The 72,089-nt window shown below is 39.3% G+C and overlaps 1 protein-coding gene and 1 long non-coding RNA gene across 3 annotated transcripts; one reads left to right on the plus strand and one right to left on the minus strand.

Moving 5' to 3' along the window:
- Positions 1–8,806: 8,806 nt before the first annotated feature.
- Positions 8,807–17,336, minus strand: LOC136222009 (uncharacterized). Its single transcript, XR_010685460.1, has 3 exons — positions 17,168–17,336; positions 9,502–9,547; positions 8,807–9,312 (listed from the first exon to the last, which is right to left on the minus strand). It is a non-coding gene; the product is annotated as an uncharacterized lncRNA (long non-coding RNA).
- A 27,882-nt stretch (positions 17,337–45,218) lies between these two features.
- Positions 45,219–53,587, plus strand: LOC136223851 (uncharacterized). Of its 2 annotated transcripts, none has more exons than XM_066012019.1 (7): positions 45,219–45,761; positions 46,548–46,710; positions 47,063–47,263; positions 47,339–47,584; positions 52,411–52,558; positions 52,779–53,010; positions 53,102–53,587. In XM_066012019.1, the coding sequence occupies exons 1-7, from the start codon at positions 45,416–45,418 to the stop codon at positions 53,434–53,436; spliced, it is 1,671 nt and encodes a 556-aa protein (XP_065868091.1). In that variant the 5' UTR covers positions 45,219–45,415; the 3' UTR covers positions 53,437–53,587. The 2 variants fall into 2 exon arrangements, with proteins under 2 accessions (XP_065868091.1, XP_065868092.1); XM_066012020.1 differs by having other exon boundaries at positions 46,548–46,641.
- The last annotated feature ends 18,502 nt before the right edge of the window (positions 53,588–72,089 follow it).

Genomic DNA, 72,089 nt, shown 5'->3' on the forward strand with positions numbered 1-72,089 from the left:
AAAGCTTGAAACCCTTTCCTCAAAGATAGGAAAGTTTTAGGGTATGGCTAGCCACCTACACTAAAGAAACTAAAGATTCTAAAACTACTTGCAAAGATATCTGCAAAGTAAAAATTCTGGAAAGATAAAAGGAAGGTATGTTAAAATATTGTACCGATATTATACTTATATTACAAAAACATAAAGGCATTATAAATGCCTAAATAAAGAAAACAACTAAGATGCTGGAGGAGAGCCGCCATTCTTGTCCCCTTGGGATGGATCAACATGTTAGGCCACTTCAACCTCCTTTGGTGCATCTTCCTTAGGCATGTCCCATCTTTGGATGTGTCTTCGGCTTCAGAAGTATGGTCCTTATCATCCAGATTGATGACCTCATCATTTTTCTTACTAGCCGGAGCTGGAGGCGCCAAAGCTTCCTGATAGATGGCAACCCTAGCATTCTTCAGAGAAGGATAGTGGAAGGCTTCAGTAACAGAGGGAACCTCCAACTCCAGATCTTCAATTCCCGAATCAGGATAATCTCTCTTGAGAGCCGCCATGATCCTCTCGCCATCAAAGTACGCCCGTATGTTGGTCCCGTATAACGTGACAAGGTTAGTTCCAAGGGGGGGATATGAACTATTTAAAATTTTGTCCGTTAAGGCTGACTTCTTTTCTTTGAGAAAAGGTTTACACAGTGGCGCTAAGTAGTTTTAAGACACAAGCTTAGTCAATTGGTGACTAAGTCTACTTCTTTCCTTGAGTCAGGAGATAGCACTTAAGTCTATTCCTGAACTCAGCTTCTTAGTGCACTGATGCGCCTTCCGTAAAGAAGACTCACTAAGGGATAAGTGTATCCCGTCGTTATCAAGTAATAAATCTGGAAAGTCCAGGTATCGAATCCACAGGACTTATTTACCACAAGTATCGAATTACTTGGTCTCAGGTGTTATCTAGGCTTTGTGGGTTTTGAATTTGTTTGCTTAAGTTAATCTACTCCTAGGTTGAATTACGCTACTCCTAGCTAAGTTATACTAGTTCTAACGAAGTTATTCTATGCCGAATTAAGTTAAGCTACTCCTAATTAAGTTATACTACTCCTAGGTTATCTTTCACTAATGCAATTACCCGAAGGAACATGGTATGAACGATAATAATGAAGTCAGGTTATTAGGTCTATTGATTAAAAACCTAATCTAAGTCACTTGTATTCAAGGCGATTAACCCTACTTACCCTCCTGAAGTTCCTAGTGCGTGATTCCCTTGTAAGGCCGGAACTAGGTCTAAGGCTTAGCAATTTGGGCTTAATCAACTAAGAGGTCGTCAATCTCCTAGGCTCTGACTAGGTCAGATTCAGCTCACAATATGTGCCTACTAGATTTTGGGCCTTTTGAATGAGTTAAACCAATTGAATAAAGTGTAAGACAAAGATTAAACAAATAAGCATAGAACAAAATAAGAGCTAAAATATTATTAAAGATGAAGAATAATGTCACAGGATACAATTAGCCTAGGATTCATAGATTGTATCAAAGAGTACAAACAAAGTAAGGTAAAAGGAGATACGAAAATCCCTTTCAAGGAACCTGTCTACTCTGCAATCGGCTTCCTAGGTCTTAAGGATGGACCTTGAATATTCCTCGAAGAACAGCTTTGAAGGAGCTTCAATGGAGGTCGATGAAGATGGAGGAGATGGAGAGGAAATTCAAGGGGAAAGCTAAAGTAATTTACAAATAATAAAAGATACTAATTTACATTGAAAAAATCCTATTTATAGGCGTGGCTCGGGCCCTTTTGATGACCTATTTCGTGTCCTTATGTAGGTAGGAAGTCGTGGGGCCGATCGTGAAGTCGTGGGGGCGGAATTGGTCTTTTTGACCAATTCCCGCAGGTCTGCTCGCCGAGCAGGCCTCTGAGGGCCTGCTCGGCGAGCTGGCCTAAAATAGGCCAGTTCGTCGAGCAGTCTTGCCCGATACGCCCCCGCGCGGTCGCCGAATGCCAAAAAATGTGTTTTTCGCCCGAACTTATCCCTGCGCATGCATAAAAACTCCAGATAACATTAGTCCAAAGGCTAAATTGACCCGCTAATCGCTTATTTAGAGCAAACGCTTCATTCGGTGCGACTTTTGACGGATCAATTAGATTCAAAAGATAACGGAATTATAATACGCATGCCATTTTGGCCGTAATTGCCTAAATTGATCATAAAACGAGCCTAAACAACGAAAAGTAAATAAAATGTTTCCAATTTCTAACTAACTCACACAAAAGCATTTAAATGCGAGAATTTCTCGCTTATTAACTAAAAAACGCTAAAACCCGTCCTAAAACCGTACCCAAAGATAGGGGTTTTTGACCCCTATCATGCACTCAACTCAGCGTGAGTTCGTTACTTAGTCAGTTTTATAGCAAGCAATATATAAAGGAGTTTAAAGGTTAGAAATATGTTACTCAGCAGACATATCCTGGTTCGGCCTCTCCGCCTACGTCTAGTCCCCGGAACTCGTTCCGAGCTTTTTGAATCCTCTACTGAGCTCTTTAAAGGTAGAGCACGAAACCTTTTACAATAGAAGCTGAGTATACAAGAGTACCTTCCTCTATACCTCTACTCACTCCTATACCTACCGCTGAGTACTATAACCGAGTACTCAGCTTCTCCTTTCTATTCTTCTAGAAATGATAAGTGTTTGTCCTAAACAATAATTGCTAAGACACTTTAGATGAATGAAATCACTCTAGACTTTTACACAAAGATTAGAATTGGTGTAAGGTTTGCTTTGCTTTTCTCACAGAACTTCAATCGACAAAGATTCTGGCATTTATGACACATTCGGCGCATGTATTTTCTAATTATTGCGCTTACGTCATCCTAGGTGGCTATTTAATTCGCGTGTTTCGCATTAAATTTTGCAACGGATCTTTACTCAGTGTTAAGGATTCCAAACGTTTAAAGTTCTGAGTAGTCAGTGTTACGCAAAGGAATTATTCGTGTGCTTAGTAGCTCAGCTTAAGATAACCACTCAGCGTGTATATCTACTCAGCATGTTATAGTTATTGATTTAGCACAAATCATTTAGCATGGTAATTCACTCAGCATGCATATATCACATATTATACTTGGAATTTATTGAAGAGGATTAAACATACCAATGGCTTCTCTAAGTATGTTGAATTGCTCACGAGCCAATGGCTTTGTGAAGATATCAGCAAGCTGCTCATCCGTTGGGACATAGGTCAGCTTGATCTCTCCCTTGAGTACATGATCTCTGATAAAGTGATGTCTTATGCTGACACGCTTCATCCTGCTGTGCTAGATTGGGTTCTTTGATAGGTCAATGGCACTCTTGTTGTCACATTTGACTTCAATTGTTTTAGTCTGAACGCCATAATCTTCTAGTTGTTGCTTAATCCACAGGACTTGAGCAACACAGCTTCCAGCAGTAATGTACTCAGCTTCAGTGGTTGATAGGGCTACTGACGCCTGCTTCTTACTGAACCAGGACACAAGACAGCTTCCAAGGAAGTGGCATCCTCCTGAGGTGCTTTTTCGTTCAAGCTTGTCTCGTCCGTAGTCAGCGTCAGTGTATCCAATGAGTGTGAAATCATGAGTATTGGGATACCATAAACATGCATTCACTGAGCCTTGCAAATATCTAGGGATTCTTTTTACAGCTATGTAATGAGATTCCTTAGGGTTAGATTGATATCTAGCACAATAACATACTGAGAACTGAATGTCCGGCCTACTAGCAGTTAAGTAGAGTAGAGAACCAATCATACCTCGGTACAATTTGCTGTCTATTGACTTACCATTTTCGTCAGCGCAGAGGACAGTGTCAGTGCCCATATGGGTAGATATTGACTTGCAATTCACAAGTTCATACTTCTTCAATATCTCCTTAGCATACTTAGTTTGACTGATAAAGATGCCATTTTTCCCTTGTTTGATTTGAAGTCCAATGAAGAAGTTGAGTTCTCCCATCATTGACATTTCAAACTCAGTCTGCATCTGCTTACTAAATTCCTTGCATATGGACTCATTAGTGGCACCAAAAATAATGTCATCAACATATATCTGAGCCAGTAGGGTATCTTTACCCTTTCTCTTAATGAATAAGGTTGTATCAGCTTTACCTCTGACATAATCTCTAGTCAGCAAGAAACTGGTCAGCCTCTCATACCAAGCACGTGGTGCTTGCTTGAGACCATACAGAGCCTTTTTGAGCTTATAGACGTGGTTTGGGAACTTGGGATCCTCAAACCCTGGAGGCTGATTAACATAGACTTCCTCATTTATAACTCCATTAAGGAATGCACTCTTAACATCAATTTGAAACAATTTAAAGTTCATATAACTTGCATATGCACATAAAATTCTTATAGCCTCTAGCCTTGCCACTGGGGCGAAGGTCTCACCGTAGTCAATACCTTCTTGCTGACTGTAGCCCTGAGCTACAAGTCTTGCTTTGTTTCTGACCACGTTCCCTTATTCATCCAGCTTGTTGCGGAAGACCCATCTCGTTCCTATGGTCTTTTTGCTTCTTGGATTTGGCACTAAGTCCCATACTTCATTTCTTTTGAACTGATTAAGTTCTTCTTGCATTGCACTCATCCAGAACTCATCGTGCTCAACTTCAGCGAAGTTCTTTGGTTCCTGAACTGAGACGAATGCTACGTTGCTGAGGTATCTCCTGAGTTGATTTCTTGTCATCAGGGTGTTTTCAGCAGCATCAAGAATGGCACTCTCTGAATGTCCTCTTGGTATTCTGATCTCTTTTGGTAGAGTGATGTCTTGAGATGGTTGTGTTTCAACAATCTCTGCAAGTATAGATTGGTCAGTGAAAACAATTTGAGTTTCGCTTTTACCTTTGGTCAGCCCTTGAGGTAGTGACTCAGCGGCTGTTTCTTGGTCAGCAGGTGCTGAGTATGGATCATCCTCAGTCAGCTGCTTGTCTTTTCCTGCAGGGTTAGTTTCATCAAACTCAACGTGTACTGACTCTTCTAAGACCTAAGTTCGTTTATTGAAAACTCTGTATGCTTTGCTGTTTGTTGAGTAGCCTAAAAAGATAGCTTCATCAGCTTTTGAATCAAACTTAGCAAGGCTATCTTTAGTATTTAGAATAAAACATTTACAGCCGAAGGCACAAAAGTATCCAATGTTGGGCTTTCGTCCTTTCCAAAGTTCGTAGGGAGTCTTCTTTAATATGGGTCTGACTAGAGCCCTATTAAGTATGTAGCAAGCTGTGTTGACAGCTTCTCCCCAAAAGTAATTTGGAAGCCTATGCTCACTCAGCATTGTCCTGGCTATTTCAACCAAGGTTCTGTTTTTCCTTTCAACAACCCCATTCTGTTGAGGCGTTCTAGGAGCAGAAAAATTATGGTCAATGCCGCTGGCTTCACAGAATTCAACAAACTGTTGGTTTTTGAATTCTCCACCATTATCACTTCGGATGTGAGCTAACTTAAGGTCTTTATCATTTTCAAGTTTTCTTACTAAAGTTGAAAACGTCTCAAAGGTTTCATCCTTGCTACTCAGCAAGATGATCCAAGTGTACTGAGAAAAGTCATCTACAATGACCAAGGAAAATCTTCTACCACCCAAGCTCAGCGGCTGGACTTGACCGAAGAGATCCAAGTGTAGTAACTCTAATGGACGCTTGGTTGAGATAATGTTTTTACTATGAAAAGACGTTTTAGTTTGTTTTCCAGCCTGACAAGCGTAGCATAATTGATCCTTTTCGAACTTAAGTTCTGGCAGTCCCTCAACTAATTGCTTTCTTGCTAATTTGGCCAGGAGGTCCATGCTTACATGACCAAGTCTCATGTGCCATATCCAGGAATTTTCTTCCTTTGACACTAAGCATACATTTTTTGAAAATTTCTTTTCCAAATTCAGCATAAAACATTATCAATACGAAGGGCAGTTAAAATCAATTCATTTGTTTTTCCCTCGAGTATTTTACATCTAGTGTCATCAAATATAGCTTTTCTCCCATTATCACATAGCTGAGCTACGCTGAGTAAGTTATATTTAAGTCCGCTGACTAGGGAGACTGACTCAATAGTAGGATTACCACCAATGGTTCCTGACCCTACTATCTTACCCTTTTTGTTGTCTCCGAAACTTACGCTTCTACCTCGTTTACGCATAAGTGTGATGAACTGAGTTTCATCACCAGTCATATGCCTCGAGCATGCGCTGTCAATGTACCACATCTTTGACTTCTCAGCACATCTCAGGCTTACCTCAGTTGAGTGTGCCTCATCGTCAGATGCAATGGAGGGGTCAGCATGCTCAGAAACATAAGGCTCAGCAAGCTCATCTGCCATGAAGCAGATCTTTGCTGACTCAGTGGCATCAGCTCCTGATGATGATGACTCATCACTATCACTCCAGGTTGCCACCATTACCTTCTTGTTGTTCTTCTTTTCCTTCCTTAAGGTAGGACAACTTGATTTGATATGGCCAGTTTGATGACATTCAAAGCATGTGATGGGCTTTGAGCTGTCCTTCTTGTACTTGCTGTCGCTAGACTCAGCTTTGTACTTGTCAAACTTCTTGTAAGGCTTCTTGGAGTATTTATCATTCTTTCTGAACAGCCTTTTCATCTTTCTAGTGAACATGGCCATCTCTTCATCGCCCGTTGAGCTCCCATCAGTGGAGTCAGCTTTCATGATAAGAGACTTTTGCTTCTTGTCCTCAGACTTCTCCTTCACCTCAAAATTCTTCATTGAGATCTCATGGGTCAGCAGAGATCCAATGAGTTCATCATACTTGTAGGTGGTCAAGTCTTGAGCTTCCTCAACAGCAGTTTTCTTGGCTTGCCAGCTTTTGGGAAGGCTCCTCAGTATCTTCTTGACTTGCTCTTCCTCAGTAAAGATCTTGCCAAGTCTTTTGAGCTAGTTGATAATGTTTGTGAATCTTGAGTTCATTTCAGAGATTCCTTCATCATCATTCATTTCAAATAGCTCATACAACCTCATGTGCTGGTTCACCTTGGACTCCTTAACTTTGTTGGTTCCTTCATAGGTGACCTCCAGTTTCTTCCAGATCTCCTGCACTGACTCACAACCTGAAATCTTGTTGTACTCTGCAGCATCTAACACACAGTGAAGCATGTTTATAGCTGAAGTATGATTTTGTAGCTTCTTGAGATCATCCTCTGTCCACTTAGTCTCAGCTTTGACAACCGTTTGGTCGTCCATAGTTTCAACAAGAACAAATGGGCCTTGGACTATAGAAAGCCATGCACTCATATTTGTTGCCTGAATGAAATTTTTCATTCTGTTCTTCCAAAAGGTGTAGTTAGACCCGAAGAACCGAGGAGGCCGAGTAATGGACAGTCCCTCAGGAAGAATCTGAGTTGTCTGATTTCCTAGGAGGAAACGAGTGATGTTCTCAGCCATTGTGGGGATCAGCTCAAGATAGTTATATATTGCTCAGTGAGCTTTTAAGCTCTGATACCACTTGTTGGTCCCGTATAACGTGACAAGGTTTGTTCCAAGGGGGGATAGGAACTATTTAAAATTTTGTCCGTTAAGGCTGACTTCTTTTCTTTGAGAAAAGGTTTACACAGCGGCGCTAAGTAGTTTTAAGACACAAGCTTAGTCAACTGGTGACTAAGTCTACTTCTTTCCTTGAGTCAGGAGATAGCACTTAAGTCTATTCCTGAACTCAACTTCTTAGTGCACTCAACTCAGCGTGAGTTCGTTACTTAGTCAGTTTTATAGCAAGCAATATATAAAGGAGTTTAAAGGTTAGAAATATGTTACTCAGCAGACATATCCTGGTTCGGCCTCTCCGCCTACGTCTAGTCCCCGGAACTCGTTCCGAGCTTTTTGAATCCTCTACTTAGCTCTTTAAAGGTAGAGCACGAAACCTTTTACAATAGAAGCTGAGTATACAAGAGTACCTTCCTCTATACCTCTACTCACTCCTATACCTACCGCTGAGTACTATAACCGAGTACTCAGCTTCTCCTTTCTATTCTTCTAGAAATGATAAGTGTTTGTCCTAAACAATAATTGCTAAGACACTTTAGATGAATGAAATCACTATAGACTTTTACACAAAGATTGGAATTGGTGTAAGGTTTGCTTTGCTTTACTCATAGAACTTCAAGTATGAATTTGGTCAGCGTTTCGACTTGATTGAAGATCTGCATCGAATGAAGCATTTGAAAGGCCTATTTATAGTGACACTTCGAATACCGGTGATTTCGAATTTCGAAATAACCGTTGGAGGCTAACGGCTTCCTATCGCTATCATTCTGGATGTGCTCAGTGTCGTTGGCCAATGAAATTCTTGTATCTTCTGTCTACGACAGTGGTTAGCAGCTTTTCGTCAGATGAACAGAATGTTTCGTCATTTATAGTAAAGTCCTCCAGACAGCTTACTGTGTCTTCTGAGCTTTACCCAAAGTAGAAATACTTTGTCTACAAGTTGGTTCTGTTCTCCCGCTGACTTGTACTTCTTGTCGTTCAACTCAGCAGCTTCATCTTGAAGCAATTGATAGAAGGCTTATCGATCCTTCTTCACACTGAGCTAGTGCTTTGCTTAGAACGACTGCGTTTTGTCTTCCTGGGCCGTGAGGTCTTGATCTGTTGACTTGGGCTTGACTTCCACTTATGGGCGTTTAGGCTTAGTGTCTTAATGTCTTATAAATCACATTAACTCAACATTGAACAAACACATTAGTGTGAATAAATCAAAGCATCTAAATTTAATGTGTTAGAATATTTTTATCAATTACATAAATAATTTTGTCAAATCAAAATCATGTGGAAAGGTGTTTCAACACCGTAGACCACACGCCTCCTCAAGGTGGTCCTAGTCCTTCTAGCGTTGATCCTTCTCGGAGACCAACTCGCACGTCAGCCTTATAACTTCGGCCTTCTCCTCCTTGAGGTCAGCCTCTAGCTGGCGTATCTTTTTATTGAGACCCTCCACAAGAGCACTCGTAGCGAGAGCACTGGATTTCTCCTTTGACACCTCTGCTTCTAGATCTTTGATGCGAGCCTCATTTACGACATTCAGAGCCACATTCGCCTCAACAACATTAACATGGTCAATGATCTAGAAAAGAAAAAGACTTAGTTAATAAACATAGTAAAAAATTCCAAATTCCAAAGGACTGAGTAACTTCCCGCTAGCGCCCTACGCTTGATCATCTTTAAATGGATAGTAGGCTGGTACTTTGCTCTGTTGGGAAGAACCAATGGGATCCGCCCAATGGCTTCCTCGATGTCATTCATCACCACGTCAGAGGCCAAAATAAGCTCTTGGCCATAAGTAGCAACCCAATAGCCCCTGAGATCCGGCTTCACGGGCTAAAAGCAAAGTAAATAAAGATGATTAGTCCAACAATGAAAATATAAAGGAAAAATAGAAAATAATAGGAAGGAAATGTAGGAAAATAGGCAATCGTAGGGCAGCGGAAATACAAAAGTTTTTACCTATTTCCTTAAACCAAGATCCGTTAATCGTTATTTCATACAAAGAATGATAGAAGGAAATACCTTATATGATGAACTATCTACCGTTGCTAACGAAGTGCCCTCAACTCTAGTTCCGAGTTCACGAGCACAAAGAAAACACAAGATCAAAGTAAGTTAGAATCTCAACAAAGAAAACAATCAATAGAGATTGTCTCTAATAAATCAACACAAGATCAAAGAGAAAGAGGAAGAGATAAAATTAATCGAATGGAAGCAAGTGGTGCGATTTCGTCCTCTACGGTAGGGGGGTCAAAAATCTCACTCTGCACGGGATTAGGGTTGGCCGAAATTTACATTAGAGGGGGTATAAATAACCTCTTGTATCTAAACCCTAGTTAGATAGAATTAGGTTACTTATTAAGAGTTTTATTCTAAATAATACTCTATTATTATTATCTATAATTATATCTAAATATAAAGATAATATTAAGTTATTTGATAGGATATTAATTAGAAGCAATTTAATCACAATAAACCTTCTAACTTAATTATCCTATAATTAATTTAATCCACAGTTATAATCTAATTACAATTGTTAAAATTAAATTAATTCCCACATGTTTTTAACACATGAATTTCTCCCCCCTCACTTAATGGGCCTTAGTGGACTAAGTTGGGCTTCCATCTATTAATTACTATTCATTCCTCTTTTTGGTTCTAAGTCTTATGTGTGACCCATTAGGTTCTTATTACTACTAGCCGTATACAACCATTAAATTAATTTCCCAAAATTACATTTAATCTTTGTATAACGGAATGAGTGCGTGGGCTGTGAATAGCAGAACCGTAAAAAATTCCCCAGAGCTATAAGAAGACAGGTTGATTCCGTCGTTGACCTTTCCGTATTAGTTGCAGTATAATTCGATCCTTCATCATCTACATCCTTGAACTGAATCTTATGACTATGGATTATGTCAAGTCATATATAGCGAGATGTTAGTTTTACTTATACATGCCAAGTTAACTCTGAATATATAGGTTAAGTGAAATCTCTATTTCAATTCTTAAGCTATCACCCTGCAAGGATTTAGAGTCAAGTCTTCCACAAGCGATCCTTGGATATATCTCCCATTTATCAGGAGTGACAAATGCTCAATCCAATGTTAACTATTATGCAATTACTTCTTGTGATACCCAACGCCTACCCGCACACACCTCAGAGTCATCTCTCTTATGGATCGTGTTTGAACAGAGTCAAAGTACCACATTTCATAATCCAGAATCACTAATTAACATTCCTTTGAGTCTGAGGATTACTTATACCTATTAATACCAATGTGATGAACATGTGACATAGGATAAATCCACCCATCCTGTTATCTCAAGTCGGGTCCCCAATCCTAATAAACTCCTTCACTGGATTCATGTAACTGTCTAGATATCCACGTATCTGAAGCTTGTGAGATCAGCTCTCTGTCTCGATAGAAAACATTATTACATGCAAGTCTTTACAGTATTATGTCAATCCCTATTCAAAACATATTACTTGACTTGGGGTGGTTTTAAGTTTATTATAATGTTTTGTCTCACTTCATGCTTGTATGAACACTTTATAATCACTTTAAATAAACTCAGGGATTTCCTTTTATTAGACTTATTTAGTTCTTAAAAGTAATTGCCTTTATATAGTTTGAAAACCATATCCTATTAAAACAAATGATATAAAAGAACAATTCATTTACAATTGGTTTATATCCTAGAACAATTGACTATAGGACACTAAACCCCAACAGGAAAGACAAATCGACGTATATGTTGACTGTTCTAGAAGTGACACCTTTGGTGCCTTAGATCCTTTGTCAACTAGCCTGATCCGCCAAGAGGCTTGGAGACATTGGTTGCCTTCTCCCCAATGGAGATGCCATCAGTTGGACCTCTTGGCGGAAGGAAAGACCTTCGCCTCGGCAGCAGGGCGTTTCCCTTCCTGCTTATCTAGAGCGGCATCCGCCCTCTCCTGGGCGTCTAGAGCCTTTTGAAGCCTTCTATGCTCTACAATCACATCTTTCACATTAGTTCTCCCCCTGCCAAAGGGATAAAAAAAGGAAACTATTAGATGAAAAGTGGATAAAAATACCTTCAAATTCTTTATAAGTAATTGTAGATGATTTCATAATCCCAAGGGCTTGATCATACGCCCAGAAGTTATGCTTGACAGATCGTAGCAGTGTTAAGGGGTTCACTTCCACCGAATTAAGGATAAAGCCCCTACTCGCTCGCTCTTTATGATTGTAATTCCAAGTTGTTAGAAATCCTAAAGGCACGCCACCCGCCAGCTTCACGAAAAAGAATTTTTGTCCCTAATTATGGACATTCGACATCTTACAAGTGAAAGGCGAATAGCCTTTCAACTTGGAAAAGGATATATGGTCCTCTATGTTGGGGTTTATGTCCTATAGACAATTGTTTTAGTATGATTAAAACTATATATGAAAGGCATTAATCTTTTGTAAGTAAAAGTAATCCTAAGTTTATTTAAGTAGTTATAAAGTGTTCATACAAGCATGAAGTGAGACTATACTTTATAATAGAATAATAAACTTAAAATCAAGTTTGGGGTTATAAAGTGTTCATACAAGCATGAAGTGAGACTATACTTTATCGGAAGTTTGGGGTCTTCGAAACCAGGAGGCTAATTTACATAGACCTCTTCATTTATAATCCTATTGAGGAATGCACTTTTTACATCCATTTTTTGATATAACTTAAAATTCATATAACTAGCATAAGCACATAAAATTCAAATGGCCTTTAACCTTGCTGCTGGAGCAAACATTTCTCTGTAGTCAATACCTTCATGTTGACTGTATCCTTGTGCAACCAGTCTTGCTTTCTTTTTTATCACGTTTCCTTCTTCATCTAACTTGTTTCGGAAGACCGATCTGGTTCCGACGGTTTCTTGTTCTTTGGATGGGGCACTAAGTTCCACATGTCATTTCTCTTGAACTGGTCTAGTTCTTCTTACATAGCAATCATCTAGTACTCATCTCCTTTAGCTTCCGAAAAGTTCTTCGGTTCCAGGCATGAGACGAATGCAACATTATTCAGAAGCCTTAGTTGGCTTCTGGTTCTTACTCCATTTTGGATAGCATCTATTATATTTTCCTCAAAGTAACCTCTGGGATCTCTTACTTCTCTAGGGAGAGGATTGTCTTCAGCTGTGGGTGGTTCAATAATATCTGCAGGAATAATTTCATCAACAAAGATAATTTCGGATTCGAGTTTACCTTCCGAAGTTCCAATAGGAAGAGGTTCAAAGTCATGAGTGTTCTTAGTAGCTACTGAGGCTGGATCTTCTTCATCCTTGTTGTTGCTGAGTTTATCTGCAGGGTCAGTCTTATTGAACTCAATATGTACTGATTCCTCGAGCAGATGGATTCGTTTATTGAAAATCCTATAGGCTCTATTGTTAGTTGAGTAGCCGAGAAAGATGGTTTCATCAGCCTTAGAATCAAACTTTGCAATATTGTCCTTGGTATTTAAAATAAACCATTCGCAACCAAAAGCTCTGAAGTATCCTATCTGAGGCTTTCTCCCTTTCCATAGTTCATAGAGACTTTTCTTCAGTATAGGTCTAACAAGAGCCCTATTGAGAATGTAGCATGCTATGTTAACAGCTCCTCCCCAAAAATACTTCGGAAGCTTATTCTCACTCAGCATTGTCCTAGCCATTTCGACTAACGTTCTGTTCTTCCTTTCAACTACCCCATTGTTGAGGAGTTCTAGGAGCAGAGAAGTTATGGTCAATGCTTCTGGTTTCACAGAATTCATCAAAAGTTTAGTTCTTGAATTCTCCACCATTATCACTTCTGATATGAGCGATTTTTAAGTCCTTCTCATTCTCAATTCTTTTACAGAAGGTTGAGAATGTCTCGAATGTTTCATCCTTGCTACCGAGCAAGATGATCCATGTATATCGAGAATAATCATCCACTACCATAAGCGTGAATCTTCTTCCGTCCAAGCTCAGGGGCTGAACTAGCCCAAAAAGATCCAAGTGTAGTAGTTCGAGAGGACGTTTGGTTGATACAAGATTTTTACTTTTAAAATATTTTCTAGTTTGCTTTCCAGATTGACAAGCATTGCATATGTGATTCTTTTCAAATTTCAGTATTGGCAAACCTTCAACTAGTTGCTTTCTTGCTAATTTGGCTAGAAGGTCCATGCTTATATGACAAGAGGCATCAAAGGTAACCCTTCTATCTTTGTCACAGAGCTGAGCCATGCTCAGTAGGTTGAAATGCAGGCCTCTGACTAGGGAGACTTCTTCAATAGCAGGGTTGGTTCTAGTTGATCCAGAGCCTACTATTATTCCTTTCTTGTCATCTCCAAAACTTATACTACCTTCTATTTTTGTTCGAGTGTGATGAATTGAGTTTCATCACCAGTCATGTGCCTTGAGCATGCGCTATCTATATACCACATTTTTTTTACTGTTGAGCACATCTCAGGCCAACCTATATCATAATCAAGGCCTCTTAGGTAGCCAAGTCTTTTTGGGTTCTTTAGGGTTAGTTTTAACAGGTTTTATATTTTCATAATTACAATAGCCATTCTTGTGCCAACAAACCTTAATGTTGTGGCCAGGTTTTCCACATAAGTCACATTGGACTTCTGTTTGTGGGTTCCATCCTTTCCTACTGGAAGTATTATTTCCAGTGTACTGGTGATGGTGGCTATATTGCTTCTGAGTCGTGAGTCAGAAGGGATCTGATTAGCTCATCATACTTGTATTTTGTTAAGTCTTGAGCTTCCTCGATAGCTGTCTTCTTAGCTTGCCAACCTTTCGGAAGGCTTGTCAGAATCTTCTTTACTTCCTCCTCATCCGAGAAGAATTTTCCTAGTCACTTTAGCTCATTTACTATGTTAGTCAATTTGGCATTCATCTCGGAGATGCCTTCACTTTCTCTCATTTCAAATAGTTCATAGAGGCTCATATTCTGGTTTACTTTCGACTCCTTGACCTTGCTAGTTCCCTCATAGGTGACTTCCAGCTTGTTCCATATCAGTTGTGTTGATTCGCAACCTGAAATCTTATTGTACTTTGCAGCATCCAGAGCACAATAAAGCATATTGATAGCAGAGGCATTATTTTGAAGCTTTTTTAAGTCATCCTCTGACCATTTATCTTCAGTTTTGAGAGTTTTTAGTCCTTCAAATGTTTCATATGGTTCATAGGGGCCTTTTACAATTGCCAGCCATGTACTCATGTTTTGTGCTTGGATGAACTTTTTTATTCTATTTTTCCAAAATGTATAGTTCGATCTAAAGAACAAAGGAGGTCTGGTGATGGACAATCCTTTTGGGAGGATTTGAGTTGTCTCATTTCCTAGAAGGAAACGTGTGCTATTGGTTGCCATTTAGGGATCTTGCTCAAGATAGTTATATCTTAAATGAACAGAGCCTTGGGCTCTAATACCACTTGTTAGTCCCTTGTGAGATAATGTTTAGTTCCAAGGGGGTGAATGGAACTGTCGCACCCTGGCTTCCGGCTTTTACGCAGATCGGGGTGCGTGGCCGACTCGATCCGCTTTTCCGTGTTTAAGGTTTCGAGTCGCCACCAATCATCACTTGAAAATACGTGTATGCGGGCGTGATTGGTCGCCCTATCTGTTTAGATTGACTCTGTATGTTTTGGTTTGGATAAGGATGGTCTTTGGAGAGATTTAAGGTTCGTTTTTCCGGTTACGTGTAGGGAAAAGATGTGATCTCACCCTACCCCGCCCAACGTATCGGTACTATTGTGATATCATGTGTTTGCTAATTGTTTTGCTTTGAATTGTCGATATAAACTGGATACTCGCACGTGTTTTGGGGTTATAGGGTTTAGTATCGAATTCTAATGATGTTTTCACATCGATTAGAATCAGTTAGGTTATAAATTCGAATGACGTTTTCACATCGATCTGAATTAACTTAGTTATGAATTCGGATGACGTTTTCACATCAATCCGAATTAATTTAGTTTACAAATTTGAATAACGTTTTCACATCAATCCGAATTAATTTGGTATATGGATTCGAATAACGTTCTCACATTAATTCGAATAAGTTTGGTTTTAAAAGGCGTGTATATCACATATACACGATGCATTTATATATTTTATTTAATAAATTAAATAAGCATAAATTTATAACGTAAAATTAATGCCAAATTTTAACAAAATATACATATATATGCTACATTGATTAAAAGTAAGATAAGTAATAAATGAGTTTAAATTAGAAAAAATAAAATAAAAGGCCTAATCAAAAAAACAAATTGAAATAATTTGGGATCAAATTAAAAATTGGAGAGACCTAATTGATGGAAAGTAAAATAGATGGGTTAGATTTATAAATTAATAAAACAGGGGAGTCAATTTGAAAATAAGGAATATAAACTTTGGATTTTAGTTTGTTTGGGAGTTTGGAGGTTAATGGAGGTGAGAGTTAAATGAGGTAATGGAAAGGGAAGGGAAGTGATGGAATGGAAAGTTAAAAGTTAACCTTGTTTGAGAGTTTATAGGATGTAAATGAGGTTAAATGTTTAACCTTGTTGGGAGTTTAAATATGGAGGGGAAGGAATGTTAAATTTACATTGCAGAGACAAGAAATTTTTAAAAAGTTTACGTTACTCCCGTTAACCCCCAATTTGGAGGTTAGAGGAAGTAAAGATTTAACCCCATTAACCTCTATTTACTCTCAAAAAATAACTCCCAAACAAGATTAACTTAATACTTAACCTTCCATTACTCTTATCTACTCCCATTAACCTCCACCCAAATACTCCCATTAACCTCCACCCAAACAAGGCTTAGGTAGCCGCCTATCTCCTCCTTCTTCCTCTTCTTCACGTCGACACCTCTCTCCCTCACTTCTCCTATGGCGATCGACTCCCTTTCTCCGGCTCCCATGGAATCCGGCCTTCCCCTTCACCGATTTCACTCTCATTCACTCTTCTAACTTGGGTCTATGGCTTTTGTTCGATTTCGGGCCTTTAGGAGGCTCTGTCGGACTCGTTCCGGCGACGGCGGCGGCGATCTCCGCCTCCGATGAAGAAGTTTAGTGTCCTGAGGAGGTCCGGTCTGCTCCTAACTCAACATGCAAGGTAAATTCGTGGTCTATGGTGTTCTCTCTACTCCTTCTTCTCTGTTTTGGCTATTTCTCTTTGAGTTTACCACGAGTTCAGAGAACTCTTATGACCATGTTTGGTGTTTTTTTTGGGTTAAATGCTTGCTGAGTTGGTACTTTTGGTTCTTTGAACTCCTAGAGTTCAAGAGCTAGATGAATGTTTGGCTATTCCTGTTCGGATTGGTATTTTTGGTTCCTTAAGCTTCTACAGTTCGATCGCAGGGTGAATGTTTGCTATGTTTGTTCTGATTTAGGACGACTATGGTTTCGTTCACTGTGTTGGTTTGATGTTTGGTCGAGATCACTGTGTTTTTGGTTCTACTGTTTCTTATTGATCTAAGCTTGAGTCTTATATGGAAGATAACCTTCCGCACCGACCAGAGCCGTGATCGGCTCTGGAGGGTGCTTCGGTTCTCCGTTTAATGTGCTCGGGAGTGAATACGGGTCTCGGTTATTGCCTAGTTAATTCCTTATGATGAAATGAGAAAGGTAAAAGAGTAGCAATGATATGGCAATATATATATATATATATGGAGTATATATCTATATGTATGAATGAATTTTGCAAATAGATTACCCTTTCTTTGATTGATTATTTGGCTATTACAATGTTTGAGGAAGAACTTCTTCCTGCTCTCCCTCGAGCTCACACTCTCCTTTTTACAATGATGTCTCTATCACAGCGTTGCTGTGTTTTTTTTACTAAAAGTTGCTCTCAATTCCCTCTCTCCTCTTTTTTTTCTGTATTACAGTGATGAAGCTCTTTAAAGAATTCCCCCCTCCATTACAGTGATGAATCTCTCCTATTTATAGTAAGAATTTGGTGTGAATTATTGAGTTTCATCATTTTTTCCTATTTCCAACTGTGCCCTTGAGGGTTTATACGTAATTTTGCTGAAGCTTCTCGATACCCCTACGGTTGCTCTCTGTTGAATTATTGATTTTCTGGTAAAAATGCCGTTTGGTCCCTTGGATTGAATCTTTTTGCAGACCGACGCCGTTGGACTGAATTCGGACCTGAATTTGACGTGGACCCGGATTGAATTTGAATTATTTTTGACCCGAGCTTGACTCCGTTGCACTTGTACGAACAAAATCCCGAGCTTTGGAATTTATTAGACTTGAACTGATAGTTATCTGTGCTTTGGAATCGGACTTGAACTGATAATTACCCGTGCTTCGAATAATTCTCCGAACTTCCGATTTGTTGGGACTTGTACCGCAATGAGATAACTCAGCCACTTGAATATGATTCGGTCACTCTTTAGAATGTGCGTTCTGATCTTGCTTTTCGGGGACAGCGGGAATTTTTGGGTATCTCAGATATTGGCGAGCGGGTCTTTGGATTTGTCAAAATTACTGTAAAAAAACAAAAATAATAAGAGAAATATTTATATTAATGATGCAATATTCATTTATTACCAAAAATTCCATTTTTAAGTGTTCAATTCTTGCTAATTTATTGACTTTCAATTTTCGAATCCATTCGTCATAATTCGTTATTTAGAAATGGATTATATTCTAAATGTTTAATTATAATATAAATCGCAATCAAAGTCAATATTAACTTTAACTTTAATATACGATGTTATATCATAATTCGCAATTCAGACTATAAGCATTTCTAAATATGGAGAAATAAATAAGTATTGAAATGTTAATTCGATTGATTGACATCTGAACCTTAATTAATAAATTATAACTCGAATTCAATCAAATTCGATTTTATTCAAAATACGAGGAATATATCTCGAATAAAATTCATAATAGGTTAAAATTATACCTTAATTCTATCAAGTCGCATTTGAATATAATTCGATATTTTTACCGATTTATACCGAAATGTGACAAATTAGCCTTAACAGCACAATTTTTCCCCAATAAATTATTTTCGAGATAATACCATTTTTTTGGATAATTCATGAATTGTTCAAATTTTGAGTGAATTTATTATAAACTTAAAAATTGGCCCGGACAAAAATGGGTATCTACAGGAACTATTGGATAAATTTAACCCTTAATAATTTTTCTCACAATTAATTCAATAGCATGAAACAAAGGCAAGTTCAAAATCAAAGGCAATATTCGTTTACTAAGTTGTACAACTAAACAAAGCTTGATTCTGCTTATGATCTTTCTAAACAGACCACGGCTCAATCAGAGGAGCTTCTGTTAGGACTTAAGGTTATGTGATCTATTTTGCACAATAGTCGGAAGCGTTACTTAGATGATTTAATACAAAAGCAAGCAAATATCAAAAGAAGTAAAGTAAAGGGTTACAGAGAAGTTACTAAGTGATTTATACTAGTTCGACCTTTGCCTACATCCAGTCCCTAGAATACCTTCTTCTGGGTGTTAATCCACTAATGAACTCTTTCAAATGGTAGAGCACAAACCTTTATAATAGACTTAGAGGCACTACAAAGTACCATCCTTTGCACCCTATATTCAACAATCTATCTACCTCTCAACCTATTCACTTATAACCGAAGTGAACAGAAGAGCTTCTGATCTTTTGACAATTAATTGATTTTGTTCTAACTTAGAACATAAGGTAAAGTACTATCATCTATTACACGAATGAAAACAATGAATGTGTATAATCTTTTTGCTTTTTGCTTTTGGCACTTGAAGAATGATTCTCTTGATTTTAGCGTTTATGATCAAGTCCAAATTAAGCTTTTGTTGGGGCTTTTATAGTGAAGTCTGAAGGAGGATCATTTCGAAATTCAAAAAGACCATTGGAGGCAAGGCTCTCTTTTGTCACTTTCACCTTCTGATTTCAGTACAAAAGCTTTTCGTTGAAGTTGCTTTTCCTTTTGTCTTCTTAAGACATCATGCTTCTGATTTCTGCCGGAGGCAGACTGACGATTTGGACAATTATGGCAAAGAGTCCAAATTGTCTAGGGGGATAAGCAAATTGTTGCTTGTACTTCTTTCCACATTTAGTAACGTATTGTCAGTGAGAGAAGTCAACTTTGATTCTCTTGTCTTCCAATGGAATTAGTCTTCTGGGCTGGAGATAAGCTTCTGGATCCTTCCAACTTTTGGGCCGGATTGAAGCTTTAGGCTTATAACCAATCTTAAGGCCTTTCTTTAATTCATTTTCTTTCTCTTATTTACTCAAACACACTTAACAAACTATTAGTTAAATTAAATCAACATTTAATTTTTATACTTAACTATTTGTGAGATTTTAATTTCCTATTTAATATTTTTTTCATAATCTAAAGTCAGTATGGAAATCGTGTTTCAACAAAACTTACTATATCAAATAAATCGAATAACTTGATAATGAACAATTCATTTATTAATAAATTATGTCTTGAAACACTTTTCTATAAGACACTAAACCAACATGATCTCTGACGGGGTAAATTACATACGTGATGTACAACCTTTACCTATTTTCACACTTTGGTGTACAACAAAAAAAATTTCACACTAAAGTGTACAACCTTCAAGTGACCTCCCACTAAAGTGTATGGCCGGTTTTTGTGACCGGTCAACGCAAGTCAATGTTGCAATGTTAGCAATTTGACCACTTTAAAAAGTAAAAAATTGACACTTTATTATGAAATTACTAAAATATCTCCATCCACTTTCTTGGAGCTCATCACTCTCACTTTATTATGAAATTGTTGAAACACCTTTCTACATGATTTTGATTTGACAAAATTATTTAGCAGAAATTAAATCTCCATGATAAAATATTCTAACACATTAAGTTTAAAATGCTTTGATTTATTTGTACTAATGTGTTTGTTCAATGTTGAGTAATTTATAAGACATTAAGTTGTAAGGCCCAAAGGCCCACAAAAGAAAGTCAAGCCCAAGTCTACGGATGAAATCCACACGGCCCAAGCAGATCAAAACGCAGCTCAAGCTAAATAAAACGCAAGCCCAGCAACAAGAAGAATCGAGAAGCCTTCGATCAAAAGCTTCAAGACGAAGCTGCTGAGTTGTGCGACAAGGAAGGCAGGTCAGTGGCTGACCTGAACAAACTTGAAGACAAAGTATTTCTACTTTGGGTAAAGTTCAGAAGACGCAGAAAGCTGTCTGGAAGACTTTGCCAAAAATGTGGAAACATTATGACCGCCTGAAGAAAAGCTGCTGAGTACTGTCGAAGACAGAAGATGCAAGAATATCATTGGCCAACGACACTGAGCATGTACTGAGTGAAAGCGACAGGAAGCTGTTTCCCTCCAATGGTTATTTCGAAATTCGAAATTACCGGTGCATCAAGTGTCACTATAAAAAGGCCATTCAAACGCTTCATTCGATGCAGATCTTCAATCAAGTCGAAACGCTAACCAAATTGATATTCGAAATTCTGTGAGAAAAGCAAAGCAAATCTTACACCAATTCCAATCCTGTGTAAAAGTCTAGAGTGATCTTATTCATCTAAAGTGTCTTAGCAATTGTTGTTTAGGACAAACAAACACTTATCATTTCTAGAAGTATAGAAAGGAGAAGCTGAGTACTCGGTCATAGTACTCAGCGGTAGAAATAGGAGTGAGTAGAGGAATAGAGGAAGGTACTCTTGTATACTCAGCTTTCTATTGTAAAAGGTTTGTGCTCTACCTTTAAAGAGCTCAATAGAGGATTCTGAAAAGCTCGAAAGGAATTTCAGGGACTGGACGTAGGCGGAGAGGCCGAACCAGGATACGTCTGCTGAGTAATATCTTTCTAACCATTATCTCTTTAACATATTGCGTGCTATAATACTGCTTAGTTAAAACGCTAAAAAGAACATAAGCTGAGTTGAGTGAACTGAGAAGCTGAGTTCAGGAATAGACTTAAGTGTTATCTCCTGACTCAATGACAGATTCAGACTTAGTCACCTATTGACTAAGCTTGTATCTAAAACTTACTTAGTATCACCGTGCTAAAAGACTTTGAGAAAGTCTAAGTTCGAAATTAACAGTCAGCCTAACGTGAATTTTTTTAATAGTTCCTAACCCCCCCTTGGAACTAATATTGTCACGTTACATGGGACCAACAAGTGGTATCAGAGCTTAACAGCTCACTGAACAAGATATAATTATCTTGAGCTGATCCCCAAAATGGCTGAGAACAGCACTCGTTTCCTCCCAGGAAATCAGACAACTCAGATTCTTCCTGAGGGACTGTCCATTACCAGGCCTCCTTTGTTCTTTGGGTCTAACTACACCTTTTGGAAGAACAGAATGAAAAACTTCATTCAGGCAACAAATATGAGTGCATGGCTTTCTATAGTCCAAGGCCCATTTGTTCCTATTGAAACTGTTGACGACCAAATGGTTGTCAAAGCTGAGGCTAAGTGGTCAGAGGATGACCTCAAGAAGCTAAAAAATCATGCTTCGGCTATAAATATGCTTCACTGTGCGCTAGATGCTACAGAGTACAACAAAATCTCAGGTTGCGAGTCAGCACAGGAGATTTGGAAGAAGCTGGAGGTCATCTATGAAGGAACCAGCAAGGTCAAGGAATCCAAGGTGAACCAGCACATGAGACCGTACGAGCTGTTCGAGATGAATGATGGTGAAGGAATCTCTGAAATAAACTCAAGGTTCACCAACATTATCAACGAGCTCAAGAGACTCGGCAAGAACTTCACTGAGGATGAACAAGTGAAGAAGATACTGAGAAGTCTTCCCCAAAGCTGGCAAGCTAAAAAGACTGCCATTGAGGAAGCTCAGGACTTAACCACCTACAAGTACGATGAGCTTATTGGATCTCTGCTGACCCATGAGATCTCAATGAAGAATTTTGAGGTGAAGGAAAAAGCTGAGGACAAGAAGCAAAAGTCTCTTATTATGAAGGCTGACTCAACTGATGGTGACTCATCAGACGATGAAGAAATGGCCATGTTCACCAGAAAGATGAAAAAGCTGTTTCGCAAGAATGACAAATACAGCAAGAAGCCCTTCAAAAGAAATGACAAGTACAAAGCTGAGTCGAGCGACAACAAGTATAAGAAGGAAAGCTCAAAGCCAATTACATGCTTTGAATGTCATCAAATTGGCCATATCAAGTCAAATTGTCCTACTCTGAAGAAGGACAAGAAAAGTGGGAGAAAAGCAATGGTGGCCACGTGGAGCGATATCGATGAATCATCCTCACCAGGAGCTGAAGCCACTGAGTCAGCAAACATCTGCTTCATGGCAGATGAGTCTGTTGACCCAAGTCTCTCTGAGCAAGCTGACTCCTTATGTGCATCTAACAATGAGGAACAACCAACTGAGGTAACAACTCTACCTTTGCTCAGAAATGAAATGATTAACACCCTGAGTGATCTCTACACACTTGTCAAAAAGTGTAACAAGAAAGTACGAGCACTCAGTAGGCGATGTGATGAGATTGAGGAGGTCAAACTCAGTGACCTTCGTCATCTTCTCTAGGACAATGCCAGGCAAGATGAAAATCTGAAAATCTTGCATAGGTATGTCACTGAGGTCCAATCAGATTCTAAGAAACTGAGGAAGGACATCACATCTATTCAGAACCAGCTAAAGGTTCCGAATAAGAAAAGTTTCCATCATTACGCTGAGTACTCAAGTACTAGTCAGCGAAAATGGACTCCCCAGCGAAATGTCCAATGTGACTTTTGTGGGAAGAAAGGCCACACTACCAAGGTGTGTTGGCATGCTTAGCACAATGGTGCTGACCCGCCAATAAAGCGTCCCCAAAGGAAGGTCCATTGTGACTTCTGTGGTAATACTAGCCACACTACCAATGTGTGTCGTCATAAAATTAAAAATGATGTATCACCTGCTGTGCCTAACAAACGAGGACCCAAAAAGACTTGGGTACCTAAAGATAACTAGCTATATTGCAGGTAGGCCTGAGGTGTGCTGAGAAGTCAAAGTTGTGGTACATTGACAGCGCATGCTCAAGGCATATGACCGGTGATGAAACTCAGTTCACCACACTTGAGCTTAAAAGAGGAGGAAGCATAAGTTTTGGAGACAACAAAAAGGGTAAGATAGTAGGGTCAGGAACCGTTGGTGGTAATCCTACTATTGAGTCAGTCTCCCTAGTCAGAGGACTTGAATATAACCTACTGAGCATAGCTCAGCTGTGTGTCAGCGGTAGAAAGGTTATATTCGATGCCACTGGATGTAAAATACTCGAGGGGAAAACCAATGAGTTGATTTTAACTGCCCCTCGTGTTGACAATGTCTTTATGCTGAACTTAGAAAAGAAATTTTCAAAAAATATATGCTTAGTGTCAAAGGAAGAAAATTCCTGGCTATGGCACATGAGACTTTGTCATGTAAGCATGGACCTCCTGGCCAAATTAGCAAGAAAGCAATTAATTGAGGGACTAACCGAACTTAAGTTCGAAAATGATCAATTATGCAATGCTTGTCAAGAAGGAAAACAAACCAAAAAATCTGTTCAAAGTAAAAACATTGTCTCAACCAAGCGTCCACTAGAGTTGCTACACTTGGATCTCTTCGGACCAGTCTAGCCACTGAGCTTGGCTGGTAGGAGATTTTCCTTGGTCATTGTAGATGACTTTTCTCGGTACACTTAGATCATCCTGCTAAGTAGCAAGGATGAAACTTTTGAGATGTTTTCAACATTAGTTAGAAAACTTGAAAATAATAAAGACCTAAAATTAGCTCACATCCGAAGTGATAATGGTGGAGAATTCAAAAACCAACAGTTTGTTGAGTTCTATGAAGCCAGTGACATTGACCACAATTTCTCTGCTCCTAGAACTCCTCAACAGAATGGGGTAGTTGAAAGGAAGAACAGAACCTTGGTTGAAATAGCCAGGACAATGCTTAGTGAGAATAGGCTTCCAAAGTACTTTTAGGGAGAAGCTGTCAATACAGCTTGTTATATACTCAACAGGGTCTAGTCAGACCCATATTGAAGAAGACCCCCTACGAACTTTGGAAAGGACGAAAACCCAACATTGGATACTTTCGTGCCTTTGGTTGTAAATGTTTTATTTTAAATACTAAAGACAACCTTGCTAAGTTTGATTCAAAAACTGATGAAGCTATCTTTTTAGGCTACTCAACAAACAGCAAAATATATAGAGTTTTCAATAAACGAACTCAGGTCTTAGAAGAGTCAGTACACATTGAGTTCGATGAAACTAACCCTGCAGGGAAGGTCAATCAACCGACTGAGGATGATCCATACTCAGCACCTGCTGACCAAAGTGGAGCCGATGAGTTACCACTTCAAGGGCTGACCAAAGGTAAAAACGAAACTCAAATTATTTTCACTGACCAATCTATACCTATAGAGATTGTTGAAACACAACCAGCTCAAGACATTACACTACCGAAAGAAATCAGAATCCCAAGAGGACACTCTGAAAGCGCCATTCTCGATGCTGTTGAGAATACCCTGATGACAAGAAATCAATTCAGGAGATACCTCAGCAATGTAGCATTCGTCTCAGTTCTGGAACCAAAGAACTTTTCAGAAGCTGAGAACGACGAGTTCTGGATGAGTGCAATGCAAGAAGAGCTTGATCAGTTCAAAAGGAATGAAGTTTGGGACTTAGTGCCAAATCCAAGAAGCCAAAAGACCATAAGAACAAGATGGGTCTTCCGCAACAAGCTAGATGAACAAGGGAATGTGGTCAGAAACAAAGCAAGACTTGTAGCTCAGGGCTACAGTCAGCAGGAAGGTATTGACTATGGTGAGACCTTCGGCCCAGTGGCAAGGCTTGAAGCAATTAGAATACTATGTGCATATGCCAGTTTTATGAATTTTAAATTGTTTCAAATGGATGTCAAAAGTGCATTTCTTAATGGAGTTATAAATGAGGAGGTCTATGTTAATCAGCCTCCAGGGTTTGAGGATCCTAAGTTCCCAAACCATGTTTATAAACTAAAAAAGGCTATGTACGGTCTCAAGCAAGCACCACGTGCTTGATATGAGAGGCTGACCAGTTTCCTGCTGACTAGAAATTATGTCAGAGGTAAAGCTGATACAACCTTATTCATTAAGAGAAAGGGTAAAGATACCCTGCTGGCTCAAATATATGTTGATGACATCATTTTTGGTGCTACTAATGAGTCTATGTGCAAGGAATTTAGTAAGCAGATGCAGACTGAGTTTGAAATGTCAATGATGGGAGAACTCAACTTCTTCCTTGGACTTCAAATCAAACAAGGCAAGAATGGCATCTTCATCAGTCAAACTAAGTATGCTAAGGAGATATTGAAGAAACATGAACTTGAAAACTGTAAGCCAATATCTACCCCAATGGGCACTGACACTGTCCTCTATGCTGATGAAACTGGTAAGTCAGTAGACAGTAAATTATATCGAGGTATGATTGGCTCCCTACTTTACTTAACAGCTAGTAGACCATACATTCAGTTCTCAGTATGTTATTACGCTAGATATCAATCTAACCCTAAGGAATCTCATTACATAGCTATAAAAAGAATCCTTAGATATTTGCAAGGCTCAGTGAATGCAGGTTTATGGTATCCTAATACTTATGATTTCACACTCATTGGATACATTGACGCTGACTATGGACGAGACAAGCTTGAGCAAAAAAGCACTTCAGGGGGATGTCATTTCCTTGGAAGCTGTCTTGTGTCTTAGTTCAGTAAGAAACAGTCGTCAGTAGCCTTGCCAACTACTGAAGCTGAGTACATTACTGCTGGAAGCTGTGTTGCCCAAGTCCTCTGGATCAAGCAACAGCTAGATGATTATGGTGTTCAGACTAAAATGATTGAAGTCAAATGTGACACAAAAGTGCCATTAACCTATCAAAGAATCCAATCCAGCACAACAGGATGAAACATGTCAGCATAAGGCATCACTTCATCAGAGACCATGTACTCAAGGGTGACCTACATCCCAACGGATGAGCAGCTTGCTGATATCTTCACCAAGCCGCTGGCTCGTGAGCAATTCAACACACTTAGAGAAGCCATTGGTATGTTTAATCCTCTTCAATAAATTCCAAGTACTTTATATGCTGAGTGACTAAATGCATGCTGAGTTGTTTGTTATGCTGAGTTGATACTCATACTGGGTAAATTTCTGAGTAAATTAAATGTTGAGTGATTATTACATGCTGAGTAAATAACTTGAACAATAAATGTTTGCACGCGTAGTTAAGTAGCCACCTAGGATGACGTAAGCGTAATGATTAGAAAACCATACGCCGAATGTGTCATTAATGTCAGAGTTAAATGTCGTTGATTGATTCAAGAGCGAACCGCCATTCTGACCTATTAGATCAACACGCTCCGACTATAAATAGTGGATGATTTCCCACTAATCCTTCTTTACGCTTGAAACATTTCGCACTCGATCTCTCTCTCTCAATTCCCAAATCTTCTAAAGAACCCCTAAAAAACACCATGTCAAACGATTCCCATAACATCTCTGGTGAGCAATACGATGACAACCGCTTCGACATCAATCCTCCTTATCCAGCTGAGCAGGAGTATAACGAGACTTCCTCAGAGTCTTATGAACAGACCCATGGTCAGCTTGACCAACCTATGGACGAAGTCAGCATCCTCGGTGAGAATCCCCAAACTGACCAAACTACTCCTTCCAAGAAGACGAAAGAGAAGAAAAACAAGAAACCCAGGGAAAAGAAATTCTTTCCAGTCTTTAGCAGTGTCAAAAACATCAACGTCTTCCACTCCCATTGGTTTTCTAAGAGTTTCGTTGAAGAAGAAAAACCCTTCTGCGATTGGATTTCAAAGAATGGATGGACTACCCTCTTCTCTCTTCCTGGAACAACTTACCCACAACTGGTGAAGGAATTCTACGCAAACCTAAAAGTTGCCGACGATGACGATGAATATCTGATCACTAAGGTTAAGAATAAGGAGACCACCATCACCCCTTCTTATCTCGCCACACTACTAGATCTGAAAGAAGAAGGTGCAGAACTCAGATGCACAAATGATTATAAACGGGTTGAGTACAAAGCCAAGTTCTGTAAACCCAAAAACCACAAAGGTGAAATCTCCAGTACCAATTTGGGTTAGCCTCAAAGACAGGCAGATTACATCCTGACTAACTATCTCTTCCCCAAGGTCAACGCCACCTCCTCAGCCTCAAACTTTGAGCAGTGTTTCATCTGGCACATGCTGAACCACAAGCCGCTCAACATGCCTATCTTTCTCATTGGGGCTTTCCAACGCAGCACCGGGATCCTTCGGATGGGTTCTCTAATCACCAGAATTCTTCAGGATCACCAAGTCAGCTTAAAAGAGGAAATTGATGTAGAGGGCACTGAGATCACCTCAGCAATCATGTTCGGGTTAGCTCACAGCCTTCCTTTCAAACCCAAGAAAGGTAAGGAAACTATGGTTGAAGAAGCACCTGCTGAGTCACCTCAGAAAGGAAAGAAAACCATGGTTGAAGAAGCACCTACTGAGCTACCTAAGAAAGGAAAGAAAGTTATGGGTGAAGAAGCACCTGCTGAGCGATCCAAGAAGGAAAGAAAGAGGAAAGCTGACCCATCCTCAACACCACAAGCCAAAGATATCAACAAGGCTGTAAAGAAGATCAGGGTGGTGGTTGGTGAGAAGAAAGCTGCACTTGCTGAGTCAGTGCAAAAGAAACTAGAGTCAGCTGAGAAAAAGAAGAAGAAAGCTGACCCTGAGGAAGAAAGTGAGGAGACTCTCGAGCAACCCCTAAAGAGGAAGAAGACCTCTGGGATGACACCTTTGGAAGCTGCCCTCTTGACTTTGTCATCACCAAGGATTCTCACTTCATGCGAGCTTAGGAGATCGACCTAGAAAAGACACCTTGTGATCAAGAGGAAGAACAAGGTTGTACTGAAGAACAAGCTAAAGCAGACAAGATACAATCTGCTAAGCCTAGTAACACAGCTGCTACTGAGCAAGCTGATGAGAAAGGAGCTGAGTCTCTAGTGAAGGACAAGGTTGTTGAGAATCTTTATGCTGACTTCGGACTCAACTCTTCTACTGAGTCCCCAGAACCTATTTCTGCTATCCCTTCTCCTCCAACCAAAAATAACAAAGGAAGCACTGAAAAACGGTTCAAGCGGAAGGCACATAAGCCTAACTTCATAGACATCTTGGATGATGCTCCGCTAAGGGACCCCATCACTGACCTGACTGGGCTTGAATTAAACTTCTTCACCACCATCACCGAGCCCACTCCAAGTCAAGTGAAGGAAAAGCAAGCCTCTGTTTCTCAAACTCAGGAACAAGCCGACCCAAAAACTTCTAAGGGTCAAGTTTATGCCGACACCGCTGCTCAACCTTCAACTGAGCAAGTGCTTGAAGTTGCAGCTGCTCAACACACCGAGTTAGCTAAGGAAAATCCTCCTGCTAAAGACAGTTCTGAGTTGCCTCAACCTCAAGTTTCAACTCAACTCCAGACTGACCCTGAGCAGGTAACTACTACTGCTAAGCAAACACATCCATCTTCTACTGAGCAGTTAGTAAGCCAGACAGCTCCTGCTGCTGGTCTCAATAATGAAAGTGCAGCCACTGATCAAGCTGGCACTTCTACTTCTAGACAGCGCCAAAATTCTCCAACACCTGCTGCTAACCAGAAAACGGCCCCTGAACACAATACTGATGATCCCTACACTTATTTGGATGCTTCTGAGTCAGGGAGAAGAATCATCCACTCAGCTCATGCTCTACTCCAAGAGATACATCAGTCTCAAGCCGATGCTGCTGGGTCCGCTCCTGCCGAGTCTACTCAACTTTCATCCATCATGCAACTTTTGACCGAACTCAAAGGTCTTAAGGAGCTGATGAGTATTATGACCTCCTTGGTCTCTCAGCAGCCCAAGCAAGAATTCATGGTCAAGCTGGCGGAACTTCAGCTAATGATGGTCAATCACATGGACTCAATCGAAGGGAAACTCAATGCCCTATCTGCTGTGAACTCATCATCCGCAACTTCTGATGAAGTCACTCAACATTTCACCCAGCTGACCGCTGAGCTAACCGGAGCTCGTGAACTTATCTCCTCCACTTCTCAATGCTCCATCGAACAAATTGGTGAGGCTATATGCCTACTCAACCTGAGCAAAGAAGAAATGGACACTGACTAGGTAAAGACCAATGACATTCTACACTGCACCCGATCAACCCTTGCGCATGTTCGGTACATCAATGCTCAGCGTCATACGTACGATGCCTCGATGCTCAGAATGTACTATCAGTCATATGCTAGGATGACCGACTCCATTACTTGGATTGGGAAGTCACTTGAGTTTTTACTCAGTATGCTCATCGCTCACATTAAAATCCCCGCATCAAGTATGGCCGATGGCATGCAAGTCTTTACGGGTCTTAAAGAAAGTACGAGTCAAATGCAACAGTATTCAACCATACTGACTCGTGTTGTTCAAAAGGGGCAATTCTATGCTTCTGCCCCTCAGCCTAGTGATGCTGGCAAAACGGGGGAGAACGATAAGCAACCAGCAGAAGGCACTCAGTAGAAGAATAAAAGCTCAACTTCTGTTGTCCCAGCTCAGCAACAAGGAACTGCCAGACCGAGCTAAACCAAACCCAAACCCAAAACTAATCAAGTTCAATTCAATCTCAAGAAGTAGAATTAAAACTAGACTTAGTTTGAAACTTGCATTGTGTATCTGGCATGTGTTGTGTTGAACTGACTATCTATATACTTGCATCCTTTTTCAACTATTGTCTTTATATATGATGCTGTGTTTATGTGCTGACCTTTCTCAAAATAAATACTCATTGAACATAACAAACTAAAAACTTGGGAACATAGAATTTGAACAAGTACTTCGCCTCTGAGTAAAACTACTCAGCCTATCATTACTCTGTTAATTGGACTTAATCTTCCGCATAACTAAGTATCAATACTGGACAAAGACAAAATGTTCCAAGTACTGACCTTAATTTAAAGCTGGCCTTAGACTTACTTGATTAAACCTTAAAGTGTTTAAAGTAAAATTAAGTCAGTAGCTCAACCCTTATAGGGGAGAATCTTAAAGAGATAAAGAAAAGGTCAACTGTCATGGGGGAGCTCAACACTGAGTTCCTTATTGAATATTTTTGCCAACATCAAAATGGGAGAGTTTGCTGAAACACCTTTCTACATGATTTTGATTTGACAAAATTATTTAACAGAAATTAAATCTCCATGATAAAATATTTTAACACATTAAGTTTAAAATGCTTTGATTTATTTGTACTAATGTGTTTGTTCAATGTTGAGTAATTTATAAGACATTAAGTTGTAAGGCCCAAAGGCCCACAAAAGAAAGTCAAGCCCAAGTCTACGGATGAAAGCCACACAGCCCAAGCAGATCAAAACACAACTCAAGCTAAATAAAACGCAAGCCTAGCAACAAGAAGAATCGAGAAGCCTTCGATCAAAAGCTTCAAGACGAAGCTATTGAGTTGTGCGACAAGGAAGTCAGGTCAGCGGCTGACCTGAACAAACTTGAAGACAAAGTATTTCTACTTTGGGTAAAGTTCAGAAGACGCAGAAAGCTGTCTAGAAGACTTTGCCAAAAATGTGGAAACATTCTGACCGCCTGAAGAAAAGCTGCTGAGTAATGTCGAAGACAGAAGATGCAAGAATATCATTGGCCAACAACACTGAGCTCGTACTGAGTGAAAGCGTCAGGAAGCCGTTTCCCTCCAACGGTTATTTCGAAATTCGAAATTACCGGTGCATCAAGTGTCACTATAAAAAGGACATTCAAACGCTTCATTCGATGCAGATCTTCAATCAAGTCGAAACGCTGACCAAATTGATATTCGAAGTTCTGTGAGAAAAGCAAAGCAAATCTTACACCAATTCCAATCTTGTGTAAAAGTCTAGAGTGATCTTATTCATCTAAAGTGTCATAGCAATTGTTGTTTAGGACAAACAAACACTTATCATTTCTAGAAGTATAGAAAGGAGAAGCTGAGTACTCGGTCATAGTACTCAGCGGTAGAAATAGGAGTGAGTAAAGGAATAGAGGAAGGTACTCTTGTATACCCGGCTTTCTATTGTAAAAGGTTTGTGCTCTACCTTTAAATAACTCAGTAGAGGATTCTGAAAAGCTCAGAAGGAATTCCGGGGACTAGACGTAGGCGGAGAGGCCGAACCAGGATACGTCTGCTGAGTAATATCTTTCTAACCCTTATCTCCTTAACATATTGCGTGCTATAATACTGCCTAGTTAAAAAGCTAAAAAGAACATAAGCTGAGTTAAGTGAACTGAGAAGCTGAGTTCAGGAATAGACTTAAGTGATATCTCCTGACTCAAGGACAGATTCAGACTTAGTCACATGTTGACTAAGCTTATATCTAAAACTTACTCAGTATCACTGTGCTAAAAGACTTCGAGAAAGTCTAAGTTCGAAATTAACAGTCAGCCTAACGTGAATTTTTTTAATAGTTCCTAACCCCCCCCTTTGGAACTAATATTGTCACTTTACACGGGACTGATGCGTGCCGTCTAGCGTAGTGTTTTCTACGATGAAATGTATATTACGATGAGTGCGTTATGACTATGGATGTGATCTTTCTAAATGCTCTATCTTTACTAGACATCACTACTTAGGGGCAAGTGTACCCCGTCGTATCAAGTAATAATCCGATTAAGACCGGGTATCAAATCCACGGGATTTATAACTGCAAGTATTAAACGACTCGGTTTTATATGTTATTTAAGCGGTGAATACTTTGAGGTTGATATGGGGACCAACTACAAACTACTCCTAACTACGGGTGAGGCGAATTTATATAACAAAACTCTATGAAGTGATATGGATGCGATAAGTTATAACTATGACAAATAATGACTTCTAATGTTTATACGGTTGATGGTTTGCTCTTGCAAAGATGACTACGTGTAGTGTAACCGACCCGTGAAGTACTTAGACTACGTGGTTCTTAGTCAAGGCGTGTCTAATGCTTGGGACCAGAAATTAGGGCCCGTAAGTTCCGTGGCTTGTCAATTCCTGCGGTTTCCGGTTTGTCACTTCTGGTAAGGCAACACCTATATGAATCCCTAAAGATAGCCCGAATGGCGTCGGAAATCACATTCTCCTACACAATAATCAATTATGAATATCAAAACAAGTAACAAACATCAACACATATATAGAAAAGAAGATTATGAATTATAAAATATAAATATGGAGAATGTAAATATGAATTACAACCAAGCCTAGTACATAGGATGAGTTCAAGCTAATTAGCAAGTAAAAAGGGAAGAATCCACCATCGGAACTAGCTAACCGGACTCAAAAGCCGTCTCTTAAGACTTGGATGGTGGAGCTTTCGAGCTTGGTGCACGGAAGTGGAGCGGGACTTTGATGGAATGCCGGAATCAACGAACAAGCTCTCAAGATGGAAGAGTTTGGCTATATAAAGCCTAAAAACAAAATCTAAAACTACAAATGAGAAGAATTACAAGATGTAAGGTGTCTAATGTGTCTAAATGAGTGCTAGTCACTCTTATTTATACATCAAGCTGGGGGTAAGATTGTAATTCCACAAGGTGCAAGCATGGAGGAACATAATGTTGTGCAGGAATCCCATAATACGCCCCACGTATGGTGGTGTACGCCCTGCGTGTGTGCCCATTCTGTCAGAAATCTCCTGCATGTGGACCAATTCCAGATCTTGTTGTCTAAAACACGCCTCGCGTAGAATGGCATGCGCCTTGCGTGTTTGAGACTCTGACTTTTTATTGCTTGATTTGGTCCTTTTACGCTGCGCATAGCTTGGGGCATGCCCCGTGTAAATGAGTCTCTGAACTTTTGTGTTGAAGAATTCCCTCACACGCCCCACGTGTAAGGTAGTACGCCCCGCGTAGGGATAGTTGACTCAGGGAGACCATGCAGTCTGACTTTCAGGATTAGGCCAATCATTTCTGACATGTGTCATACGCCTCGCGTAGGTTGGCATACGCCTCGCGTATACTGACTAGATTCCACATGGTGTTTGTGGATAGGGCAATTATTTCTGACTCCATGTTTCACGCCCCACGTAAGGAATGAGGTGCCTCGCGTACTGAGTGGATTTTTCACTCATTGCTCGTACCTGAAATACAAATCTCGAGGGCCGAGTTAGCTTGACGTTTTTATTTCCTAAATTAATCAAAAACAAGGAAAATTGACTGAAAGCACAAAATTTATTATTTTATTAAAACACTCTATTTTTGTAATCAAACTTATTTATTTCTTCTAAAATTAACCCGTAAATCACGCTAAAAGATAGGGGTAAAATACCCCTATCAACCCTCCTCGGACTTTGAAGTTTTACTTGTCCTCAAGTAAAAGAAATCGAAAGACAAGGGATTGAGATTATTGAGAAACAAACCGTCGGTCGGTTTTACCAAGTGCGTGATTTCGAAGTTAATGTTTTATGCAAAGTTTTCGGTAAACACCTACGCAAACAATCGAGTGACCAAAACTTATTTGAAACCTCCATGATCAAAATTAATAGGCAATATGGGGGTCGATTATCTTTTGAGAACCCGATAGTACCTCACCAAGGGATTTCACTCTTACGCTCAACTTTTGGTGGGTCGGTGTTTTAACACTCTTCTTTGCACTTACCCGAGATCACTTTGAGTTTGCATTTTCATCCGGATTTTTCTTCCTAAGTTATGGTTTAGACAATATTAAAAATGAACCTGGAGGGGGTTGTAATGTGGGTGGCTTTTTTAGTGGTTAATTTTTGGAAACTCGAGTTCAAATACCATTTTGATGATTGCACCGCATTTTATTTTGGCCTTGGCAAGTTTGTAAAATATAACTCGAAATTGCTCGGATGGAGCTTGGGAATGCCTTTTGCTCTTTATTGTGTTTTTCTTTTTCTTTTTGTTTTGAGAGCGGCACAAAAACGATTTCGAAGACTTATAGTGCTTACTTATCAAAGCCTTGGCTTATTTTGGGTGCGAATTAATTTTGTTGGTATTTACACAAGAGGAAAAAGAGGGTTAATTGTTAAAAGGGTATTGACAAAAAAAGGTTGGTTAGTAGGCTCAAGGGGGTTTCCTAGAGTTCGATAAAAATGAGAAAAATAAATTAAGAAAAGAATTAGACTAAGTGGGCTCGTTTTATCATCTATTGCCATTTTAACCAAAATAGGTGTACTTAAACCGGTATTAGGTGCAAACTCTATGAGTCGAGTGAAGTCAAAGCTCTCGAAAAATCGTGAAAGGAATAGAGTTCTCGTACGAACTCCTTTAGGCTCAAAATTACCTCACAAAATTTCGGGTTCAAATTGTGTACTATCGAGTCTTCGCTAAACTTTCAAACATCCCGTTTTTATTGCCTTTTTAAATTTTATCATGGAGATGACATGTGGGTTAGGACTCGATGCTCTTGTTTAGTATAAACCTAGACTTTGCGTAACTTCTAGAACTTCAAAATTAAGACTAAAATTTCTTATTAAAACCGATCCTTTGTGTTTCGTCTTTTTATTTTAAGGACAAATAACGAAACTTTTATTTTATTTCTGAGGGAGGTAGTGTGTCGGAAAAATTTAAAGAATCAATAAATTAGTTCAATTATTTTGTTGTTTATTTGATTTTTTATTTATTTTTGTTTTTGTTAGTGCAAAACAAACTGAAAGTGCGGGGTTGCACGGCCCTCCGCGTTATTAAAATGACGTCTATTCCAAGGACGTCGCAAAAGAAGAGAAAAACAAAAACAAAAATAAACATAAAATTAAAAATGAGGCTCTTCTAAAGGTTTGGTCCTACGCGAGGCGTGCCCTAGGGGCGCCCCACGTAGGTTTTGCGTTTTGAGCTCTTTTTGGGCAGAGACTCAAATACGCGGGGCGCAGGAAGAGGCGCGCCCCACATGTTTGAGTTTCTGAGCATTTTATGCCAGGAAAAAAGGGTCACGTGGGGCGTACAAGGAGGTACGCCCTGCGTGAATTTTATTGTGGTGCAAAATTAAAACATAGTAAAGATAAAATGATTACGACATAACACGAAACACAAAAAAAGCAGAAATATATTAAAAATAGAAAGGAAAGTACAAGAAAAACACAAAAGTCAACAAAGCTACTACGGAAATATCAAAATTAAAAACGAAAAAGCAAATAAAATATAAAACATAAAAAGAAATGGAGACTATGGTTGAGGCAGAGGAGGATTGCCGTGGAGGTTGAAGTAGGAGGCGAAGGAGTTGGTGAGGGCATCAAAGCGAGCATCGAGATGGGCCCGATCCTCTCGTTGTTGCGCCTCAATGGTGTCAAAGCGGGAGTCAAAATGGGCCCGATCACGACGTTGGTTGCCCTCCAAAATGTCCAACCGGGCATAAAGAGCGTTGAAGTCGTGGAGGGGAGGAGGGCTAAAATTGAAACCCATGCTCGAGTCCGAGTCACCTTCCTCATTGGAGTGGGCCGCCCCCGAAGTCTCACCCGGGCCGGAGGTCGGACGCTTAAGAGACTTAAAGGCGTTCTTCTCCATGGGCCGAGGCAAAAGGCTCGGGAGGCGATCAAGGGCAGCTTCACCGAGAGCGGTGAGGGAAAAGATGGTGACGAGGTGGCCAAAACCGAGCTTGGCCCGCTTCCGGATGGGCGTGGAGTGGAGGTGAGCGGCCACATGGTAGGCGAGGTCATAAGTGAGCCCATTGGCACAATAGTAGAGGGCCAACAGTTCGTGCTTGTTGACCTTAGTGGACTCGGACTTCCCCGAGAAGTAAAATGAGATGAAGCGGTGGAGAAGTTGGAGGATAGGGTCGCGGATGAGAGATGGGCAGAGGTTGGAGATATCGTAATCCTCGGACCCGGTGATGGAGGTCCAATACTCATGAGCGGAAACACCATCGGGCCAACGGGAGATGCCCCCCTCCGCTTGGTAAGTGAAATGGTGTTGGAGCCATTGAGTGTCAATGGAGAAGGGGCGGTTGTGAAGGCGGAAGTTGAAGAGGGCGGCTCTGGGGACGTTGTTGGAGGTGAGGGTGGTGTAGAACTCCACCACTAGTGACGGGTACACCCGCCGATGCGTAGAATAGAGATCGTACCAATCGAGGGCACGGAGGCGAGCTTCGAAGGGAGCGCCGAGATCATAGTGATCAAGCATGCTATCCGAGATGTACGGGAGCTCCTTGACCGTGGCCGCGCAAAGATCTTCGTACCTTTGGGCCTCCTCCTCGGTTAGGAGATGAAAAGGGCACTGGTATTGGCGGGTGAGTGGTGGAGTTCCCTCCCGTTCGGGAGGTGGAGGTGATTGTTGGTTTTGTGCGGAACGGGAAGACCGGGCCCGAGTGGACCGTGGGGGACGCATGTCGGCGGTTTGCTTTCGCCTAACCATGGTGTGATGTGAGGGGTTGAGAGAGTGTGGAGGAAGGTTGTGAGAATGTTGAGGGAGTTGTGAGGAAAAAGGAGGAGAAAAGGAGGGGTTTATATAGGGGAAAAGTGGGGAATCCAAGTAAAACTCGGATTCCCAGAGGGGTACGCGGGGCGTGAAGGGGCCACGCCACGCGTATCCCTCCCCCTGACCTTTATTAACGCAAAAATGGCATGATACGCGGGGCGTGAAGGAAAGCACGCCTCGCGTATCATGCCTCCTTCCCCTTTTTTGATGGAAAAGGGGCGAGCACGCGGGGCGTACATGGGGATACGCCCCGCGTAAGAGGAGGAAGTTAAAGGATTTTTTTCGGTTTTTGATCAGTTTTCTGATTTTTAATTTTATGGTTTATGAGTTTTTAATGAGTTTTAATTGATTTTATGATTTTTATGTGTATTTATTAACTCTTTTTAATATTTGTATGTTTTTAAATTGTAATTAAGGGGGTAGTTAATGCAAAATTTATTGTGGAGGGAAGTTAAAGATTTGAATTTGAAAAGATGGAGGTTGATTGGATGGAAGAGGAGGTGGAGTGTGGAAGTGGGAAAGGTGTATAGGGAAGAGGAGTGATGGGAAGTTTGAGAGAAGGAGAGTTGCCATGGGGAGTTGTGATTCACAACTCCCCGAGGATACGCGAGGCGTGCCCTGGGGCACGTCCCACGTGTCCTTCCACGTGCCGTTTATTAAATTCTAAAGCGTACGCGGGGCGTGGTAGGAGGGACGCCCCGCGTAACATGTCTTTTATTTAGAGAAACAGGTCAGAAATGCAACTACGTGGGGCGTACTGGGTTGTACGTCCCGTGTGTTTAAGAATTTTTTGGATTATCAATGGATTTGATTTTCTTTTAATTTATGAAAAATAAAAATAAAAATAAAGATAAAAATAAAAATCCAGATAAAAATAAAAATAAAAACGAAAATAAAATGAAAATAAAAGTAAAAATAAAAATTTCAAGTTTAAAACTAAATCTGCATCAAAAGGGTAATTAAATAAAAACAAGTTTATGATACATATAAACAAGAGGTTCGAGAAATTCAAACCAATGCTACGTTTAGAGTCGAAGTAGCTCGACTTTCTCGTGCGGCGGCTCAATGTAAGTTGTCCGAGTAGGAACTTGACGGGTCCGAACCTCCACTATTCATGAGCGTTATCGCCTGTCCGGATTCCCGATTTTTGCCCCGTGGATTTTGTTCGGTGTTCGCCGGGAGGGTTCCTAGTGGCCTTTCTTGCTGCTGACGGTTCAGATGGGCTACTTGGCGGCTAAGATCCCTGCAAAACACCTCATTGTCGGAAAGACAGGTTAATATATCCTTCAACAAAGACATGACCGATTGGCCATGTACATTGTCGGGAGGTGGAGCGTTCCGATTACCGGGCATGGCTTGTGATTGCCCAAGCCCGTTTTCCCAAAATTCTTGCTTAAAGCCGGATGGAGGCCTCAACACGTTATTATTATTGCCATATGACAAGTTCGGGTGTTGGTACCGAGGCCGCCAACCGCTGTTATTATTATTGTGGTGGTGATAGGAGTTCGGATTAGGATTATACCTTGGATTGCCTCCTACATAACTTACACTCTCGATATCGCCGGCGAAAGGGCTACCGGCTTGGCAATTGAGTCCGTCGTGGTCTCCACCACAGTGATTGCACATCAGGACCTGTGCACTTTTGTTGAGGCTTAGCTGGGCAATTAACGAGTCAAGTTTCTTATTCATCTCCACTATGTAACTTTTCGGAGCCTCTTTCTCCACAGCCAACATTTGGTGTCGCGACGTTCCGGCAAGCCGATCCTCTTGCCACTGCACGCTTTTTCTTGCGAGCCGTGAATGAGCTCGTAGGCCTCACTTGCTGACTTCCGAAATAGATCCCCACCTGTAGTAGAATCAACAGTCGCACGATTAGTGGGGGTTAAACCGTGGTAAAAGGTGCTTACCAAGTCGTGCTTTGGGATGTCATGGTGGGGGCAATTTCGGAGCAACTTCCGGAACCTAGCCCAAGCGGCATGAAGGGCCTCACATTCCAGTTGCCTAAAAGACGTGATATCAGTCCGTAACTTGACCGTTTTGGATGGTGGGAAATAGTAGGAAAGGAACTCCTTCTCGAGCTCCTCCCATAACGTGATGGATCCCGCCTCCAACGAGTGTAGCCATTCTAACGCCTGTCCTGTTAAAGAAAAAGGAAACAACTTTAGTCTCACAGCCTCAACGGGAACACCATTTTACCGAGAGGTGTCAGCACACATAAGGAATTTGTCGAGATGTTCGTTGGGGTTCTCATGGAGTTCCCCTCCGAATTGACCGCATTGTTGTATTAGCTGGATCATGCCAGTCTTTATCTCGTACGTGTTGGCCGGTATCATGGGGGCGACAATTCCGTTACAGTTTTGGGGACGATGCGGAGCAAGGATCTCCATCATCGAACGTGTGTCGTTGCCCCCACGGATGTTGTTCACATGCGGCCTTTGGTTTCCTTCAAGCTGGTTGACCTCGGCGTTGGGGTTTGCCATTTTCTCTCTTCGAATCCTATAAAGAGTACGTTCAATCTCAAGATCAATAGGAACGAGAGAATCACTCCGAGATCGGGTATGCATAAAAAGAATGAAATAAAATATAATATCAACAAGAAAAGAATGATGTTAGTAAAAGTATATTTAAACAATTTATACAAAAAGAATGCTTAAACTAACAATAAAACGTTTTTGTCTAATATTGCAAGATGTTATAAATCCCCGACAACGGCGCCAAATTGATGCGTGCCGTCTAGCGTAGTGTTTTCTACGATGAAATGTATATTACGATGAGTGCGTTATGACTATGGATGTAATCTTTCTAAATGCTCTATCTTTACTAGACGTCACTACTTAGGGGCAAGTGTACCCCGTCGTATCAAGTAATAATCCAGTTAAGACCGGGTATCGAATCCACGAGATTTATAATTGCAAGTATTAAACGACTCGGTTTTATACGTTATTTAAGCGGTGAATACTTTGAGGTTGATATGGGGACCAACTACAAACTACTCCTAACTACGGGTGAGGCGAATTTATATAACAAAACTCTATGAAGTGATATGGATGCGATAAGTTATAACTATGACAAATAACGACTTCTAATGTTTATACGGTTGATGGTTTGCTCTTGCAAAGATGACTACGTGTAGTGTAACCGACCCGTGAAGTACTTAGACTACGTGGTTCCTAGTCAAGACGTGTCTAATGCTTGGGACCAGAAATTAGGGCCCGTAAGTTCCGTGGCTTGTCAATTCCTACGGTTTCCGGTTTGTCACTTCCGGTAAGGCAACACCTATATGAATCCCTAAAGATAGCCCGAATGGCGTCGGAAATCGCGTTCTCCTACACAATAATCAATTATGAATATCAAAACAAGTAACAAACATCAACACATATATAGAAAAGAAGATTATGAATCATAAATTATAAATATGGAGAATGTAAATATGAATTACAACCAAGCCTAGTACATATGATGAGTTCAAGCTAATTAGCAAGTAAAAAGGGAAGAATCCACCCTCGGAACTAGCTAACCGGTCTCAAAAGCCGTCTCTTAGGACTTGGATGGTGGAGCTTTCGAGCTTGGTGCACGGAAGTGGAGCGGGACTTTGATGGAATGCCGGAATCAATGAACAAGCTCTCAAGATGGAAGAGTTTGGCTATATAAAGCCTAAAAACAAAATCTAAAACTACAAATGACAAGAATTACAAGATGTAAGGTGTCTAATGTGTATGGTCTAAGGTGTCTAAATGAGTGCTAGTCACTCTTATTTATACATCAAGCTGGGCGTAAGATTGTAATTCCACAAGGTGCAAGCATGGAGGAACATAATGTTGTGCAGGAATCCCATAATACGCCCCGCGTATGGTGGTGTACGCCCTGCGTGTGTGCCCATTCCGTCAGAAATCTCCTGCATGTGGACCAATTCCAGATCTTGTTGTCTAAAACACGCCTCGCGTAGAATGGCATGCGCCTTGCGTGTTTGAGACTCTGACTTTTTATTGCTTGATTTGGTTCTTTTACGCCGTGCATAGCTTGAGGCATGCCCCGCGTAAATGAGTCTCTGAACTTTTGTGTTGAAGAATTCCCTCACACGCCCCGCGGGATAGTTGACTCAGGGAGACCATGCAGTCTGACTTTCAGGATTAGGCCAATCATTTCTGACATGTGTCATACGCCTCGCGTAGGTTGGCATACGCCTCGCGTATGCTGACTAGATTCCACATGGTGCTTGTGGATAGGGCAATTATTTCTGACTCCATGTTTCACGCCCCGCGTAAAGAATGAGGCGCCTCGCGTACTGAGTGGATTTTTCACTCCTTGCTCGTACCTGAAATACAAATCTCGAGGGCCGAGTTAGCTTGACGTTTTTATTTCCTAAATTAATCAAAAACAAGGAAAATTGACTGAAAGCACGGAATTTATTATTTTATTAAAACACTCTATTTTTATAATCAAACTTATTTATTTCTTCTAAAATTAACCCGTAAATCACACTAAAATATAGGGGTAAAATACCCCTATCAGGGACCAACAGAAATGTCCATTGAATTCAGCATAAGAAGCATCAGAATATGTCATCCTCAAGAACCTAATTCATCACGCATTACTAGAAGTGATTTCTTCATGAGCAACAATGTATTCATCATGTTTTAAGGCATACTGCAATGATGAGAAGATTTGGTTTTCATCACTTTTATTATCTTGTTTCCTTTGTGTTGAAGCTACATGCACTAGTCGAGTTCGAGAATCAGGAAACATCAGAGAGATTGGTATGTGATGATGATTAACAAAATGCTAAGATATGAAGTTGATTCGCCTTTTCTTTTGTTTTAATGGAGCGAGGAGGCTCTTGTCACTTTTACAGGTAGAGAAATTGAATGCGAGGAAAAGAGTGAGAGGGAGAGAGGATTTAGAGAGAGAAAGGAAAAGAGTGAGAGGGAGAGAGGATTTAGAGTCAGAAAGAAAAAGAGTGACAGAGAGATGGAGGAGTTAAAGAGAGCTGTTAGACATCTAACAAAGAAATATGAAAGAGATGAGTTAGAGGGATAGATGATTTAGAGAGAGAAAGGAAAAGAGTGAGAGAGAGGAGTTCAAGGAAGGGGATGAGGATATTTTAGTAATTTCATAATAGAGTGTCAATTTTTTACTTTTTAAAGTGGTCAAATTATGGTAATATTGACTTGCGTTGACCAGTCACAAGAACCGGATGTACACTTTAGTGGGAGGTCACCTGAAGGTTGTACACTTTAGTGTGGAATTTTTTTGGTTGACACCAAAGTGTAAAAATAGGTAAAAGTTGTACACGACGTATGTAATTTACCCATCTTCGACGACACTCCGACGATCAAGTCAGTACTACAAAAATAAATTAATAAATAAATATGGACAGAGAATATGATCCCTTTACCATTAATGAGATCTCCATATTTGTAGAGTAATGGGTATAATGACTCAAGTATCATTGGGCGTTTTGGCCAAGTGGACCTTTCCTCCGTTGGGCATTCCTACCGCATGGGCAGGAAAGGATGGAAATCAGTGTACTTGAGCATGAACCCATATTCCTCATCAAAAGATTTATTTAACTGTAATGTCGATTTTATTAAAAAGGAAAAAGTACAAAAATAAACCTTGTGGTTAGACCTGTTTTCGAACAACACTCATGTGGTTTAAAAGTTTGCACAATGGTACCTTGAGGTTCATTCCGTTAGCAAACACATACCAAATTGACTAACAGTGTTAAAAGTCAAAGGGAAAAGAATTAATTTGATCCTTATATTTATTTATTTTTATAAATTAACCCTCTAATTATCTAATTATCACAAACAAATCCCAAAATAAAAGATAAAAATCAATTATACCATCTTTTTTATTTCTTTAATTTCTTTTTTTTTTCTTTCTCTCTCTTCTCTCTTAATTTTTCTCTCTCCAAGATTAATTCAACCACCAAACAAACATCCCCTAACCCTCCAACCAAGACCCTCTTCGCTTCCCACGCAACATCGCCCTTACAATCGTATTAACAGTTTCCACACACGATTTCTCTTCTTCCCTAGTCTCCACCTCACCTCCCTCCAGTTCCTCAATAATCATAGTATCCCAAATACTCAAACCGCGATAAATTAATAAGAAACCCTGAATTTAAAATTTAACACTATATACAGATTATGTACGCTTGGCACTTACACAAATTGTGGATCACAGATGAAATGAAATCTCCCACAACTAAAAACAGAAACCCTAATATCTAAAGGGACATGATGCATGAAGTTTGGGTTTATTTACAGAGAAGACAAACACCAAGAATTGGGTCAAAACGTGAGATCAAATTAGAAAAGATTGAATCGTGGTTTCGAGAAGACACCACCATGGTATGATGGTGAACAGAGGATCAATCAAAAGGCAGAAAAATTCAGGCAGCAATGCGATCGGAATCAAAAGGAAAGGATGATCGGGTAGTAATTGTAGAAATTCCAAAATGAAAATTGAAGAAAAGCTAAATCTTGAGTGGTAAGAATTGTGGGAAATGAGAGATTGCCTTGATTATACTCTTAGAATTTTGTCGAAACAAACTTTGAAACAGAAAGGGGAGAGAGAAATGGTTAGGGAGTAGGAAGGAAATTTGAGGAAGTGGGGAGTGGGAGAGAAAGATCAAATGACTGGAGGGGTTGAAAGGGAGGCGTGAAATTGAATGAAATCTCTCTTAATTTTTTTAATTTTGGGGTTTGATTATGATAATTAGATAATAAGAGAGTTAATTTATAAAAATAAATAAATATAAGGACCAAATTAATTCTTTTCCCTTTGATTTTTAACACCGTTAGTCAATTTGGTATGTGTTTGCTAACGGAATGAACCTCAATATACCATTTTGCAAACTTTTAAACCACATGGGCGTTGTTCGAAAACAGGTCTAACCACAATGTTTATTTTTGTACTTTTCCCTATTAAAAAGCTAGTGCATAAATATGCTAATGTGTTAGCTCGGGTAGTTAGTTTTGTATCTGATCGCGGGGTTTGATTTTTTGGTGGATTTTTTTTATAAATGTAAATAGAGGATACGTTTTGATAAGAGGACAAACATACCTAAGCAATTTGAATAGAGGGTCAAATTGGTCTTTATAGTTGGCATGAAGAGTCAATTTAGTCCAAATCAATCTTCGGGTATCAACTTGGTTCTTAAAGTTGGCGTGAAGGGTTGAATTAATACATGACCAAATCAACCCTGAAAGTATAATATGGTTTTGATACATAGGACTTTATCATGTTTACATTTTGATACCTAAAATCCATTTTTATACTTAAAAATGATTATATCTTGTGCAGCCGCAGAACGTTTTGACATCAGTGCATTACTTTATACCCTAGTACATCGATAATATTAGTGCTTTGATATTATGTACTGCATATAATCCTTTTAAAATTATGAATGTCGTATGAAGTTTAATTTAAATAAAAAATTTCAAATATTTGGCTAATGAAATAATAATGAGTAATCATATATGATAAAAATAAGTTTTAGATAAGAATTCACTGAATTTTTTTTTTTTTGCTAATGAAATAATTATATTAAGGGATAGAATGTGAGAAAAATAAAGACAAAAAATATAATTAAGTCTCTCAACTTTACTTGTTTTAAGGATTAAGCTCCTGATCAATTATTTTTTCAAATTATTTTTATGGATGTGGCCCTTATTGAACTTTTTCATTGAGTTTGGGCGGCACGCATTGTTACGCGATTCAGTCTATTGATGTGGACAAATAAAAATAAGAATTTGTCGATTAGGATAAGTAGATAGAGAGTAAAAAGTAAAAGGAAATTACGGAAATCAATTTCCAGTAGGTTATTCTAAGCTCGATCTTTTCCTCTCCCATTTTGTGATTTTTAGCATTAGAATCGCTATATCGATCTTTTCATTTCCCAAATTCGATGAAAGTTTAAATAAAGGTCAGATCCATAACAAAATCAATGATGAATAATTCAATGTGGAAAAATAATTGATCAAGAATTTGATTCTTAAAACATGTAAAGTTTAGGAATTTAATTATGTTTTTTTGTCAAAAATAAATAGAGGTTAAAACTATACTAACAAATAAAATCTTTAAAAATCCTTGGAAATCGGAATATTAATTCTAATATAAACTCTTGAAACAAAGATAAAAAAGCTCATTAAATCTCTTAATGTATCGATATTCTATACTGTAGTATTACCTAATCAGGCTGTGCAGAATATAATAAATATTAAGTATTAATCATGAGTTAATTTGATCTTTTACGCTAATATTAACGTGTGCAAACTGTAAGGACAATGTAACATTTATTGGAAACAATTTACATTTCCAGTTTTAAAAAAACGGTGTCAGCTTGTCGCATGCAGATACGGCTTTGTCGAACTGAAAGCGAAGAATGACAAAATTAAGGATTGAAGAAAAATAAAAAGAATCTTCATAAAAAAAATAAAATAAATCCCACCGACGATTATCAGATCTCTTCTTACTCATTCTAAGCCAGCTTTCAGTAAGCAGTAGAAAACACACAAGGAGAAAGCGATGAGATTTTGCTGTGGATCCAGAAGGAGGAGACTGTCCGTACAATCTGTTCTCCTTGCCTGTGCTCTCCTCACTGGTGTTGGCTTACTCATACTTACACTGCGATCTATTGATCCACCTTCCAACGACGCCGCTTTTCTCCCGAAGCTCGTTGAAGATGTTGATGACGATGGAGATGGTGGAGATTCAACCTCTGCCTCTCGAAATGACGTTTTTCCGGAGGAAACTAAGCTTGCTTCCAACTCATGCGCTACGGTTGAGCAAATGGGCGACAGTTTCAGGGGACGCCACTCCGAAGTGAATCTACGCGTCAGAAGAATCATTCACCTGCATTTAGCTATTTACGGTACTTTTCATTTATCTTTTTTTTTTCAATGTTTTTCCATTATCTTTACCTTTCTACTGAATTGAAGTTTTCTTTGCACGCTGAGAAAATTGAAGGGAGTTTTTAGATTTTATGAAGAAAGAATAATGAGAGGGAGGAATTCAGAAGAATAATGTGAAATCTCGTTGTTTTTGCAATTCATTTTGGGTTGAGGCTCTGCCCATAGAATTTCTTTCTTTATCTTTTAAGGTTTCCGTGTGAAGAGATTCCGCTGTTTTTCCCTTCGCACTTTAGGCATGGAATGTCTAGCTTTATGTATTTAAAATAGAGAAAATGGTAAATTTTCGGCAACCGTAATTCGAGGAAGATATTGCAGTTAACAAATTGGTGAAAATGACGAACAAGAGTTGAACATATAACATTTTTACGTCATGGTTGACATATCTAAACCTGATATGAGAATGTTATTGCTCACCTTTCACCATCCTTAGGCATCATGATCAATATATTATTTCGCCTTTTTTTCTCTTGAAAAAAAAATGTCTTTTTCTATTGAGTATTGCTTATTTTCTGGTGATTTTTGCTTGAGTTTCATTTATAGCTTGGACCGCTTATTTACTTGAACAATCTTCATTTGTGCCCTCCTGCAATTTTATGTTCGATTATAAAAGAATATTAAAATTTCAGCAGTGATGATTGCACTTTCCCCATCAATGGCCATGTGCTTTTCATGAGCTTCCTGTAGAGGCTGTTTTGTTAAGAAAATTCTTATGCAAGTTGGAACTGCACATGTTTTATCTGTTTCAGGTGCTTCAAGAGTCCGAGCTCTTCCTCCTGAGCAATTCTGCAAGCATGGTTTTGTCTTAGCAAAGGCATCAGAAGCAGGTTTTGGCAATGAAATGTACAAGATCTTAAATGCTGCTGCATTAAGTATAATCTTGAACCGGTCAATGATCATTGGGAAGACGAGGCATATTGGTTCTTCTCAAGCCTTTCTGTTTCATTTGCATATCTAAATTGCTGCTTTCAGAAAATGCTAGTATTTTGAATTATTTGCTTGCTGTTATCATCCCTACATAGTCTGTCTCTTGTAGGTTGTAGTTGTTTCTCCTTGATTAGCTCATTGTACTGTTGGTTTCTTATAATTACATCTTATAGATACCAGGCAATGATAATTTTACAGTTGAATGTTAACCTTAAAAGAAACTATTCTTATTGCTCATGATCCCTAGGGAACAACTTAGCAAGTTGTAGTTATGCATGAATTTTGCGTATGCTTGATCTTATTTTATACTTATTGTCGCTTCACTTCCATATGTCAGGGGTAAGTATCCTTTTGGTGATTACATTTCGTATTCCAATCATTCTTTTACCATGAACGAAATTAAGCATCTTTGGAGAAAAAACGGGTGCGTAAAGAAATTTGATAGACATTTGGTTATGAGGATTGATGATTTTGAGAATCCAGCAAGATCAAATGTCCTCTGTGGAAATTGGAGGAAATGGGAGCAACCTATAATATGGTAAAATGAGGAAGCTTCTGATATTCAAGTTATGAATTCACAACATGATTCCTCGTATTTAACTATAAACTGCAGGTTTCAAAATACAACAAATGCTGTGGCCAGTCAATTTTTCTTGAAGAATGTATACCCTGAAATGAGGGATGCTGCCTCTGGATTATTTGGACAGCCAGACCTTCCCCAGTCTAGGCCCAATGTTTTTGGGGAACTGATGAAAGTTCTTATATCCCCTTCTAAAGATGTTATGGAAGCAATCAGCAAGGTTCTTGATGGTGGCACAGATCCTGATATATCATTGCACATGCGGATGCTTATGAACAGGTATTATCTCTAAATTGTTCAAGAATATAATACAGTCTCAAGAAAAACATAATGCTTTCCCGAGCTTTTAAACTGTACAAGTCGACTACATTTACATTCTGTTGGTCACTGGTAATTGTTTTCAGTTCATCTATCAAACTTAATTAGAATTAGTCTTTTCCCTTCTTAATGTTTTATTTGTATGTAGTACTTTAGGAGAGCTAGATATGCTGAATATACTGTGGGCTAAAATGATACGGATTGGGTTTGTGACGATCAGTGGCGGAACCAGAGTCTTAGATGACCCGGGGCTCAAATATTGAACAATTTTTTTTTTTTTGATGAAGTAAAGAAAAACACCAAAATATTCAAAAGTGTACCTCTAAATACAAAGTTTAGGACTATTCAATTAAATTAAACAAAGACCATTCAATTGAATTAAATTAACCAAAGACCATCCAAAGAATAGCAATTGAGCAATTGAGAAATTGAGAAATTGAGAAAGAACAAAAAGAATAGCAATTGAGCAACTGAGAGAGACCAGAAATTGAGCATGAGCAAATGTTACCCAACAACAGCAATTCAATTAAACTTTTATCAAAAACAAAATTCAATTAAGCTTTTATGAAAAACAACAGCAATTCAATTAAGCTTTTATGCAACAACAACAATTCAAATTAAGCTATGGCCTTTAATTAAGCTAAAACAAGCCCAAATAAACCAACTTTATGTAAGTTATGGCCTTTAATTAAGCTAAAACAAGCCCAAATAAACCAACTTTATGTAAGTTATGGCCTTTAATTAAGCTAAAACAAGCCCAAATAAACTTATAAGGCTGGAACTTTAATTTTGAAGAGCCCAATGGGTTATGCACATATCAAACACATACAAGTCCAAAGCTTTTCTTAAAAACAAGCCCAGCCTCTTACAAATCATTAAAAGGACTAAGTCTCACTAATATGGGCTTGAATACAACATATAAATAAACCATCTCTTTTGGTTTCAATTAAAGTGTTGTGAACAGCCCTCCCTTCCGATCGTTGTTCTAAGCTCAAGACAAGTTCGTTAAGCACTTATTGGACTTTCTTTGCATAAATTCTTGTCATTGGTCCAATTAGCAGCTCCAATGGATCCTTGGTGTTCCTCGTCAGCTCCTTAGCTCCAAACTCTTGCGAAGTTCAGATCACATCATTATCCCCTTGGATGCTATTCTCATCCACTAAATGCTCCAAGAAGCTCACACTCTTCACCACAAGGTTACATTTCATAGACTTATAGGGTTTATGCTCCTTCAACAAACCAAATGTAGATTCCAAACACATACATTTCAACAGAGTACAAAAGAAGTTCAAATTTTACTGATTGAGAGACTTGGTTTACCCACGTCATGAATGTGTTAAGAGTCTCGGGCATTCCTAAAGGCGTCACAAAGTACCCTTCATTCTTCTCCTTTGAGCTCAATCTACCATGAGGAAGACTAGGTCTATGATCTCCGGGATCTCAGTCAATGTCATGCAGTATCTTCCCTAAAGGTGGGAACTCTTGAGATTGCTCTTTGAAGGAAACATACTTGCCATCTTCGGACATTGAATCTACTTCATCACTTCCAAACTTGCTCTTCTCCTTCCCGACTTCATTCTTCTCGTGGGAGCTCACTTTATCATAAGAAAGGCTAGGTAAACGATCTACGGGATCCAAGTCAATGTGATGTGATGTTTTTCCCAAAGATGGAAGCTCTTGAGGTTTCTCTTGTAAGGTAGCTTCCTTGACATATCCGAGCATTGGCTCAACTTCCATTGGATTAGTCTTCCCCGTTTTACCTATGCATTCATTCAAAATCAACTCCCGAGTTGGGCAAGCCCTCAAGATGGCCTTCTTTTTCTCAAACCTTATTTTCGGTTCGGTTTCGGTTTTTCGATTTTCTGGATTTTTTTGTGCACCCCTAATTAGAAATCAGCAGCCTCATCACCAAATGAACAACACGCTCATCATCATCATCATCACCTTCATAGGTATCTCCAATTTGGCTCTACTCAACGTCCCCAAACTTTTCCTCGTCATAGTAAAACCCATCTTCGTCATCTTCATAGGTAACCCCGTTTTGGTTCCACTCAATGTTCCTAAACTCATCCTCTTCATGATAAAATTCATCATCATCATCATGTGGCTCATTCTCAGAATCGTTCTTCCTCCTTTCAATCTCATTCCCGAACTCATCCTCATCATAGTCAAGTTGATCATTGCTATGTAGCTCATTCTTGCAATCATTCTTCTCTTTATTAACCTCCTCTTCGAACTCATCCTCATCATAATCATTTTCAAATTCGTTAGTTTATTCCTCAACTCAATCTCGCTTCCCATTATCTATCGCTTCAAGCTCAACACTACACTCATTTGACATTAACACTTAGTCATAGGGCATTCCACATTTCCATCTTCCATTTGCTCCTCTATATAGCTCAAGTCGGTTACTCCATTTATCAAGTTTCCCGACCTAATCAACATGCTATATCCCAACATAGTTGATCCACCAATATCTCTCACATCACCGTAGCCTTCAACCTTGCCACATAGAGTGATTTCATCCTTGCCTTCAACCTTGCCACGTAGAGTGATTTCATCCTTCTCCTCAAAGAACATATCAAGCCCAAAGTCACTCTGCACTTCTTCAAAATTAAGGCTCTCAACTTCCTTAAACATACAAGTTAAGTTTTGCCTATGGGTATTTTAAGAAACACATAGGGAGCACCCTTTCCACCATGAGTTTTTCCCAATGTTCCTACATACTAGCACTCCTTCCTCCTTATTCATACATGGATTCAGATTCTAATTTACAATTTCATTACCAACAAACTTACAATGAGAATTTAAATCATCTTCAACACCACAAACATCCAACTTCTCACTACTAATTTGATTGCCCATAACTTCAACATGAGAAATTAAAAATTTATGGTTTATCTCTTGAATGTGCAATGAAGGAGAGATTGGCGATGATACTTTAGGAGGCAACATTGGGTCATTTTCATTTCTTCTATGGTGACCTCTAAAGCATTGTTGGACGATGTTTCGGATTTCTATTTGAAATCTTTCCATGCTTGCCCTCCTCTATCTCATTTCCTCGGCAAACACGTAATGTTGCTCCCTTCTTGTGGTAACCTCGATCGAACCATTGTCGAAGAAGTCTCGTGTTAGGAAAACGATCGGTTGTGATACCAACTGATACAGATCGGGTTTGTGATGGTAGTTTTCAAACGTAAACTATCAAAGATATTCTCAAGCTAAACTTGAAGGATTTCTGAAACTCCAAAATTCACAAGTTAAAACTTATAGGAATTAAAATCTCCATTGATGGAGAGATGAACCCTAAAATTCTTCAAAGAGAAATTTTGTATTGATTGATAAAAAGATTACATTCTTACATAAAAAGATGAATTTATATCCTTTGTAACTTAAATGATTAAATTACTTAAAAGTCTAATAATATAAATACCTAAATAAAGAGTTAAATGGTTAAAATGGGATAATGGTAAAGGGATGTCAGTAAGCTGGTAAGAGTTATAAATAAGGGGTGATAAAGTTGTAATTAGGAGGAAGATTGTAATGACCCGGTCCGAAGAGGGTGGCGCCGGGGTAGAAGGCCCGAGTAAGGAGCGGCCCTAAGGGATGGCGATGGGGGCAGGAATGAACTGAATCCCACATCGGAAAGGGAGAGGGAGTGATTGGGGCTTATTAGTAAGATGTGAATCCAGTACATGCAGACGCGTTTTAAAGCCGTGATGCAAGGTATTGGAATTGGGCCAGAGCAGACAATATCTATATGGTATTGGACCAGGGTGTTACAATTGGTATCAGAGCCAGGTTCTCCACGTACGATGTGTGGTTCGGGGACGAACCAGGCGGAAGCTGGTGGGCCTGTAACGACCCGGTCCGGAGAGGGTGGCGCCGGGGTAGAAGGCCTGAGCAAGGAGCGACCCTAAGGGATGGCGATGGGGGCAGGAATGAACTGAATCCTACATTGGAAATGGAGAGAGAGTGATTGGGGCTTATTAGTAAGGTGTGAATCCAATACATGCAGACGCATTTTAAAGCCGTGAGGCCCAAGGTATTGGAATTGGGCCAGAGCGGACAATATCTACATGGTATTGGACCAGGGTGTTATAAAGATGGAGAAGGGGCAAGTCTGATTCGCAAGGGCCTTCTAAAAAGTCCACACGGCGTGTGAGCTTTATGTTAGAAATAGAACCGGTGACTTTGAAAGTCCACATGACGTGTGGATTAGAAATTAAGAAGCAGAAACTCTCATTTGGATCCACACAACGTGTGGATTTTTGACACGCCGTGTGGACTCTTGTTTCCATTCGTTTTAGCCATCTCTTCCCCTTGGTGAGTCGTCTCTTTGGCTCGGCTTCTTCCAAAATACCCGTTTCCACACATTCAGTCGAATTGATGCCCCTCATCATAAAAAAAAAAAAAAAATGCATCCTTCATTGGCATAAATGAGTGCAAGTGACATGGCCTTTTCTTGCGGAAAAGCAAAAAAAAAAAAAAAAAAAAAAAAAAAGCAAATGAATTTGGCACATTTTAATGTGGAGTTGTTATAAGAAAATATAAATAAAAAATTGATGTGAAGTACTCGAATCACTCCAGCTTATGGTAATTAGAAATCCATCCTAAAAAAGTTGAGAGACGAGCCTTGATCATATGCTATGCTAACATGTGCTACTAACTAAATACGCACAAAGGGATTTGCTGATAGGCACATTGAAAGATGTAATTGTGTTAAAACATATCCAACTGTTTTGAAGTATGCAGTTGAACTGATTGGTATGCATTCTACATTTCAGGCCAGTAAGAGCTATGCATGCAGCAGTGAACTGCATCAAGAAAGCTATGCTGAATATACACCAAATGCCACGACCGAGGGTGGTATTAGTGTCAGATACCCCATCTTTTGTACAAAGTGTTCTTACAAGTATAACTGAATTTGCAGATGTAAGTCACTAGCTGTGCTAAAGGGTGCTGTTATCATCGATGTATGTCTCTGCTGTGAGGATATATATTCACGTTGACATAAAATCTTTATGGTTCTGTCTTCAACTTAATCGTTCATCTAAACACAACAGTTATTATAATATTTTCTCATCTGCTTCTGGATTAGTTAATTTTGTTATAGATTTAAAGTTTGAGCAAAATTTCATGTTCCATTTTCCAGGTTATTTATTTTGATTATGGAAATTTCCAAGGAAACGTTTCTCGAAGTGTTAACGCATTAAGCAATTTAGGTTTTAGAGTGAAGGATTGGGGCCCTGCACCAAGATGGGTTGCATTTGTAGATTTCTTTCTTGCATCACGAGCAAAACATGCTGTCGTATCTGGTGCTCACCGGCGTGTTGGGACTACATATGCACAATTGATTGCAGCCCTAGCTGCAGCAAACCACTTGGGTATTTCTACACCCTTGTAACGTATAGTATTTATTTGAGAATATTAGTAGCTAATAGCCCTCTTCAACTTTTTTTTTGGAATTTGCTTCAGAGGAGAATTCAACTGGTTCAGATTTTGCATTCTTAAGCAGCTTCCAAAGTAATTTGTTAGCAGATGGTTTAAGGTTGCAGATTGGTTGGGGACATGCTTGGAATAGATTTGCTGGTCCATTGAGTTGTAGGAAACAAGCTGACCAATGTGCTTTCACACCACTTCTTCCTCCTGCTTGGTGGGATGGTCTTTGGCAGTCGCCTACTCCCCGGGACATGCGCAGGCTGGCAGCATTTGGCATCAAACTGTCTGGCTTTGGCACAGTTGATGAGGATCATCTACAATCTTTCTGTAATTCAAAGAAAAGTACATTGAGAACTGTGTTGGTTCTATGACAGTTTTGGAATTGCATGTTTTCTCCTTAAATTTCCATTGACTGGATTTCAGGAGAAAATCATCACTTGAGAGCATAAGATGACTGATATTTGGTATGCTTATGATGAAAGAGATTATTAGATTCATAATATCATTTGAAAGCATAAGTCACTTGAGTGTAGTAAATTTATTGTATTTCTATGTAGAAATGGTTGCTAAAATCCCCTAATTTATCTTACTAAATCATTTTGAAACTTTTTCTGGCATTTGTTCTGTTAAGCTTGGAATAATAAAATTAATGGAACTTTAGAATTCATTTCACGAAGATTTGGATATGTGAAATTGAAAATGATTTTTTAAACAAATTTCATTTAATTTTTTTTCTTTTTTAATAACCTTAGTAAAAGAATATTATGTGGAGATAATATTATAATTTTTGAGAGTTTAGCCAAATACAATAATGTGAATTATTAATTCATATTCCTTGTACAAAAATAAACATCATGTTCATTACTTTTAATTCGTTCCACTTTCTCTCAAAATCTCTCCTCTTATATGGTCATATTCTTATATATATATATATTTCTTTTAATGTTTTGGCAATGACCTAAATTGATAACAAAATGTTCTAACTTTTAGGACTTCTATATTCATAAGTCTTAGATTATGATTAATCCAAAAATAAAATTGGATACTGTGTAGCACCTTTTTTAGGTGGATTTGATCAGATTGCGAGCGTATCAGTAGCTTTATCTAAAACTACAAAAGAACTGTAAATTGGATCTAACTTCTAATTAAACGAAAGTGTAAAAGACTTAAAGGACACAAAATAGCCTAAAGTTCGTAGTGGAATTTAGAAGACTCATTATGACTACACTGAAATTATGCTAAAAGAGAGAATTCGTAGTTCAAATCGCTTGCATTGAATTGAATAAGATTGTTGACATAATTGGAAGACTAAAGCTAGAACTTACAAGTTGAAAGTTGATCAAAATGAAATAATCTAAGGCTATAGAATAGCTAGAGTCTATAATTTGAGAATTGTTTGGATTGAGTTTGATTTTGATTTCATTTGTTGAATTGGTTTGAGTTAGATCCCTTTTCCTTCTTTTTCTTCCTTTAAATACTTCGTCCGTTGGAGCTAATAACTGCCACGCCCCACGTCTTGCTCCCACTACCCACATTTCTCAGTTAGTTCCCTCGTGCAATGAGTTCCCTGTTTGTTTCTTCACAATCTCTAACTGCCCACATTGTAGCTCATCACGTCTCCTGTTTTCGTGCCTTTACATAACTGATCGTGGGGTTTTTTACCATTTCCCCCTTACCCTTTTGCCTCATTGTCGTTTTGGCCAATCTGCTCCCGCTTCTCGTGGTTTGCTCTTGTCAGACCATGCTTTCGGGCTCTTTCTTTGCTGAGCTCCTTTCCACGTTTATCCCTCCTCAATTAATTCCAACATAATTGTGGGGGAAACAATTGCCCCCCCCCCAGGTATTAGTTTTAAGTTGTAGGACTGATACTTGGACGCTTTTGCCCCTCTCCTTTTTGCACTCCTGGCGGCTGATCATAATGAAGTGTCAGCTTTTTCAAATTTATAACTGCTCTAAGCCAGCCACTAATCCTACTCGAGCTATAACTCTTCATTCAATACAACTCTTAGCCGTTAACAACTCTCCAGTTCCTCTTCTTTTCCTTTAAATCACTTTGCTTGAAGATTTATATTTTGTTCGCATCTCTACATCTCTTTTCCCCTTATCTACACGATTCTTCCTAATTTTGGTGAGCTTTTCGTTGTTTTTGTTTTCTCTTTTCTGGTATTCTTTTGGTTTTTCCTGCATTTATTCTTACTTGCATGTGTTCTTGCTTCTACAGAGATGGCCAAATCCTCTTCAAACCCGACTCCTTGCACTGGTTCTTCTACGACCCCGAGCCCTTTGGTAAGTTCCTCTTCTTTTATCTCATTTGGCTCTCTTTTGGGTTTTCTCATTAAGCTTAGGGCTTTACCTCTTAATCTGCAGCAGACCTTCTATACCCTGACTAACTACCCAGTACTGCTCTGCCCGATTTTCCATATCCCTTAGCTATATATCAAGAGTTGTTGGTTTCCAGGGAACTTATTCGTCCTCTTAGCAGTGGAAAGAATAAAACGTGGTCGCGCTATACTTCTTTATGGTCAGACTGGATAACACGATTGAAGCATGCATTCGACGCTCAGTGGGAGAGACAACACATCTTGGACTTCATTAATATGACTGCTCAACAAATCCATTTCTCGGAAGGTCTGGTGGTTGGGGCCCTGTCGTTGTGGTCCAGCCATTGCAATTCGTTCATCTTCCCCGACGGCCCAATGTCCATCACACTTCGTGATATTGTGGCTTTGACTCATCTTTCTATGGTTGGCCCAGACGTCCCATGCATGATTACCTCTAAGTAGTACAAAGACTTCAACGTGGCTCCCTTCAACTATTATAAGATGATTGTCGCATACGCTTCTCTTCCAGCAAGTGAGGCTCCTACTGGGGATGAGCACGTGGTTTATTGTGGGTGTTGTTGAATAAGTTCGTATTACCTCGCAAACCAGCAAAGAACTCCTAGCCTCTTTGGATCAGAAAGCCTCAGATTTCAATCTTACTCTGCCTTACTGCAAACTATCAAAGATCTCCGTGAAAGAGCTGTTGTTAGGACAAAGCTCGATCAAGAGAACGAGGAGCAGTATAATGCTCAAGAGAAGGAGCTCCAGGATTTGGAAGAACGCATTAGACAAATCAAGCTTGATCAAGAAGTTGTGGACCATGAGAAAGCCTTGTTGGCCGCTGCTCAACAGACAAATCTTGTTGAGTTGGAGATTTCTGAGGAGAAGGCCATGACAGATCAAGAGAAAATGGAGAAGCAGGTGCGTGAAGTTGATGCTTTGAACCTGAAACGTATAACATGTCTAGAGGCCAGACAAGATTTCAAGAAGATTGACCTTGATAATTTGTAAATTCTGAACAATTTCTCTGTGTTTGGATAATTTGGAGGTGTCATGGTTTGGCACCTTCTGGCTCTCCTTTTGAATAATTACTTTTGTGAAACGGCATATGGTTTATTGGCATATTTCATCTATTCTATCCGCTTGATTGCTTTTGTGCTCACGTCCATACTTAGATTGCATGAATTGATGAGTGAATGAATGCTAGTATGAAAATACGAACTGTAGAGAAAAGGCGGCCTTAGAAGGCCTGCAACTTTATTACTGAACTTTGATTACAAAATTGTGGGATCTTATATCTCTAGGAACAAAGTAGAGAGATTCCCATCAAAAGAAATACGTTAAACTGGCTTCAAAATGCTTTTGGCCAACTTTCCATGTAGATCGGTAATAGAAGAAGACTTTAGCTAAAACTTCTTGAGGAACTGTTTCCTCCACCTAGCCTTTGGAAATTTTCCCATATTGTAGGGAAAAACTTCTTTAAGTATCTCCCATTTATAACCTTTCTGTGCTGCCCCCTTTCCAAACTGGCTAACTAATATGCATTTCCTTTCAATACCCCATGGATCTTAAAAGGGCCTTCCCAATTTGGAGACCATTTGCCAAACTCCCTGTCTTTCGATCCCAGTGGCAAAATTGATTTCCACACTAAATCTCCCACCTCAAAGATTTTGCTTCTTACTCTTCTGTTGTATGATATGGCTACGTTCTTCTTTTGGATCAACATTCTATTCAAAGCACTAAGTCTGGCTTGCTCCAAATCTTCCAATTCCGTCAATATGGCCTCAGTATAGCCTTCTATGGTTAATCCTGCTTGTCTGGCCACTCTGCATGATTGAACTATCAGCTCCATAGGCAACACAGCTTCATGCCCATAAGTCAGCAAGAAAGGACTGGTCCTAGTTGCCTCTCTCCTAGAAGTTATGTATGCCCATAACGTTTATGAAAGAGTTGCATGCCAGTTCTTTGGATTCTCCATCAACATCTTTTGTATGATTCCAATGAAGATCTTATTGGATGACTCTGCTTGACCGTTCGCCTGGGGATAATATGGAGAATTGAGCACTTGGATCTTATACTCCTCAGTAAACTCTCTCATTTTATCCCCGGTGAAGATGGTACCTTGATCCATGGTTAGTGTTTTTGGGATGCCAAATCTGTGTATGATGTGACCTTTGATAAAGTCAATGACGTCTTCTTGATCCACTTTCCTCATAGGAACTGCTTCTACCCACTTTGTAAAATAATCAGTAGCCACCAGGATGAATGAATGTCCTTTTCCAATGAGATCCATGGCCCATCCACGGAAATGTAGGAAAATAGACAAGCCTAGGCGTAGCGGAATAATAAATTTTTATCTATTTTATCTATTTCCCTTTTCCATGATCTGTTAATTGTTATTTCATATAAAGATGGATAGAAAATAATACCTTCGGTGAAGAACTATCTACGGTTGCAAACGAAGTGCCCACAACTTCTTATTATCAATCCGTGAGCAACGAACGTTTTTGTTCAACACAGAAAAACAAAACTAATCAGTAATCAACCTTTAAAGTATAGCAATCGCAATGATTACCTCTAACAGAAATCAATACGAGATCAAAGAGGGAGTAAGAAATAAAGTAAATTAGTTGAGACGAAAGACGGAACGATTCCTCTCCTCCAGTTCTATCTGTTGGTCGAAATTTATGGGGTTAGGGAGTCTATTTATAGACTTCTCTAAATCCTAATCCAAGTTGTGTTAGGTAATTAAATAATTGGAATCTTATTCGGAATAGGATTCCTAATTAGATAATTAAATAAACACTTTACTATTATCTAAATAATAACTAATTATATCTAGATAATTATTATTAATCAAATTAATAATTAATTAATGTTAGGGATAATTAATTAGAGTTTCAATCACATAAAAACTTCTAATTAATATTATCAGATAATCTTTTAATTTAATTCATAACTATAATCAAATTATAATTATTAATCAAATTAATTTATCCCCAAATTAATACAAATTTCGGCCCATATATGTATGTCCCACTAATTACATTTTCGTCCTCCGATTCCAAGTTCCATATGCGACCCATTAAGTTCTTTATTGCCACTAGCCGTATATATCCTTTGAAATTATTCATCACGATTAATTCCAACATATATATAACGGAATACCGTCGCGAGCTGTTACTAGCAGAACCTATGATATTCCCCCAGAGCAATTAAGAAGTCAGGTTGATAACTGACGTTAACCTTTCTACATTAGGTACAATATAATACGATCCTTCATCAACTATATCATGTCGGTCAATTCCTTATAACCATGGAACATGTCAAGGTTACATATAACGAAGAGTTCGGTTTTACTTGTACAGGTTGAATTCACTCTGAAAAGATAAGTTAAGTGAAAAGTTCATTTCTACTCTTAACTGTATCACCTTGCAAGGATTTCAGTCAATTCACCACAAGCGGCCATTTGGATATATATCCCACTTATCGGGAGTGACGAATGCTCAATCTGACATTAACTATTCTGCAATTACTTTGTGTGATACCCAACCCTGATCTCACACACCCCAGGCTCCCACCTGTTGGATTGTGCTCGCACAGAATCAAAGTATCAGACTACATAATCCAGAATCACTAATTAACGAATGTTTGAGTCTGAGGATTAGTTATACCTACTAATACCAATGAGATGAACAGTTGACACATTAGATAAATCAATCCATTCTGTTATCTCAAGTCGGGTCCCAATCCTAATGAACTCCTTCACCGGATCCATGTAACTGTCTAGATATCTGAATATCTAAAGCTTGTGAGATCAGCTTTCTGTCTCGATAGAAAACACTGTTACATGCAAGTCTCAACAGCAATATGCCAACCCCTATAACATATCACTTGACTTGGGTTTACTTTAAGTCTATTGGTCTATTATAAAGTACAATCTCACTTCATGCTTGTATGAACACTTTATAACTACTTAAATAAAGTTAGAGTTACTTTCTTGGGTAAATTACATACGTGGTGTACAACCTTTACCCCAAATCACACTTTGGTGTACAACCAAAATTTTGTCACGCTAAACCGTACAAACTTCAGGTGACCTCCCACTAAAGTGTACAACCGGTTTTTGTGACCGGTCAACGCTGGTCAATTATGCCACGTCAGCATTTTTCATTGTAGAATTAAAAAGTGGGACCCACTCTTTATAAAATAACTAATATAATCTTATTTTTTGTAAATTTACTAAAATACCCTCATCTTCTTCCTCCAACCCCTCTCTCCCATTTCTCTCTCTACATCTTCTCTCTCACTCCTCTCTCTACCATTTAAATATCCGTATAGTTTGAGAAAGAAAAATTATACTATTCCTAATGTATTCATACTTCCTAAAGTACCCCATTATTTTCTGCTCACCAAACCTCTCTCCGTCCTATCTCTCTATAATTCTTTTACACAACCATCGACCTCTTCCCACCACCTCCGGCGTCCTATGCTAGAACGGTTGCAAACCCACTCTATATCCCTTACTCCATGTGATTTTTTTGTTTCCATTTTATGCAAACTGAGTTGTTCAATTTTTATTAATTTTGTCAAAGATTTATTTTCCATCTTCTTCCCTTTTCTCAAACCCCAGGAATTCGCGTTCTTGAGTTTTGTTAGGGCTTTCTATTTTTGTCTCACACCCCTTTCATCTGCTAATTACTTAGGTAATATGGTAATATGTTAGATTAATTTGGTATCATTGAATTCAACTCTTGTGAGCTCTAATCGAATACGGAAAGACGAGGCAAAGAAAATGTTGGAATTTAAATGCTGTTTTATTCAACAGAGAAAAAAAAAGCCCAAAAGAAAAAACACAGCAATGGCAATTAAAAAGGATAAATACGAAGAATCAATAGACAATGGAAATAACCTCTTCGCTTTACCTTTCAATCTCCCTTTCTTCCTTCTTTTTCCGACAGTTCCTCGGTAACCAAGTAATGGAAAGGCAAAAGGAGCAGGTAAAGAGACAAAAGATGAGCGCTGGTGCAGACAACAAGAGAAATGGTAGAGAGAGGAGTGAGAGAGAAGATGTAGATAGAGAAATGGGAGAGAGGGGTTGAAGGAAGAAGATGAGGGTATTTTAGTAAATTTATAAAGAATAAGGTTATATTAGTCATTCTATAAAGAGTGGGTCCCACTTTTTTTAATTCTACAATGAAAAATGCTGAGGTGGCATAGTTGACCAGCGTTGACCGGTCACAAAAACCGGCTGTACACTTTAGTGGGAGGTCACCTGAAGTTCGTACGGTTTAGTGTGACAAAATTTTGGTTGTACACCAAAGTGTGATTTAGGGTAAAGGTTATACACCACGTATGTAATTTACCCTTACTTTCTTTGTGAAAGATTTGTGCCTTTATATATAGTTACATTTTAATGTTATATATATGATTAAACAAATGATCAAATAAACAATTTATTTATTAATATTAATATCCTAAAACAATTGTCTTTAGGACACTAAACTCCATCATTCTCCCACTTGGACTAAAGCCAATTGTTTTTGAAACTAATACCAGAAGAACTAAGATGTTTATCATGAGCTCTTTGTGGTGATGGCTTGGTCAACAGATCTGCAACGTTGTCCTCAGTAGGCACCTTTTCTATTCTGACATCTCCCTTGGCTATGGTCTCCCTAATGAGATGATATCGCTTGAGATAATGTTTGGATGCATTATGAGACCGTGGTTCCTTTGCTTGTGCAATGGCTCCATTGTTATCATAGTACAGAGTAATGGGATTCACAATGTCAGGCACCACTCCTAGTTCTGTTATGAACTTCCTAATCCAAACAGCCTCCTTTGTCGCTTCTGCAGCTACGATGTACTCTGATTCAGTCGACGAGAAAGCAACACTTCCTTGCTTGGAACTCTTCCAACTAACTGAACCTCCATTCAGGATAAACTGGTATCCTGATTGGGATCTATAATCATTTTCATCAGTCAGATGACAAGCATATGAATATCCTTCAATTTTCAATTCTCCGTGTCCATATGTGAGGAACATGTCTATAGTTCTTCTAAGATACTTAAGAATGTTCTTGACGGCAATCCAGTGATCAAATCCCGGATTCCCTTGATATCGGCTCGTCATACTCAATGCGAACGCCACATCAGGTCTGTTGGTCCCTGGTAATTAGTTCCAAGGGGGGGTTAGAAACTAATATAACTTTTTTCGTGTTTTAATTAAGCTGACTAGAAGTTATTTTGAGAGTATATTAACTTTAGCCTTTGGTCAGCTTGGTGAGATATATCTCAAGACAGCTTTAGTCAGATGTTGACCAAAGTTGTTTTCTTGAGAGTTAGGAATTGACACTCTTGGGGGTCAGCTACTAACTCATCACCACTTACTTACTCAGGATCAGCTTAGGCAATTTATATGCTGAGTAAATAAAACAAACAACACATGCAATTATAAAAGAGAGTTTAGAGATTACTCAGTATCACTTATCCTGGTTCGGCCTCTCTGCCTACGTCCAGTCCCTAGAGTCCTCCGGGCTTTTTGAATCCAATACTGAGCTCTTTAGAGGTAGAGCACAAACCAATTACAAGGCAGTTGAATATGCAAGAGTACCTTCCTCTATTCGTCTACTCAACTCCTACTAAGTGCAACAACCCAGCACCTAGATTTCTCTACCACTGAAATGCTTACAACCAAGCACTCAGCTTTATACTCTCAATATTCCTGTTGATCACAGACTTGTCCTTTTTGAACTAAAGAACACTTTAGATGATTACAAATCAATCTAGCATTTACACATAGAATAGAAAAGTAGGTGTAAGATCCTTTTTGTATTTGAGTGCTTTTGAATCTTTCTCTCTTGTATTTTTCTTTTGATGCTTCAGTATGTTTTAAGTTCTTCGATTGTCCTTTTATAGAGAGAAATCTGTGGATTTGATCGTTTTGAATTGTCCTAACCGTTAACATCAAAACGGCTCTTTTGGGGAACAATTTCTGGAAATCTTCAGACTGCACCTCCATTCCCTTTCTCTGTTTTCTTCAGGCGTCAGGTTTGTTTTCTAGCGTCTGGTTTGTCTGTTTGTGCCAGTTGTCTGTTTCCAATAATCCAACGTCCCATGACTCTCGGAATTAGTCTTTTAGGTATCTTCGAGGTTCCAATTATTGGTGCAGAACATTTACAGACTTTGTCTTTTTGTGAACGAATCCTTCATGCTGTCCTGATTGTTACTCAGCTTCGGTTGTTCATTTCGAATGTTCACGATTCATGCTGAGTTCCTTTAAGGTCAGCTCCGTTTTGTTTAACCGCTCCTGAAGAAGTCTTCAGCTTTAGTCAGCTTCGTTTTGTTTCTGAATTTTAACTCCACTCAGCTTCTATTCTGTCGTGCTGAGTTCCTTTCTACTCAGCTTCGTTTGTGCTGACTTTTGTCCTGTCTTTACTTTATATATTTTTGCACTCAATATTTAACAAACATATTAGTACAATTAAATCAAAGCATCTAAATTTAATTGCCTCTTAATCATGGATGATTTTGTCAAATCAAAATCTTGTGGAAAGGTGTTTCAACAAACTCCCCCATTTTGATGTTGGCAAAATACATAATTACGGAACTCAGTTATAAGTTACCCCATGATTGAATTATTTTTCATGCTAAAACTACTCCCCCGTAAGGGTTGCATACATTTTGTTTTAATCTTTATTCTAAGTCTTCCAAGATCTAATTTAGACTTAAAAACATTTGAGTGTACTGACTCAGTTTTGGAAGGTTGTTGTCTCTTAGTTTATTTTTGGTGTTTATTGTTTTTGACCTTTTTGATTTGTTCTGTTCAGCCTAGATTAGTCAGATCGGAAAGGAAAACAACTACTTGTAATATTGAAGTTTAAACAACAGAAACAAACAAAAAAAACTATCCAAACAACATTTAAAGACAGGATAATTTCTGGATATGATTAAACAAGTTCTACTTCTTCTTTTTCTGAGCTGAGGGTTCAGCAGGCAATTCCTTTTCCTTTCTCTTTGCTTCCAGAGGTATTTCCTGCAGGCTGAGTTCCTGGTCTACTTGTCTCCCCCGTTTTGCCATCATCGGGTTGGTAAAGAAAGGTCTTATTTCTAGCGGCAGAGGAGAGATAGTTAGAGTAGCGATGAAGCCTTTTTATGCTTTCACCCAAACTGTCAATGACGGGAACGCTATCGTCCTGGACGTGCCTAGGAACTCGAAGGGAGCTGCTGATCATACTGAGGAGACATTCATGGGCTTTGCTCAGGCAGGAGATTGAGCTGGTGACCTGACCATAAGATTGATGGAATAGTTTTAGCAGAGCAGAGTCATAAAACATGCGTTGGGCATTGTTGATCCGCATGGCCTTCATGATAGCTTGTGAAAAGCTCATGAGTTCTGTGTTGGAGACTGGATCAACATCCATCTGGGCTCTATCAATGTTCAGTAGTCTGACTGCCTCACTTAATTGGTCAATAGTACACTGGGAAGAGGAGGATACTAAATCACGTGTACTTATCAGCTCAGTATGAAGCTTGGTGAGGCATTGTTGAAGTTCGGTAGAGGTGACAAACTCAGTATGGCTGGGTGGACTGGATTTGGTTAGTTCAGCATACAGCTTGGTGAAGCAATCTTGCAACTCAGCAGATGTTGCAGACTTAGTATGGGCAGTTGCTCTAGAGGGGGTCAGTTCCGCTGCTAGCTTAACAAAACAGTTTTGAAGCTCAGTGGAAGTGACGTACCCTGGATTGGCTTCAGACAGTTGTTGAATTTTCCCTTCAAGAGAGTTCATATGGGTGGCCATTGTAAGCACTAATTCAGTTAGTTTTGCCATTTGCTCTTGGTTTGGTTGCTGAGTCTGGACTGCAGTGATTATACTAACCAGATCTTTTAGGCTACGAAGTTCATGCAGAAGCTGAGTGATACCTGTCAGGTGAGAGGACTCATCTTGAGTGGATTGGCGACCTTCAGCTTGAGTAGGATGAAAATCTTGAAGCAAGGACTGAGCAGAAGCAATGACCCATCGGCCAGACTCAGTAGCATTCAAGTATGCAAACTTATCAGTATTAGACTCAGACGCTGGTTCAGGATTTGATGATGATGGAGGTGTTGGTTCCTTGCCAGATTGAGTACCTTGATTGGTACCTGGACTTTGATGGATTTGATGAGCCGAGTCATCAACATTTTGTGGTGGAGTTGAGGCATGAGTTGGCTCAATTGGAGCAGTTTGAATTGGATCTGCAGGGCTTTTGGCATGTTCCTCATCCTGAGTAACAGAGGCTTGCTTTTCCACTGGATCTTCTGGTGGTGACTCAGTTTCATTGGAGAAGTACTGAAACTGGATTATAGAGAGGTCAGTTTCAGGCTCGTCAATGGGAAAATCGATCATGAGATCAATTTGCTTTTGCGCTTTCTTTTTTAATCTTCGCCGGGTCTCAGTTTTTGGCGGTGAATGGTCAGTTCGAAGACCTTCACTGAGCTTAGTAGCAACAGTCTCCTCTTCTACAGGTTGCTCATCATGGCCTTCAACAACATTACTTTCATTCTTTCTCTGCTCAGCATCATCCTGAGATACTTCAACATTGGGGTATCCTTCCTGCTCAGCATTAACTTTGTGATGCTCAACATGTTGCTCAGTTGTTTCCACATTCTCCTTTTCTTGGGCAGTTCCATGCCCTTCAGGTTGAGTAGAGGCTAGTGGGACAGCTTCAACTATCTTTAAGGAGTTACCCTTTTTCTTCTTCTTTAAAGGGGTTTCTGGAGTTTCTTCACTCTCATCTGCAGGTTCTTCTTGCCTTTTTCTTTTCTCAGCATGCTCCTCAGCTTTGTCAGCTTTATCTTTCTGTCTTGATGAAAGCCTTACTTTCTTCGAGACAGCATGAATGTCCTTAGAGCAGGTTTCTACAGCTTTTCTCTTCTTTCTTTTCTCAGGCTGAGCTGTTTCTGGTGACTCAGCATGAGCATCAACCTTTTCTACACGCACAGCTTCAGGCTCAATTTCTTGTTGCTCATCTTCTTCATCTTCTTCAGCATCTCCAGCTCCTTCATATCCCTTCAAGGGTTGATTGTACAACAGTCCATTCAGCAGAACAGCAGTAATTTCACTTCCCAAACTACTTGTTTCACCTTTCGTCTCAATCTGCTTGTCTTCAAGAATCTTTGTGATGAGAGATCCCAAGCGGAGTTTCTTACCACTTCGTTGAAACGCACCAACTAGAAAGATAGGAAGATTGAAGGGAGTGCAGGTCAACATGTGCCATATGAAGCACTGTTCGAAGTTTGATGCGGATGAAGCTGAGCTGAGTTTGGGGAAGATAAAGTTGGTCAGCATGAAGTGGACCATCTTTTGTTCTTTACCCATGCAGGTGCTGGGTATTTCCCCCTTGTGATCTTTGGGTTTACAGAACCCCTTTAGCTTCTCAGATGTGGCTTTTGGTATTTTCTCCTTTGTCGTTCTAAATTGAATTCCTTCGTCTAGTAATTCTAGTAGTGTGGCTAGATAAGCAGGGGTTATTACGATTTTCTGACCTTTTACAGTGGTCTCCAAATAATCAGAGTTGTCCACATCAACGCGTAGATTTGAGTAGAATTCCCGCACTAGCCTGGGGTAAGCTGTTCCTGAGAGTGAGAAGAGGCCTTTCCATTGGTTCTTTTCGATCCATTCACAGAATGGAGTCTCAGATGATACGAAACTTGGAGAGAACCATCGGCATTTTAAGACTTCCAGATTGTTGACCTTTGAGTGTACCTTGATCATTGTCCTCTCCCTTTCCATCGAAGGACCCGCGTGGTCAGTGGGTTTTTCTGTGTTTTGAGTTTTTGGGGTTTTCTTTTTGCTGGGAGACATTTTTGACGATTTTGAAATTTTTAGAGAGAAGGAAGTTTGATTTTCGGGAATTTCAGGTGTAAGGAATGACGAGTGGGTTTCTTCTATCTTTTATATCAATTCATGAAAGCCCTAAATCATTATTTAGCCGTTTTTCTCCTAGGGACGTTCAATCGACAGACATTCTGTCAATTATGACATCTTCGGCGCATGGGTTTTTGCCATTAATGTGCGTCTTCCCAAGGTGTCAGAGGTTACACGTGTAGGTTCACTTTATGCGAGTGGGTTTTTACTAGGTTTTACTTAGAATTCGAAACATCCTAGATATTGAGTGCCTAGCTTTTGTGAAGATTATCTCTCTATTCTCAACGTACGTCACTCACTCAGCATGTGCATTTACTCAGTATAGAGTGATTACTCAATATGTTTTTCTACTCAACATAGGATGTTAACTCAGCTTTTATGACTACTCAGTATCATCACCCAATATATATTTCAATTCAGCATAGGGTGGCATTTACTCAAGGTTCCATTCATATGACAATTATTCAATTACAGATTTAGTTAGAGTGGATTTGTCATACCAATTGCTTCCCTTAGTGTGTTGAATTGCTCTCGTGCCAAAGGTTTTGTGAAGATATCTGCAAGCTGGTCATTTGTTGGCACATAGGTCAGCTTGATCTCATCTTTTAGTACATGGTCTCTGATGAAGTGATGCCTTATGCTAACATGCTTCATCCTGCTGTGTTGGACTGGATTTTTAGATAGATCGATGGCACTTTTGTTGTCTCATTTGATCTCTATTGTCTTTGTTTTGACTCCGTAATCCTCAAGTTGTTGCTTTATCCATAGGACTTGTGCAACACAGCTTCCAGCAGCCACATACTCAGCTTCAGTTGTAGACAGAGCAACGGATGATTGCTTCTTGCTGAACCAAGATACTAGACAGCTTCCGAGGAAATGACATCCTCTTGAAGTACTTTTTCGTTCTAGCTTATCTCGTCCGTAGTCAGCATCAGTATATCCAATGAGTGTGAAGTCATTTGAGGTTGGATACCATAGACCTGCATCAACTGAGCTTTGCAAGTATCTAAAAATTCTTTTTACAGCAGTTAGATGAGATTCCCTGGGGTCAGCTTGATATCTAGCACAATAGCATACTGAGTATTGAATATCTGGTCTACTAGCAGTGAGATAGAGTAAGGAACCTATCATACCTCGATAGAGTTTACTATCAACTGACTTACTCTTTTCATCCTTGCATAGGACAATATCAGTGCCCATAGGGGTTGATATTGGTTTGCAATCTTCCATGCTGAATTTCTTTAACATTTCCTTGGTGTACTTAGACTGACTTATAAATATGCCATTCTTACCTTGCTTGATTTGAAGTCCAAGAAAGAAGTTGAGTTCACCCATCATGGACATTTCGAACTCAGTTTGCATCTGTTGGCTAAATTCTTTGCACAAAGATTCGTCAGTAGCACCAAAGATTATATCATCAACGTATATCTGTGCAAGTAGGGTATGTTTACCCTTTTTCTTAATAAACAAGGTTGTGTCAGCTTTTCCCCTGACATAGTTCCTGGTCAGCAGGAAGTTGGTCAACCTCTCATACCAAGCTCTTGGAGCTTGCTTTAGGCCGTACAGGGCCTTTTTGAGTTTATAAACATGATTTGGAAATTTTGAATCTTCAAATCCAGGAGGTTGATTAACGTATACCTCTTCGTTTATAAAGCCATTAAGAAACGCACTTTTTACATCCATTTGGTATAGTTTAAAATTCATGTAACTGGCATAGGCACACAATATACGTATAACTTCTAATCTAGCAACAGGAGCAAATGTTTCTCCATAGTCTATACCCTCTTGCTGACTATAGCCTTGGGCTACAAGTCGGGCTTTGTTTCTAATCACATTTCCATGTTCATCTAGCTTATTTCTAAAGACCCACTTAGTTCCTATGGGCTTTTGATTCCTAGGTTTAGGTACTAAATCCCATACCTCATTTCTGGTGAATTGGTCAAGCTCTTCTTGCATAGCATTGATCCAATACTCATCTTGCTCAGCATCAGCAAAGTTCTTTGGCTCATATATTGATACGAATGCAACATTGCTGAGGTATCTTCTAAGTTGATCCCTGGTCATTAGTTTGTTGTTGGCGGCATCAAGAATGGCTTGTTCTGTATGACCTATTGGGATCTTTATTTCCTTGGGCAATGTTGAGTTGTTTGGAAGAGGTGTTTCTACAATCTCTACAGGAATAGATTGGTCAGCAAATGATATTTCAATTTCTTGCTTACCTTGGGTCAACTCCTGTATGTTTGACACTGTGGCTTCTGGTTGATCAGCGGAAGCTTAGCCTGGTTCATCTTCTTCAGGCTGAGCTGACTTACCTGTAGGGTTAGTTTCATCGAACTCAACATGTACAGACTCTTCTACAATCTGGGTTCTTTTATTAAATACTCTATATGCTTTACTGTTTGTTGAGTACCCTAAAAAGATCGCCTCATCAGCTTTAGCATCAAATTTAGCAAGATTGTCTTTTGTATTGAGTATAAAACATTTACACCCAAAGGCACGAAAGTATCCAATGTTGGGCTTTCGACCTTTCCAAAGTTCATATGGGGTTTTCTTGAGTATAGGTCTGACTAGAGCCCTATTCAGTATATAACATGCCATGTGAACAGCTTCACCCCAGAAGTACTTTGGAAGCCTATTTTCACTTAGCATTGTCCTAGCTATTTCGACAATGGTTCTATTTTTCCTTTCAACAACCCCATTTTGTTGAGGTGTTCTAGGAGCAGAGAAGTTGTGGTCAATACCACAGGTTTCACAGAATTCATCAAACTGTTGGTTTTTGAATTCTCCACCATTGTCGCTTCTAATGTGAGCTACTTTTAGGTCTTTGTCATTTTCAAGCTTTTTGATCAGTGTGGTGAACATCTCAAAGGTTTCATCCTTGCTACTCAGCAAGATGATCCAAGTGTACCGAGAGAAATCATCTACAATAACCAAAGAAAATTTCTTACCTCCCAAGCTGAGTGGCTGGATAGGTCCGAAAAGATCCAGGTGTAGTAATTCCAACAGCCTTTTGGTTGAGACGATATTTTTGCTACGAAATGACTTTTTAGTTTGTTTACCCTGCTGACAGGCTTTACATAGTTGATCTTTTTCAAACTTTAATTTGGGTAATCCCTCAACTAATTGCTTTCTAGCTAATTTGGCAAGAAGGTCCATGCTGACATGCCCAAGTCTTCTATGCCATAGCCAGGAGTTGTCCTCTTTAGACACTAAGCATATATTTTTAAAAAACTGTTTTTCCAAGTTTAACATATATATATTTTCTACACGAGGGGCAGTTAAAATCAATTCATTTGTATTTCCCTCGAGTATTTGACACTTAGTATCATCAAATACAACCCTTCTGCCGCTTTTGCAAAGCTGGGCTACACTCAGCAGATTGTATTTGAGACCTTTAACTAAGGAGACAGACTCAATAGTTGGGTTACCTCCGACAGTACCTGAGCCGACTATCTTACCCTTCTTGTTGTCTCCAAAGCTTACACTTCCACCTCATTTAAGCTCTAATGTGATGAACTGAGTTTCATCACCTGTCATATGCCTTGAGCATGCGCTGTCTATATACCATAGTTTTGACTTCTTCACGCACGTCAAGCTGACCTGCAGTTTAAACTATTCATTTTTAGGTACCCAATTTCTTTTGGGTCCTTTCTTGTTAGTATAAACAGGTGCAAAATCATATTTTAGCTTGTGACGGCATACTTTTATGGTGTGGCCTGGTTTACCACAGAAGTCACAACAAGATATCCTTTGTGGGTTGAACTGAGTATAGTCAGCATTATTGTGTTGGGCATGCCAACATACTTTTGTGGTATGCTCTTTTCTTTTCTTCCGCAGAAGTCACATTGGACAGTCCGCTTGTTAAGCCAACACACATCCTTTGTGTGTCCCCTTTTTCCACAACATTCACATTGAGTGACTTGCTTATGCTGACTATTATTTGCGTATTCGGCATGGGCTTTATTTCTGTTTGAGCCCTTCCCTTGACTCTGTAATGTTGTGATATCCTTTCTAAGTTTCTTTGACTCAGATTGAACCTCCGTGATAAACTTATGTAAGATTTGCATGTTGGTATGCAAGTCAGAGTTGTCCTGGAGAAGATATCGGAGGTCACTCAGCTTGACCTCTTCAATCTCATCACAGCGCCTGCTGAGTGCCTTAATCTTTTTGTTACACTTCTTAGTTAGTGTATATAAGTCACTCAGGGCATTTACCATTTCATTTCTAAGAAAAAGTAAAGATGTTACCTCATTGTTGTGATTCTCTTGGTCAATTTCATCAGAAAGGTCAGCATGCTCAGATTGGGATTGGTCAGCTCCATCATCTGCCATAAAACATATGTTGGCTATTTCATTTTGCTCAGCTTCAGATGATATTGACTCATCACTGTCACTCCATGTGGCTACCATAGCCTTTTTGCTTCCCTTCTTCTCTTTCTTGAGGTTGGGACAGCTTGACTTGATGTGCCCGGTTTGATGACACTCAAAACATGTGACAGATTTCGAGCTGTCCTTCTTGTACTTGTCACTTGACTCAGCTTTGTACTTATCATTTCTTCTAAATGATCTTTTGCCATTTCTATCATTTCTTCTGAACAGCTTTTTCATCTTTCTGGTGAACATGGCCAATTCCTCATCATCAGTTGACTCCGCTTCAGTTGAGTCAGCTTTCATGACAAGGGATTTTTGTTTCTTATCTTCTGATTTTTCTTTCTCTTTGGCTTCAAAATTTTTCATAGAGATTTCATGGGTCAGCAGGGATCCGATCAGCTCATCATATTTGTAGGTAGTCAAGTCTTGGGCTTCTTCTACGGCTGTTTTCTTTGCTTGCCAGCTCTTGGGCAGACTTCTCAGAATTTTCTTCACCTGTTCTTCTTCAGTGAAGTTCTTTCCAAGCCTTTTTAGCTCATTTATAATGTTTGTGAACCTTGCGTTCATTTCTGAGATGTCTTCATTCTCCTTCATCTCAAACAGTTCGTAGAATCTCATATGTTGATTGACTTTAGACTCCTTAACTTTGCTTGTGCCTTCATAGGTTACTTCAAGCTTCTTCCAAATCTCTAGCGCTGACTCACAACCTGAAATCTTATTGTATTCTGCAGCATCTAACGCACAGTGAAGCATGTTTATGAACTTCCTAATCCAAACAGCCTCCTTTGCCGCTTCTGCAGCTGCGATGTACTCTGATTCAGTCGACGAGAAAGCAACACTTCCTTGCTTGGAACTCTTCCAACTAACTGAACCTCCATTCAGGATAAACTGGTATCCTGATTGGGATCTATAATCATTTTCATCAGTCAGATGACTAGCATATGAATATCCTTCAATTTTCAATTCTCCGTGTCCATATGTGAGGAACATGTCTATAGTTCTTCTAAGATACTTAAGAATGTTCTTGACAACAATCCAGTGATCAAATCCCGGATTCCCTTGATATCGGCTCGTCATACTCAATGCGAACGCCACATCAGGTCTGTTGGTCCTTGGTAATTAGTTCCAAGGGGGGGGGGGGGGGGTTAGGAACTAATATAACTTTTTTCGTGTTTTAATTAAGATGACTAGAAGTTATTTTGAGAGTAGATTAACTTTAGCCTTTGGTCAGCTCTCAAGACAGCTTTCGTCAGATGTTGACCAAAGTTGTTTTCTTGAGAGTTAGGAATTGACACTCTTAGGGGTCAGCTACTAACTCAGCACCACTTACTTACTCAGGATCAGCTTAGGCAATTTATATGCTGAGTAAATAAAACAAACAACACATGCAATTATAAAAGAGAGTTTAGAGATTACTCAGTATCAC

The sequence above is a fragment of the Euphorbia lathyris genome, chromosome 3 (genome assembly GCF_963576675.1).
Source record: "Euphorbia lathyris chromosome 3, ddEupLath1.1, whole genome shotgun sequence".
NCBI classification, from domain to species: Eukaryota; Viridiplantae; Streptophyta; class Magnoliopsida; order Malpighiales; family Euphorbiaceae; genus Euphorbia; species Euphorbia lathyris.

Bases quoted from the DNA above. Each gene is read 5' to 3' on its own strand.
- LOC136223851 (XM_066012019.1), top strand. From the start codon at position 45,416: ATGAGATTTTGCTGTGGATCCAGAAGGAGGAGACTGTCCGTACAATCT. The intron at 46,711-47,062 runs GCATATTGGTTC...TCCATATGTCAG, and splicing joins ATGATCATTGGGAAGACGAG to GGGTAAGTATCCTTTTGGTG. The intron at 47,264-47,338 runs GTAAAATGAGGA...TATAAACTGCAG, and splicing joins TGGGAGCAACCTATAATATG to GTTTCAAAATACAACAAATG.